The 72,089-nt window shown below is 40.9% G+C and overlaps 1 protein-coding gene across 2 annotated transcripts; it reads left to right on the plus strand.

The window, feature by feature from the left end:
- The first annotated feature begins 22,162 nt into the window (after positions 1-22,162).
- Positions 22,163-55,552, plus strand: ANXA5 (annexin A5). 2 transcript variants are annotated; one of them, XM_019962196.2, is made up of 13 exons: positions 22,163-22,622; positions 22,794-22,841; positions 35,951-36,035; positions 37,640-37,734; positions 38,946-39,059; positions 40,603-40,693; positions 43,688-43,767; positions 44,199-44,255; positions 50,100-50,193; positions 51,056-51,151; positions 52,851-52,909; positions 53,115-53,237; positions 54,426-55,552. In XM_019962196.2, the coding sequence occupies exons 2-13, from the start codon at positions 22,833-22,835 to the stop codon at positions 54,486-54,488; spliced, it is 966 nt and encodes a 321-aa protein (XP_019817755.2). In that variant the 5' UTR covers positions 22,163-22,622; positions 22,794-22,832; the 3' UTR covers positions 54,489-55,552. The 2 variants fall into 2 exon arrangements, with proteins under 2 accessions (XP_019817755.2, XP_019817756.2); XM_019962197.2 differs by lacking the exons at positions 22,163-22,622; positions 22,794-22,841 and adding an exon at positions 35,523-35,603.
- Positions 55,553-72,089: the final 16,537 nt, after the last annotated feature.

Consider the following 72,089-nt stretch of genomic DNA (forward strand, 5'->3'; position numbering starts at 1 on the left):
TGAAATTAAAAGATGCTTACTACTGGAAGGAAAGTTATGACCAACCTAGATAGCATATTGAAAAGCAGAGACATTACTTTTGGTCAACAAGGGTCCGTCTAGTCAAGGCTATGATTTTTCCAGTAGTCATGTATGGATGTGAGAGTTGGACTATAAAGAAAGCTGAGTGCCGAAGAATTGATACTTTTGAACTGTGGTGTTGGAGAAGACTCTTGAGAGTCCCTTGGACTGCAAGGAGATCCAACCAGTCCATCCTAAAGGAGATCAGTCCTGGGTGTTCATTGGAAGGACTGATGGTGAAGCTGAAACTCCAATACTTTGGCCACCTGATTCAAAGAGCTGACTCATTTGCAAAGACCCTGATGCTGGAAAGGATTGAGGGCAGGAGGAGAAGGGGACGACAGATGGTTGGATGACATCACCAACTCAATGGACATAGGTTTGGGTGGACTCCGGGAGTTGATGATGGACAGGGAGGCTTGGCTTGCTGCAGTTCGTGAGGTCTCAAAGAGTCAGACACGACTGAGCTACTGGCTGAACTGAACTTGCATGAAATGTTCTCTTTGTATCTCTTATTTTCTTGAGGAGATCTCTAGATTTTCCCATTCTATTGTTTTCCTCTATTTCTTTGTACTGATCACTGAGGAAGGCTTTCTTATCACTCCTTGCTATTTTTTGGAACTCTGCATTCAAATGGATATATCTTTCCTTTTCTCCTTTGCCTTTCACTTCTCTTCTTTTCATAGCTCTTTGTAAGGCCTCCTCAGATAGCCATTTTGCTTTTTTGCATTTCTTTTCCATGAGGATGGTCTTGATCCCTGTCTCCTGTACAATGTCATGAACCTCCGTCCATAGTTCATGAGGCACTCTGTCTATCAGATCTAGTCTCTTGAATCTATTTGTTAGTTTCACTGTATAATCTTAAGGGATTTGATTTAGGTCATACCTGCATGGCCTAGTGGTTTTCCCTGCTTTCCTCAGTTTAAGTCTAAATTTGGCAATAAGGAGTTCATGATCTGAGCCACAGTCAGCTCTCGGTCTTGCTTTTGCTGACTGTATAGAGCTTCTCCATCTTTGGTTACAAACAATATAATCAATCTGATTTCGGTATTGACCATCTGGTGATGTCCATGTGTAGAGGCTTCTCTTGCTTTGTTGGAAGAGGGTGTTTGCTATGAGGTAAAGCACAGTTCTCAACAATTGTATCAGGAGCATATGTGGTCAGTGTGACTTATAGCTGTTAATATTAATCTTGATCACTTAGCTGAGATAGTATTTGTTAGATTTCTCCACCATAAAATTATTCTTTTTCCCCCTTTCCATATTGTACTCTGTAGAAAGAAGTGACTATTTGTAGCCCACTTGTAAAGAGTAAGGAATTATGTTCTACCTCCTATAATTCATTCTGAGCTAATTTTTGTGGAATGCATAAGGTTTGTATCTAGTTTTATTAATTATTGCAAGTGGATGTTCAGTAATTGCAGCACTGTTTACAAACCACCCTTCAAAATGCCTTTGTAAAAATTAGTTTACAATATTTGTGTGGGTAATTCATTTAATTTAAGGTACACTTGAGAATGATTCTTAAAATTAATTGACTGATTTAATTTCTACTAGTTTGTGTAATTTAATTTTATCATAATCTTTTATTGTCACATAGGTAGCTATCATCTCAGCCTTTGAAAGTGGCATCTCTTAATAAGAAATAAAAATCTTCAATTTCAATTTTCCCTCACTTAGATAAGATTAATAGAAAGGGAATTAAAAGTCTTCCAGACTAACAGTATTGTTTATTTTGTGAGAAAAGGGAAGATGCCTGTGAATGACTTACTCAAGATCAAACAGCAGGTAAGTGGTAGGACCACTAACCAATGATCAAGATCCATTCAGGACTCCAGCCAAGCCTGTCACCCCGCATGGTCTCCTAGTTTAAAAAGAGGCTTGCACCTCTTTACATCATTTTCTCCAGTCATACTAATTCATAAACACATACTTCTTAGGTGACTGAGTAAACGTATCCTCCACAACGCTAACCAGAAAATGATCCCAGGGGAAATCATTCTGAGAAGGTTAGTTAGAGCAAAGCATTAATGAGGCACCTCCTGAGTTCTTGCAATCAGGGAGACAGTTGGCTTATTTTTGATCTGTATCCAAATGGCACCGATAGAACCTCTTAATGACCTAATGGTCGCAAAAGGACTCAGTGAGAAAATGCTGGAGTTTACATGTACAATCCACTAGTATTATTGGAAAATATATCTCAGTGGGCACATCATGTTGATAATGAGTTAGGAAGATAATTTTCACATGACAAAAGCAATGCACCTATCCTTGTGTGGGTGGGCATTATGTTAGGTGAGTATTTTGTGTTTTTTTTTTTTTTTTAGGTGAGTATTTTGTTCACAAGTAAATAGATATGTGGAGAGATGATGAACCACTCAATAAATGGAGAGAGAATATTCAACATTTTGGAGAAATAAACAACATTTTGATTCCGTAGAATTTCTTAAATATGTTAGGTTTGTAAATCTGCGACTATTTAGGTCTGTATGATAAACATTTAGCTCCCAAGATACTTCCAAGTCTTTCATACATCATCCTAAGTATCAAAAATGCTCTTGCACAGTGGCTGGAGGGATTAATTTTATTCTTTCTTTAAACTTTATTGAGACCTACTGTCATCACCATCTTGCCAATTCTTTTAAAATACATTTGATGTTTAACAATTTCTCCATTATTGCCAAGGTTATTATGATTAATCATAAAAGTCATCATTTATTCACCACCTGCTGCTAAGTCACTTTAGTCGTGTCCGACTCTGTGCGACCCCATAGATGGAAGCCCACCAGGCTCCCCCATCCCTGGGATTCTCCAGGCAAGAACACTGGAGTGGGTTGCCATTTCCTTCTCCAATGCAGGAAAGTGAAAAGTAAAAGTGAAGTCACTCAGTCGTGTCCGACTCTTAGCGACCCCCTGGACTGCAGCCTTCCAGGCTCCTCTGTCCATGGGATTTTCCAGGCAAGAGTACTGGAGTGGGGTGCCATTGCCTTCTCCAATTCACCACCTACTGAGTGGCTAATATTATCTTAAGCATATTTGTGCTCATTATCCTCATGCAATCTTCATTTTAGCTTTATGAGGTAGATTGCATTCTTGTCTTCATTTTGAGCGGTTAAGAAAACAGCAGCCTGTAGTTCATGTTCACAATTGTCATGACTTGTGCTTGCTGCGTCCCAGTCAAAACCAACCCCTTTATGCTTCCGATCACAGCTAGCTGCCCATGAGATCAAGTCACTAATATGAACATGATGATGAATGTTTGATTCATCTGTATAGAAGAGAAATCAAATCTAATGGTAGATTTTTTTCTGGCAGTGAAAAGACATTTTTGGGAATGGGAGTGCAGGAGATAGGGTGGGCTTTCCTGCTGTGTAGTCCACCTTCCTTTCAAAAACATGTCTTAAATGTTTGCCAGATATGTGTGTTTGTCAACAAGAACAGCATGTGTTAGAGACTGTACTTCAGGGAGTACTGCTGAAAGAGTAGAGGCTTAATGTATGTGGGGGAATCTTCTCTCATGGTTATCTACCCATAGCAAGATAAGTGAACTAACTGTAGTTCTGCAGCTAAGAATTCACAGGTGGCACTTACAATAATTAGAGGGTATCCAGGCAAGAGTTTACAAAAATAACTTAAGTGGTGGTTAGTATTGAGCATTATTTTGGGTCAGATTTCACATACTTGTTTTTAGTCCCTATTTTTTGTCTATTTAAAATTAGACATTTCTTCTTGGCCTTCTGTACTCTCAGATAAACATTATTGGGCTGCTTGGATTCGAGAATACATCACCATGCAATTTAGGCTAAATTGGAACTCTCACATTCTCATGTTTTGGGGTCTTGAGAAAACAAAATAACATTTTGCTGACCTAAACAATTTGAACCGTCAGAATTCTATATCTCTTTAACCCAAACATATACTATTCTATGGCTGTTGTAGTGGAACAAGGTGTGTACTCTACGCAGCATTGTGATTAAAAGTGAGGGCTTTGAGACTGCACTGAGTTCAAATTCTAGCTCTGCCATTTACTAGTTCTGTGACCATAAACATTTATTTAACCATTTTGTACCTCAGTTTCCTCATTTGTAAAGTGGGGGCAATAATACTACTTTATGGAATTGTGAGAAATCAAAGAATCACTTAAAACGATGCCTGATATAAAGCAGTCATTTGGTAAATGTAAAATACTGTTATTACTTTTTGGACATATGTTTCACTCCACAGTTCATAGCTATAGTTTTAACTAATGACATACATTCTTTTCATCTGTTTTTCCTGAGATATTAATCATACTTATTTTAAGTATTTTTTGATAACTAAAATATCTGGATCCATGTGTCTATTTCCAACTTTTTCTTTATGGTCTTTAGCAACTGTTTCTGTGTCCTGGAATGCCTGCTAAGTATTGATCCAATTTGATCCAGACGTTGTATTTCAAAAATTAGAGAGCTCTGGGGTGAAATCTTCCACAAAGAGAGGCCTTACCTTTTCTACTAGAGAACTGATCACTTTAATTCAATCGAAGGTAGAACCAACTGCAGGCTGCATTACACGTTTTTATTTTTAGAGCTGTTTTTAGTTCACAGAAAAACTGAGAAGAAAGTACTAAGTTCCCATTTGCTTCTTGCCCTCACCCTTGCATAGCCCCCTCCATTATCAACATCCCTCACCAGAATGGTACGTTTTAAAAATAATTTTTTTACTTAAGTACAGTTGACTTATAGTATTGTATTAATTTCTACTGTAGAGTAAACTGATTTAGTTTTATATATATATATATACACATATATATATGTGTGTGTGTGTGTATATATACATATATATATGTATGTATATATACATTCTTTTTCAATTTCTTTTCTGTTATGATTTATCCCAGGATATTGAATATAGTTTCCTGTGCTATATAGTATGACCTTGTTGTTTTTCCATTTGGTACATAATAGTTTGTATCTGCTAATCCCAGACTACCAATCCATCCCTCCCCTAGCTTGCCCCCTTGTCTGTAAGCCTGTTTCATAGATAAGTTCATTTTTGCCATATTTTAGATTCCATATAGAAGTGATATCATATGGTATTTGACTTTCTTTTTCATACTTCACTTAATATGATCATCTCTAGGTCCACTCATGTTGCTGAAAATGCCATTATTTCATCTCTTTTCTCATGATTGAGTACATTCCATTGTATGTATGTACCACATCTTCTTTATCCCAGAATGGGACTTTTTTTAACCAGGGATGACTCTCCATTGACACAGCTTTAATCACAAAGTCCACAGTTTACATTATGGTCCATTCTTGGTGTTGTACCTTCTACAGGCTTTAACAAATGTATAACAACATATATTCATCATTATAGTATCATACAGAGTAGTTTCACTGCCCTAAAAAATCCCTTTTGTTCCATCTATTCTTTCCTCCCTATCCTTAACCCATGGAAACTACTGATTTTTTTTTTTTTTGTCTTTTTAGCTTTGCCTTTTCCAGAATGACATATAATGCATCATAGTTTTGTGAGGCTTTGTTCCATCTCTATAGTCCATGGGGTCGCAGAGAGTCAGACGCAACTGAGCTTCTAAGCACAGTGATCACTTCAGAGCACCACGATTCCATCTCTGATCCATCTCTGTTCCCAGGCAGTAGCCCTCTGCTGTAGACTGGATGTTTATGTTCCCCTCAAAATTCATACGTTAAGATATATTTTGTGTGTGTGTTAGTTGCTCATTCATGTCCAGCTCTTTGCGACCCATGGACTGTAGCCTGCCAGTCTCCTCTGTCCATGGGAGTCTCAGGCAAGAATACTTGAGCAGGTTGCCAAAGTCCCTTCTCCAGGGGATCTTCCCTACCCAAGGATTGAACCCAGGTCTCCTGCCTGCAGGTGAATTCTTTACTGTCTGAGCCACCAGGGAAGCCCATTATGTTGAAATCCTAACGCCCAAATGTGGTGGTATCAGGAGGTGCGGCCTTGAGAGGTGACTGGGTCGTGACAGAGGAGCCCTCATGAATATGATTAGTGCCCATATAAAAGAGGCCCTGTAGAGTGCATCCCCTCTAACATCTGAGGAAACAGCAAGAAGATGGTCGTCTGTGAACCAAGCAGTTGGCCCTGACCAGACACTGAATCTGCCAGACTCTTGATCTTGGACCTTCTACCCTCCAGAACTGTGAGAAATAAATGTTTAAATCACACAGCCATAGTGTTTTTGGTATACCCATCCCACCCAACTAAAACACCTCCTGGGGTTCCACCTGGGTACTTGGTTCTCACTGTGTCCCTGTCCTCCTGGTGAGTCTTTTGAGTTTTCCAAATCTCTGCTCTACTTTACAGAGACCTTCTGCTTAGTTTAGCTTGATCCATGCAGCATTGGAACCTGGGAAAACAGGGTAAGTGTTAGACTCGTTTTTGTAATGATCCTTCTCACTGGCATCCCTGCCTCAGAAAATTCCAATTTTTCTCTCTAGCTCCCCAGACTGCTAAGAATTCTGCTGCCTTCTCTGCCCTTGGTGACCTCCTGCCCAAATCTCTTGCCTGGATTCCTGGCCTCTTGCCAGGTACTCAGAATTGGCAAGTGCCCCAAAGGAAAAATCAATTGAAGAATGTCAGCATTCCTCTCCAAGTCTCGTCCTTCTCCAGAATCTGATTGCTCAAGTCTGAGTTTCCCCTGCAGTTCTTTGCCTTCAAACAGGTGCTGTTTTGTATATTTTACGTAGCTTCTCTAGTCATTCTCAGTGGGAGCATTGGCCTTCATCTCAGCTGAAAGCAGAAGTCCTGACATACATTCCTGACATGCGTATCCATATTTTCTCATTTATTCTACTATTAGCAAATATATTATTTAAGAATTATATCTTGTTTTTAATCATATAAATTATTATGTAAATTATATAAATATATATAATTTGTCTCATAATTATAATTTATTCTACTATTTGTTATTATTAACAAATAATAGACTTTAGCCAAGCAATCTACCTACATGCTTGATTTTATGGGTGATTTGTCTTTCACAAGTATGAATTTGTACTTTAATTTAGAATGTCACTATATTAACATCTTTGATCATCTGTTATGTAAATACTTACGGAAGTTTTCATGAATTTATTTAAAAATGAATATTTAATGGTCATAATCACCATATTTTATGTACTGTACATGAATTTTAACAGAGCAACAGAATATATTGGGGAAATATAATTTTTTAAACTGAAGTATAGTTGATTTACAATTTTGTGTTAGTTTCTGGTGTACAGATACATTTTTTTTAATAACTAAAGTTAATTTCAATCTTGAGCTTCCATTTTACTTGGGTGGCATAACCTTAATCTCAGTCGATTTGAGGATCTCCCTAGGGTTGTGTTTAAATAATGAGAGGCTTACATAGTGTCAAGGATGTCATGGTGTCATAGATCCCTCAGGGATGGGAGGGATCTCAGTGTCATCTGTCCATGAAGTATCTGCCCACATGGGCATCACCTGTCCATGATGCCCTGACCCCAGAGTCCATGATCTCTGACATGACGCCATCCTGTCTCCCCATTCAGTGGTCCAGCCTGGCATTTCTTGACCTTCATTCTTATCTGTGAAGTACCCTTTAGGTCCACTGGCTTTCTCTGTCTACTTTGTTTTCACCCTTGAATGCAAAGGAAACTTTCTGGGGATCCTAAGCCAGCCCAGAGGGAAGAAATGATCCCCACTGCCTGGGCATGCTATTTATTTTTTCTGTAGGGCTTTGGTGCCTCCCTAGAACTAGGATCTGACTATCTTTTGGATCGATTTTCAGTTTTAAAGGCGAGATAGAGGTATACTTCACAACTTTCTGTCCCAATATTTTGTTTATGCCATAAGTGCTTTGAATTTTCCTAAAGACATAAATATTTGAAATTCAAAATCCAGGCAGAATTTTCTTTCTGTTGTCCTATGCATTCCCTGGAACCTAGATAACATATTGACCTAGCTGAAAAGGGGAAATGAAATACTAGAGAGAAAAACAAAGCAAAACATTGGTTACTATTTCAAGAAAGTTACCGTGTTACCTGTGTATTCACTTAATAGACTCTTACTTTCTTATTGAACTTCTATTTTATGCCAGGCAATAGGCTAGACTCCAGACTGTCATGATAAATGAGCTGCAGTCCTCAGCACACAAGAAAGAAGCAATTTCAAGATTTCTGGTTAAAATATGGCAGAGTAACCACATGTTTTCTCTCTCCCCAAATTACATAAAATTAACGGTAAAGAGCTTTTTCTTTATTAATAAAAGCCATGAACTTATGAAGGCAAAAAATGAAATAGTTGTAAACAGAGGATATGACAGCAATGGAATGTTGGAAACTAAAGTAGGTGGACCAGTGGGAAAACTGACTTAACAATTGAGCCAAAGCTGGCAGTAAGGAAAGCGAAGAAGGCTGATGTGAACTACAGAATCCCAGGAATACTTAGAACTATTAGAATAAGGGTGTAGGAGGTGATGACAATAGGAGGATTAGTTGCAGGCAGGTCTGTAAAAGAAGTTAATTAGCAGCCCAACTTTTACTTTCTTGGTGAGAGTGTGGTTGAGTCCTCTGTGGGAAGCCAGACGAAAATAAAAGCAAAGAAACAGTGAAAAGATGGGAGGTGGGAAGGAGGTTCAAGAGGGAAGGGACATATATATACACCTATGACTGATTCATGTTGTTGTATGTCAGAAACCAACACAACACTGTAAGGAAATTATCCTGCAATTAATCATAAATAAATTTTTTTAGAAATTAAAAAATAAATAAAAGAAACAATGAAAAACCAAATCAGATTGCCATACAGGTATGGATAGTCTATTCCAGGCAGTTTTTAAAAATTGTTTTATTTTTAAATATGAGCAGACGGCAGTGTTGCTCAAAATTCTCCAAGCCAAGCTTCAATAGTACATGAACCGTGAACTTCTAGCTGTTCAAGTTGGTTTTAGAAAAGGCAGAGGAACTGGAGATCAAATTGCTAACATCTGCTAAATTATTGAAAAAGCGAGAGAGTTCCAGAAAAACTTCTACTTCTACTTTAATGACTATGCCAAAGACTTTGACGGTGTGGATCACAGCAAACTGTGGAAAATTCCTAAAGAGATGCGAATACCAGACCACCTGACCTGCCTCTTGAGAAATCTGTATGCAGGTCAGGAAGCAACAGTTAGAACTGGACATAAAACAACAAACTGGTTCCAAATAGGGAAAGGAGTACATTAAGGCTGTATATTGTCACCCTGCTTATTTAACTTATATGCAGAGTACACCATGAGAAATGCTGGGCTAGATGAAGCACAAGCTGGGATCAAAATTGCTGGGAGAAATATCAATAACCTCAGATATGCAGATGATACCACCCTTATGGCAGAAAGTGAAGAACTCAAGAGCCTCTTGATGAAAGTGAAGGAAGAGAGTGAAAAAGTTGGCTTAAAGCTCAACATTCAGAAAACTAAGATTGTGGCATCTGATCCCATCATTTAATGGCAAATATATGGGAAAACAGTGTCAGACTTTATTTTGGGGGGCTCCAAAATCATTGCAGATGGTGAATGCAGCCATGAAATTAAAAGACAATTGCTCCTTAGAAGAAAAGCTATGACCAACCTAGACAGCATATTAAAAAGCAGAGACATTACTTTGCCAACAAAGGTCCATCTAGTCAAGCCTATGGTTTTTCCAGCAATCATGTATGGATGTGAGAGTTGGACTGTGAAGAAAGCTGAGCACCAAAGAATTTTGATGCTTTTGAACTGTGGTGTTGGAGAAGACTCTTGAGGTCCCTTGGACTGCAAGGAGATCCAACCAGTCCATCCTATAGGAGATCAGTCCTGGGTGCTCATTGAAAGGACTGATGTTGAAGCTGAAACTTCAATACTTTGGCCACCTGATGAGAAGAGCTGACTCATTGGAAAAGATCTTGATGCTGGATTAAAGGTGGGAGGAGAAGGGGACAACCAAGCATGAGATAGTTGGATGGCATCACCAATTTGATGGACATGAGTTTGAGTAAGCTCCAGGAGTTGGTGATGGACAGGGAGGCCTGGCGTGTTGCAGTCCATGGGGTCGCAAAGAGTTGGACACGACTGAGTGACTGAACTGAACTGAAGCAAGTTAGGAACATTTGTAGTATATGTGAAGGCTTCCCAGGTGGCGCTAATGGCAAAGAATCTGCCTACCAATGCAGGAGACATAAGAGATACCAGTTTAATCCATGGGTGGGGAAGATCTCCTGGGAAGGCATGGCAACCTACTCCAGTATTCTTGCCTGGAAAATCTCATGGACAGAGGAGCCTGGTGGATTACAGTTCTTGGGGTTGCAAGAGTCCAGACAGACTTAGGGAGGAAACCACCACCACGACCACCACCAGTTTCTTAAAAAGAGGTTTTCCCGTAACGTGGTCCTTTTCTGCCTTGGCAAGCTTCCTGTTTTTGCCTTTTCCTGCCTTCCAGCATAGAGCGGAGCGAGGTGCCCTTGTTCCTAATTGCTCCCCTGAAGGCCCAGCTCTCCCGAGTCTGGGCTCAGCGTCCAGTGCTCAGTTCCTCTTCCATAGCCATCCCACCTGTCTCTCAGGCAGCCCCAGTCCGCAACTGTGAAGCCCTTGTCAATATATTTTCCTTCTTCGTCTCTTTTCTCTGCCCAAAGCCCTCCTCCTCCATCCTTAAGGGATTCCTGCACGATGAGTCACACATGGCGCCCTGCCCTCTACCCTAACTACTTTGTTCTGCCTCCAGTTTTTTTTCTGGGGTTTTCTGCTGCGTGGAGCGTCCCTGTCTTGCAGAGTGCTATTAATATTTGGACAGAGCCTGTCCAAAGTGAAGAGAGTTGAATGCTGATTTCCCCACCCAACTCAGCTGAGAACCAGTGGGTATTTATCGTGGCTCAGGGGCTGGGGTTTCCTTTTCTCAAAGGTAGTATTTGGGAAAATATTTGGAAATATTTACTTTGTTCCACTTGCGTGATGTGAAAGCTCTTCGTATTTGGTTTCTGAATTCCCAGTTTTCTCCTTCTGAAAGAGAGGTTATCCTTTCAAAAGGGAAACATGATTTTGTTTTGGTGTTATGCACTATTTTTTTTTAACATCTTTTTAAGATTGAGCTAAAGATGACATACAGTAAAATGAACATAAGTAAATTGTGATTTTTGATAAGTATTTGCACCCATGTAATTATAATAAAATCAAGATACAGAACCTTTCGGTCCTTTCCAGATTTTTTTTTTTTTTTCCTCTTTCAGTTGTTAATAGCTTCAATCCTACAGAAAACTACTCTTGATTTCTATCACCTTAGCTTAGTTTTCATGTTCCCAAACTTCATATAAGTGGGATCAGATAGAATCTTTCTTTTGTTCTGCCTCTTTTTCTTTTGCTCAACACATATTTGAGACTATTCCCTGTTGTTGTGTTCTTTTTTTACTGCTGAATACCATCTTATTATATGAATATACCACAGTTTATTTATTTATTCTCATTTTGATGATCATTTCAGTTGTTCCTACACACCAGTCTTTAAAATGCAAACTAATTGTATAGAAAGAGTGTTACAGTGGAGTGTGTTCTTCATGAAATCAAAGTTACATCCCTAACTCAGAACAGACTGGTGGTGACCAGTGACAAGAGGAAGTGGGGAGGGGCGAGCAGGGAGGGGATTAGAGATGCAAGCTATTCTGTGTAAAATAAGCTATAAGGGCATGTTATATAACATGTGGAATATAACCAATATATTAATTATACATGGAATATAACCCTTAAAAATTATGAATCACTATATTGTACACCAATATTGTATGCCAGTATTATACTGTACAGCACCTATACATCAATTTTTTAAAATTACATCCCTAGCTGATTATCTAAAATACGGGAATTAGATTCTCTGTATCCTATAGAATCTGATTACTGAAAATAGATGCTTGAATGTCAAACAAGAATGTCCTGGGAATTCCCTGCTGGTCTACAGGTTAGAACACCGCACTCTCACAGCCAACAGCCCGGGTTCCATCCCTGGTTGAAGAACTAAGATCCTGCAAGCCAAGTGGTGTGGCCAAAAAAGAAAAGAAAAACAAAATATATTAATGTTCTCTTAATTTCCATCCTGAGTCTTTAAGGACATATTAAATAATAATAATAGAATTTTGAACTCTTACTTTGCATATTACTGTATGAGCATTAAGTAGTTAATCCACTACTAACCCATAATTAGTTTTACTATGTTTCAAAAAGAAACTGGAGAAATAAAAGGCGGTTGGTTGGTATTGTTTAGACCCCTGAGGACTGAGTTAGGAAGACCAAGCCCCTGCACTTGAAACTTGGGTCTAGAATTTCATTCATGTCGACCTCTGCAAGTAAACTGTTTCAGTTGGTTTTCTATTGCTCTGTCACAAATTATCCCGAAACAACCTTGCTGGCTTACAGCAGTAAATGCTTTTTATTTCCTCATTTCTGTCGGTCAGGAATTCAGGAGCAGCTTAGCCAGATGAGGTTGCCATCAAGGTGTTGGGACACAGGGCCAGAGAAGTCTTTTATTTGTTTGTGGCTTTACTTGGTCTTCGTCGCTGTGCTCGGGCTTTCTCTAGCTGTGGCCCGTTGAGGTGCGCTCTAGTCGTGGTGTGCAGGCTTCTCACCGCGGTGGCTGCTCTTGCTGCCTAGCACAGACTCCAGGTGCACAGGTTTCAGTGGCTGCAGCGTGTGGGCTCAGCAGCTGCAGTTCCCGGCTCTGGAGCACAGGCTCAGGAGTTGCGGTCCACAGGCTTAGTTGGGACTCCCTGATAGCTCAGTTGGTAAAGAATCCACCTGCAATGCAAGACATCCTGGTTCGATTCCTGGGTCGGGAAGATCTACTTGCGAAGGGATAGGCTACCCACTCCAGTAGTCTTGGGCTTCCCTTGTAGCTCAGCTGGTAAAGAATCCGTCCACAATGCTGGAGACCTGGGTTCAATCCCTGGACTGGGAAGATCCCCTGGAGAAGAGAAAGACTACCCATTCCAGTATTCTGGCCTGGAGAATTCCATGGACTGTATAGTCCATGGGGTTGCAAAGAGTCAGACTCAACTTTCACTTTCACAGGCTTAGTTGCTCCATGACGTGTGGGGTCTTCCCCGATCAGAGATAGAACCCATGTCTCCTGCACTGACAGGTGAATTCTTTACCACTGAGCCACCAGGGAAGCCCGTAAGAAGAGTCTTAAGAGAAAAAATTGAGAAGATGCTCAACAGTGGGCCCTGAGGAGGAATAGGAACTCACCAGGAGAGCTAAGAGAATGTAAGGGAGTGTGTTTGAAGCAGGCAGAGGAGGTAAATGCAAAAGATGGAGTTTTAAGTAGTTCATTAGCAAAAAAAATAGAGAGTGTCAGTAAAGTTGGAGAAAATTTTCTGGAAGGCCTTTGTACTTCCTGCTAGAGAATTTGGAATGTTTCCTAGAAGGAATTTGGATTTGCAAAGAATCTATTGATTTTCGGCATGGAGTAACACAATCAGATTTGCATTTAGAAGACAAATTAGAGAGAAGAGAAACTAAGAGGTCAGTAGAAAATGATTGCTGTAGCAAATGAGTAGAAGTGAGCCAGGGCAAGACAGGAAGGGCGTTATTAGAATCTACCACCTTAAATGTGGTGGTGGCAGGGCTGGTTAGGGAAAGTGAAGAACCCAGAAGCATTGCCTGGATTCATCACGAGTGACTGGTTAACAGGGGATTCTTTAACCAGAACAGGGAATGTGAAAAAATCTTGGAGGAAAAATGATGAATTTGGTTTGGATGTGTTGGTTTTATCTATGGCCCATCCTGGCTGAAACATGAGAAGCAAGCAAGTAGCTATGTGAGCCTAGAGCACAGGAGAGAGGTCTGAGCTGCAGATGAAGATGTGGAAGGGTACTTTGGTATGGCTACTATTCCTGACAGAGGAGCCTGGCGGGCTACAATCCATGGGATCGCAGAGTTGTGACTGAGCAGGCACACACACACACACACACACACACACATACACACGGAGCAAGTAAAGAGAACACCGGAAGATCTCTCCAAAGCAGCGAAGCAGTGTTTCCTTGAACAGCAAGATTGGGGAAATTTTAAGCTAAGGTTACATACATAGTCATGAACGGGCTTGAGCAGAGGAGAATTCAGCATAGAATTGGGGCATAGGTCAACAGAGGCCAAGCTTTAGTAGATTGAAGTCAGCAAAGGAAGTCAGGAGCCTCCTTCTATCCTCCTCTTGGGTGGGGCTTTATTTCCTGCAGATCTCAAAGATATGTAGCAGATTGTTGTGTGTTCCTTGAGGAGGAGCTAGGGCTCTGTTTAATGCTGAACTATTATTTCTTGTAGCCATATTTTGCCACAAAAACAAAGCTGGTCTCTGAGACAGGAAAATGAAACAGAGAGAGCTAAGAATGTGTGATCAGTCATACTTTCCCTTTACTGACGTTTCTTCTTCATCTTTCTTTTTTTTTTCTGTTTTAACTTCTATGAATTGATGTGGGAAGGAAGGAAGGATACTGATTCCATAAAGTTGAAACTTGCACTCACTTCCCAAAACCTTGAAGTATGACTAATGACAAGTTCTTAGCTCTCTGCCTTTTTACCTAAACTAGCTTGAGTTGGACCCCACTCTAGTACTGTTGCCCGGAAAATCCCATGGAGGGAGGAGCCTGGTAGGCTGCAGTCCATGCGGTGGCTAAGAGTCAGACACGACTGAGCGACTTCACTTTCACTTTTCACTTGCATGCATTGGAGAAGGAAATGGCTACCCACTCCAGTGTTCTTGCCTGGAGAATCCCATAGACGGAGAAGCCTGGTGGGCTGCCGTCTATGGGGTTACACAGAGTCGGACACGACTGAGCAACTTAGTAGTAATAGTAGTAGTAGCTTGACTTGGATTTCTGTCAATTGCAACTAAGAGAGTCCTGATTTAAACAGCTTTGTTAATTTAGCCTGAGAAGAAGCTAGTGAAAGGAAAAGATTTAAATATAGGTGGAAATAAGATTACAGTCCTGGAGAATGAACTTTAAATCTTAGAACAAATAGGAAGAGGGTCCTCTCACCCGTGAATGAGGAGGTAAGAATGGGTATGGGCCAAGATGCGTTTGTAGGTGTAGGGTGAGAATTTAGGGCAAGTAGACTTGCAGAGTAGGAATTAAGATCATCTGCTGGGAGAAAGGGTGAGGGCGAGGGTGTAAAGGAGAGCACTGAAGATCAAATATGATGCGGGATGGTAAGAGAGAGGCCCAAGCAGGGACACGTTAAAGCTGAGGGCCCAGTTGAGACTGATGCCTCCAAACTGGTTTTTTCGCTGATCTATTGTGTGATTTTGTTGTGTCTAACTGTGCTCAGCAGCATGCATATAGTGATACCCTGTGGGGCTCCTGGGCGGGGCCTTCGTGTCTCCCATTTCTTTGATTATAGGAAACAGCCTTCATGCAGTCTTCATGACCTTCCCTGAGTTCCAATGGGCAGATTCAAGTAGTTCTTCATTAGGGAAGGGAGAGAATGAGAGGGCAAGGAGAAACAGTCAAGAGCAACGGGGGCAAGGTCCTATTTCCCCATCAGTGGAGACACACAGTATCTCTGAGCTATTTTGCAGATATTTAAACCCTCTCCAGGTAGAAGAAGTTAATGATTCATGATGCTATGCTGCCACAAGCATGTGAAACCCCAGACTAGTTGGACCTGAAGGTTGATGATGTGGACTCCTACTTACCACCTCATTCTTCTGAAGAATGTTCACATGGGCTTCCTTGGTGCTCTAGTGGTTAAGAATCTACCTGCCAACTCACGGGTCATGGGTTCCATCCCTGATCCTGGAAGACTGCACATGCCACAGAGTGGCTAAGCCCCTACTCCACAACTACTGAGCCCACGCCCCTAGAGCCTCTGTCCTGCAACGGGAGGGGCAGCCATAATGGGAAGACTGCCCTCTGCAACTAGATGGTAGTCCCTGCTCACCGCAACTAGAGAAGGCCCACAGGGAGCACTGAAGACCGAGCATAGCCATATAGCAATACATTTAAAAAATGCCCATGAGCTGATCACGCCCTCTTTGAACAATTACTATAAAAGTTGGCACTGTTTTCCCCAAACATATGGTTTTGAGGGCAGGAGCCTGCTATGTCCCCCTTTGCCTCGGGAGGCAATAGATCTATCTTTTTCTACTTCACCCAAAGGTCTGTCTAGTCAAAGCTATGGTTTTACCAGTAGTCATGTATGGATGTGAGAGTTGGACCATAAAGAAGGCTGAGTACCAAAGAATTGATGCTTTTGAACTGTGGTGTTGAAGAGGACTCTTGAGAGTCCCTTGGAAGAAGATCCAACCAGTCCATCCTAAAGGAAATCAATCCTGAATATTCATAGGAAAGACTGATCCTGAAGCTGAAACTCCAATACTTTGGCCACCTGATGCAAAGAACTGACTCAGTGGAAAAGACCCTGATGCTGGGAAAGATTAAAGGTGGGAGGAGAAGGGGACAACAAAGGATGAGATGGTTGGATGGCATTACCGACTCGATGGACTTGGGTTTGGGTGGACTCCAGGACCTGGTGATGGACAGGGAGGCCTGGCGTGCTACAGTCTTTGGGGTCGCAAAGAGTTAGACACAACTGAGTGACTGAACTGAACTGAACTTCACCCAAAACTCTGTCTCTGAGATTTGATTTGGCACTGGTGTACAGAGAAGCTGAGCTTTCAGCGTTGATAGGGGCGTATGACGGTGGGATAGTGGTCAGCAGGACGTGTGAAGAGAGTAGGCAGACTGAAGGAAAGTGACAAGATGGTGGGGGGGCAGTCAACAGGCCGTAGGTAGAATGGAGAAGAAACAAAGCAGGAGAAAGGATGGACAGCAGCCTGGGTGGAAAGAGAGGCTAGCGGTGGGTGAAGCCTGAGAACACTAGCAGATTTATGATTGGAATGGTAAGAAAACGTGGAGGACAGGAGGGAGCCGCTGGGGTGAGAAATAGTAAGTAAGGTATTAGAGGAGGAACCGTGGAGAGGATAGCAGTGTTCGGGGTGTGACACAGTGAGCCCTCATGCCCATCTCATCCAAATAGTCAGACTGCATGAAGGGGAAAGAAGGAACTCTGCTTCCATCCATCATGTGCCTTAATATCTCTGTTAGGCTGACTTCTGGGAAGGACAACCCCCTCAGCCCCCTAATCACACAAACATACCCACCTTGCAAAGCTTTCCTTGTTTCAAGCCTACTTTCTTCTCTTGCCTCCTACCCTAAAGTTAACAAGATTCTGCTGTGTCATCTCCATTTAATGTTAGACGGAGCACTATAATTAGATTCTTTTTTTTTTTTTCCAATGTAAATTACTGTATCCTTAGTGCCAATGACAGGATGTAACACAAAATAAAGTCATTGAATGAATGAAGATAAAGTTCAGATAAAGAAACCAGTGCTGAGAGGACTTAACACTGACCCTAGAAGTGGGGGTGGGCTGGGTATAGGGGGCCAGTGCTGAGAAGCTGTCTGTTGATAGGTAAAGCCTGCCTCAGTGGAGCAGTGGATTCATAGGGATTTAATTTGGGATTCTGAGGGAGACGGGTAGGGACTGAATCATCAGCATGGAATAGATGAGGGTGGGGTTTAGTGGTAAGAGGTTTTGGAAGGAGGAAGAGTAATCAGAAGTTGAAACCAGCACTTCTGTTATTTTTAAACTTTAAAAAAGTTAACACATGTGATCCTAACCACCACTCCAAATTAGGAAAAATCAAATCATTGTCTGAAGCCACACATGAATAAGATCATGAAACAAAACTTCACCCACCCGGAGATGAGTCCTCTCCAGAATTCAGAATCCCAGTCTGACAATATATTTATTCCACTGGCAAAATTCTCACTTACAAGGTTTCCTTTTAACTTTTTTCCTTGTTTTCCTCATCTTTCTGAATATCACCAGCTTGCAGTTAATAACCAACACCACAGTGGATTCATTCAGCCATTCACTCATTTATTCGAAACATTCACCAAACTGTCACTCAGTAGGTACTAAGTGCTAAGGGCACTGTGCTAGGTGCTGGGGATTTAGCAATGAGCAAGAGGGACAGGATGCTTGTCCATTTATAAATATGCTGAGTACTTCTGTGGTTCTTTTTACTAATTTCTCTGAAGATTTAACCAGGCTTAATTACACATTCTGCCTGAAAGATTCCTTTAAGAATCTTTTTTACATAATTATTTACCTAAGACCTACATTCCAGTCTCCTGCTAAGGAAATTGACTTAGCTTTTACTGAATAAACACAAATATTGTTTTGAATAAAAGCAGTGGAAGGACTTCTGAAGCTAAAAATCTCCCGAGGAGTCTCTGCTTTTAGTTTTTGGTGAGCATGTGGATCTCAATAAGAGGAAAATGAAGAAGTCTCCTAATAATTTCACATTGTTGGCTCAGGATGTTTCTCTGGACCTGTTTCCCCAGGAGACGTTACAACCACTTCAAATATAAAGGGAAAGATTGGGGAGCCACTAGAATGCTGGCTATGTTCAGTATCACTTCTGGGAGAGAAAAGTGATGGTGAAAATGGATGGGGTAGAATCTGCAGAACAATGTGCCCTCCCCTCCTCTCTCACCCAGAAAGTTCAGGGATGGACAAGATGAGGCCAGGCAGGGGGCTTGAGTTCAGGTTGAGATGTTGCTTCTGATGCCTTTGGCCCCAGCACATGGGGCCTGCGGGGGCCTGCATATTGAGAGGAGGGTAGAGCGTGGGAGTCTCCTATAGCTGTATGTGATGGAGGCCACTGGTGGGAGACTCCAGTGCAGAAGGGTAGGAGGGAACCAGGAAGCATCAGGTTAGCCCTGGAGAGTTGGGGCCTGTCAGGTCTGAGGGATCATCTGCAGATAGGATGGGTCATGCTGCAGGGGAGCAGTAGGACCATCAGAGATTCATTTGTTATAAATGCGAAGGGGGGCATCTGAACCATCAGGTTAGGGGCTGAGAATTACCCGGTTTTTCAAAGGAGGAACACCTTTGCTAGGCATTTTTACAGATTCAGTTCAGTTCAGTTCAATTCAGTCGCTCAGTTGTGTCCGACTCTTTGCGACTCCATGAACCGCAGCATGCCAGGGCTCCCTGTCCATCACCAACTCCCAGAGCCTACCCAAACCCATGTCCATTGTGTCAGTGATGCCATCCAACCATCTCATCCTCTGTCATCCCCTTCTCCTCCTGCCCTCAATTTTACCCAGCATCAGGGTCTTTTCAAATGAGTCAGCTCTTCCCATCAGGTGGCCAAAGTATTTCCGTTTCAGCTTCAACATCAGTCCCTCCAGTGAACACCCAGGACTGATCTCCTTTAGAATGGACTGGATGGATCTCCTTGCAGTTCAAGGGACTCTCAAGAGTCTTCTCCAACACCACAGTTCAAAAGCATCAATTCTGTGGTGCTCAACTTTATAGTCCAAGTCTCACATCCATACATGACTACTGGAAAAACATAGGTTTGACTAGAGGGACCTTTGTTGGCAAAGTAATGTCTTTGCTTTTTAATGTGCTGTCTAGGTTGGTCGTAACTTTTCTTCCAAGGAGTAAGCGTCTTTTAATTTCATGGCTACAGTCACTATCTACAGTGATTTTGGAGCCCCCCAAAAGAAAGTCAGCCACTATTTCCACTGTTTCCCCATCTATTTGCCATGAAATGATGGGACCAGATGCCACGATCTTAGTTTGAATGTTGAGCTTTAAGCCAACTTTTTCACTCTCCTCTTTCACTTTCATCAAGAGGCTCTTTTTAGTTCTTCTTCACTTTCTGCCATAAGGGTGGTGTCATCTGCATATCTGAGGTTATTGATATTTCTCCCGGCAATCTTGATTCTAGCTTGTACTTCTTCTAGCCCAGCGTTTCTCATGATGTGCTCTGCATAGAAGTTAAATAAGCAGGGTGACAATATACAGCCTTGATGTACTCCTTTCCCTGTTTGGAACTAGTCTGTTGTTCCATGTCCAGTTCTAACTGTTGCTTCTTGACCTACATACAGATTTCTCAAGAGGCAGGTCAGGCGGTCTGGTATTCCCATCTCTTTCAGAATTTTCCACAGTTTGTGGTGATTCACATAGTCAAAGGCTTTGGCATAGTCAATAAAGCAGAAATAGATGTTCTTCTGGAAGTCTCTTGCTTTTTTGATAATAGAGTGGATGTTGGCAATTTGATCTCTGGTTCCTCTGCCTTTTCTAAAACCAGCTTGAACAGCTGGAAGTTCACATTTCATGTACTGTTGAAGCCTGGTTTGGAGAATTTTGAGCATTACTTTGTTAGCGTGTGAGATGAGTACAATTGTGCAGTAGTTTGAGCTTTTACCACACAGAGTCGGACATGACTGAGTGACTGAACCGGACTTCTGACACCAACTGCATTTTGATTGTGCTTTATATATCTCTTAAAATTTAGTTTGTTGTTCCATTGTAGTATCTGTATTCATGCTCTGTCTATAATACTAAGGGCTAGATTCTTATGTAGACCTTTTCTACAGATGCCTAGTAAATTGTTGTCAAATATGATATCAATCCAGGTTTCTTGTCAAGTCTCTCAGAAACTCCTCAGATCACCTTTGCAAAACAATGCTCCCTTCAGCCTGATTCCCCAGCCCCACTTTATTTTCCTTATAGAAAACTTCATACTGGACATAAGTATTATTTTATCGTCTGTCTCCTGCACAGAATGTATGACCTGTGAGGGCAGGCACTTTGTTTCATTTATTGCATCATCCTACCCCCAGTGCCTAGGACTATGCCTGATCCAGAGTAGGAGTTGAATAGATACACGTGGCCGAAAGTGAAAGAAATACCAACTGAGTATATATATCAAAATACTGTTTAATAATTCACTGACTCTATCATTATTTAGCTGCAGGACACAGAGCAAATTGTTAACCTACAATAGGCATCATTCTATAAAATCAACAACATTGTTAAGAACAGAATCACTGAGGTCTGGTGGCATTCCATTATTTTCACAGTAGAAAGTGAGAAAGACCATAAGGAAAAGGACTTTAAATAAGTGAATGTGTGAGAAGAGAATGCTGCAGGCCTCGCTGAAGGAGCTCCTCTTGGTGAAGTTCAGTAAAATGAAAAGCATTACTGCGGAGATATAGATGCAGAACGCAGGGCTGCCTTCACACTCCTGCACCTGTCTACAGTGCTCAGGGAGAGGTTCAAATTAGGCAGCGTGAGGCCACTGTAGAGACGCTGGGCTGCCTGAGAAGAGGCTTCCAGGGAAGAGGAAAGGCAAGCTGAAAGAGGAGAGGGAGAGAGAGAGAGAGAGAGAGAGAGAAGTTTTATCCATACAAAGAACCACACTAGTTCTACATTTATTAATAATTTATGAGAAAAACCTCTTTATTCCCCAAAGCAGACTAGCTTCTTATCTATCTTGTATCGCCACAGGACTTTGCTCTTCTGATCCTAGAACACATTACTGTGTCTAGAGTTGCAAGCTCTGTGCTCTTGCCTCCTGGAGCCCACTCCAGTGTCTCCCCTCCCCGAGGCCTGCGAGTCTGAGAAAGGCACGGTCTTGGTGTCTGCCTTCTCTGCATCAGCCTACTACAGTATCCTTTCGTGTCTGTCTTTGTCTCTGTCCACCACCGCCCCCAACAGATATTCATATATTTTACGTTTAATTAATAATAGGAAATAGCCCAAATTTAAGTTATTTGAAGGTTCTAGGCTGGTTCTCGAAGGCAATGGCACCCCACTCCAGTACTCTTGCCTGGAAAATCCCATGGGCGGAGGAGCCTGGTGGGCTGCAGTCCATGGGGGTCGCTAAGAGTCGGACAGGACTGAGCGATTTCACTTTCACTTTCCTGCATTGGAGAAGGAAATGGCAACCCACTCCAGTGTTCTTGCCTGGAGAATCCCAGGGATGACGGAGCCTGGTGGGCTGCCGTCTGTGGGGTCGCACAGAGTCGGACACGGCTGAAGCGACGTAGCAGCAGCAGCAGCAGGCTGATTCTGAGCATAGAAACTGACCCCAGGCGGAGGTTTTGAAATTTCCCAAGTAAGACACCAAATAAAAGACATGGCTATCTAACAAGCAAGCAGTGACACTTTTTATGTTTTTTTAAACAAAAATAAACTTGGGAATTTTAGACCGTGGTCAAAGACGCAATCTTCTAGACGGCAGTGACTGTCTGGTCTTCCAAAAAGATGCGCATGCACCGTGACGTCCGAGCACTGGGTGAGGCCCACGTTCCTGCGGCCACGGAGCGGAGGAACATCCCCCACGCCAAACTCGGAGTCCTACACTGTTCCCGACGGCCTCCTCGCTGCACGAAGGCCAGACTTTCCCCGGTGCCCTGCGGAGCCGAACCCCCTCCGGGTTTCAAAGCAGCGGCGGCCGGGCTCCACCCAGGCTGTGAGGACTGGGAGCAGCCGCGCCCCACGCAGGCGCACTGAGGCCCGAGGCGGTCGGGGGCGCGCAGGGGCGGTGCGGGGAGCGCCCGGCAGGGCTGGGCTGGGCCGGGCGGGGCCCGACCGAGCCGCTGTGTTTCCGTTGCCTGGAGCAGCCAGCAAGCAGCTGCCGCGGCGTCCTCCGCTCACCCTCGCCGGCTCTGCGCGCCCCGTCGCTCTCCCCGCAGTTCGGGTCTGGGTGAGTGAACGCTCGCCGCGCCCGCAGAGGGAGCGGGGGCGCCGGACGGGCGCGGCCGCTGGGCCGACAGCGGTCTCCGGTTGTGGGGAGGACGGGGTGCCGGGGGACTGTCTGGGCGCCTCGAGGAGGTGTCTGGCCCGCTGAAGCCGCGGTCTTTTTCTTCTGTTGCAGTCCTGTGTCGCTCACCTTCTCCTGACCTGGGCAGGCGCCATGGCACAGGTAAGGGCCGTGCGTCCCCGCGCAGCGCTCGGATTTACCAACTTTGTAAACTGCTCAGGAGTTCCAGAATTTGTTGGAAAGTCAGAAAAGTTTAGGAGTAAACTGAATCTGCCTGCGGGAAATCTTCTATTCCCGTTTCGTTCCCCCTTTGCTCCCCTGACTGGGAAAAGTCCACCGGAACCTGCTCCCACCCGGCGCTGCAGCCCGCGGGCGCAGCCGCCGGTGACGTGGCCGGATTTTTGTGCGCTTTTTTTTCGTGAGTAAATGTGTGAAAGGGAGCCTTTCAGAAAGCTCAGAGTTGCTGAAGTTAGAACCAAAGCAAATGCAGCTCACTGGCCATGTGATGCGAACGCATTTCTTTTTTCTTTTGACTTTATTTTCTGTAACTTTTTTGTACTTCAATACTAGGGGTGGGCGTTGGCTTTTTCTAGTAGAGTTGTAGTGGAGCTTTTTCCTATTGCTCAACCTAGCCTCACCCAAAGGAACTGATTCCACCCGGCCCCATGCCAAAAGATTAAACCAAAGAGCTGCTTTTCCTAAGTAACGAACTCGTGCAACGAGTTCTGAATTGAATCTGCCTTGGGACTGTTTCAGAATTTGATTACCTAATAATATTGCTTTCTTTGCTGTGCATACATTTATCAAAAGTGTAGGGAAGAGAAAGTCGTCTAAAGACTGTGTCATACAGTCTTCAATATACAGTGAATAAAAAAATCGATACTTAAGACAGCTCCACCCCGAAACTAATTTCACAGAGCTCATCGATCTAACTGGCTTGTTAAGAGTCCAGAAACTTTTATTTAAACAAGTGTTTAAACTGCTCAAACAATGCCCTCTTTCATGTATAGTTCACTTAAAAAAAAAATCAGATCGACTTACCAAAATTGAAAGTTTTCATAGTCTTCTCCAAGAGAAAATGGGAGGATTAAAAGAAGTTAGTAATTTTATTAAATTTATACAGTACTTCCATTCTTCCTCTTTTGCACTTAAGAATTACAGCAAACCAATTCTCATATTACTTCAAGTGGAAACTTTGGTTTAGATTCTTAACCATATAGAGGATACTTTTATATGGGATTAACTTCGCTGAGAATTATTTTTCCTATCTTGATATGCTGGTGTCGATGTAAATGATGATTTCGCAAGCATCAGAGAATAATTCTCTTTATTTTAGCTCATTCGGCTGTTTCTCTTATCTCTTTTGTAAGATTACCCAGTGATTCCTGAAGTTTTCCAATCAATGCCTTTAATTATGTAGACTCCTTACCCAAAATAGCATAAATGAACATATTTTTCCAAATGTGGATATTAATAATTGCAAAGAATATTATTGTAATTACATTAATTAAAAATAATGTAAAAATAATGTAAAAGCCTTTGTATATGCAAAACCTGGGAGATTGGTGACTTGTATTATAGAATTTTGTTATGTGATCTCTATTACAATATAACAGGACTGTTTTCTAGCCAAGTCAGTGTTTAGTTATCATAAAAGTTACAAGTAATGTTAAGAAATACAGTGTTGAATTTTACAGTAACTTTGTTACTATCCTTGGAAACCATGGAAGTGAAATAGTTTGTTAGAATATTTAAGATGGGAGTTTTGTTGGCTTTGTACTTAACATTTGATGGTGTGCAGAATGTGCACATTATGGAATTGCACTTTGCTGCTGCTGCTGCTGCTAAGTCGCTTCAGTCGTGTCTGACTCTGTGGGACCCCGTAGACAGCAGCCCACCAGGCTCCCCCATCCCTGGGATTCTCCAGGCAAGAACACTGGAGTGGGTTGCCATTGCCTTCTCTGGGAATTGCACTTTAACTGTCTAAAATTTCCTTTGGGCTCTGACGTAATTGTAGGAAAGCTGAAGTACTTCAGTGTTAGGTTTCAAACAGTTTCCATGGTAGTTCCATTTGTTGATGTGTGATTTGGGAACCAGAGGCCTCCACTCTGTGGCCATCTGTAGAGTAATGGAATCATGCCTGAGTTGAGGAGGTGCACATTCTGGCAATTTAAAATGTATTATTAAATGTGAGTGTCTCTTATTTACTGAAAAATGAAAATTCATCCTCCCACAGTAGTAATGCTTCACGGTTATGAACTAAATCTTCCATACCAATGGTTTTCTCTTTTTACTTAATATTGAGACCACCCTGCAGATAACAGCAGATACCCAGGAATCAGTTATCACATACATAAATGAATGTCATGACTGTTTTATTAAGAAAAACAGTATTGATAGATCTTTGACAGATAGTATTGATGAGTCTTTGACAGATACCCTGGAGTTTCTTTTTTTATGTAAACAAATACTAGGGATATTTTATACTCTTGTGTATATTTATATTAATAACATTAATATAATTCATATCAATGCCCCCCTTTTAGTTAAATTTTACCCTAATGATGTCAGTGTAGGGAGACAGAGCTGTAGCAAATGTTGGAAACTACTTAAAAAATGACATGATGTATACACAGTGGAATACTACTCGGCCATGAAAAGGAACACATTTGAGTCAGTTCTAATGAGGTGGATGAACCTAGAGCTTATTATACAGAGTGAAGTAAATCAGAAAGAGAAAGATAAATATTGCATGCTAATACATATATATGGAATCTGGAAAGATGTCTGATGAGTTTATTTGCAGGGCAGCCGTAGAGACGCAGACATAGAGAATAGAGCTGTGGACACAGGGACAGGGGAGGGGAGGGTGAGACGTGTGGAGAGCGTCATGGAAGCTTATATTACCATGTGTAAAATAGGCAGCCAATGGGAATTGCTGTATGGCTCTGTATCAACCTAGAGGGTGGGCTGATACAGAGCATATGTATACCTGTGGCTGATTCATGTTGAGGTTTGACAGAAAACAACAAAAAGCAATTATCCTTCAATTAAAAAATAAATAAAAATTTTAAAAAGTGACGTGATGTTAGATAAATGCATGTGGAGTTAGAGGCATTTGTGGGGCAGCTACTACTACTACTACCTCTTTCTGGTCCTAATCCTTGTCCGTTAGTATTGAAATATTTGAGATTCAGCCGTTTAACTGTTACAGGCGAGAAGTGGTCTGTCCTGAGGCTTCCCAGTTTTTCTCAAAGAGAGCACACTGGATAACTGTAAACTTCTCATGACATACAAGACGAATATAAATTACAAATGTGCCTGTGTGTAAACAATACCTGGGTAATATTTACTTTTTCTTTTTTATGTTTGAAACTATTCATTTGGATGGTTTTATATTTATATGGTTTGAAACCACAGCATTCGTGTTATTTTCACATAAAGTGCCAAATGAATAATAAATTATGATTATTGGATCAGTCACATAATCTACTGTGTTAACTTTGGGTACAAGCTGGTTGAAGACATTTACTTAGGAATAACCAAAGAGCTGTTAAAATTGCCTGAATTACTGTATATAGTAAGTATTTTTTAATGTTTTCTCACCTTTTTTCCTCTCAACCATCAACTTCTGATTATAAAAGTGAATTTTTCATTATGTTTTAGGGTCATCTCTTTAATCTGATATGCCATATTTTGGGTTGGATTTCTTAAATAGAGTCCTGACCTATTTCTTTCCTCTGGCTTTACTTGCTTACACAAGTTTTTTTAAATCTTGGTATTTAGCTAGAACCAAATTCCTTCATAGATATTCTAATTTATTTAAGTATTTAAAATTACACTGTGTACTTCTGTGTCCTTGGTTTGGAAAATCAAGAGTTGGCTCTATTTCATAGACAAATGATCCATACAATACATTTTAATTCAACTTAAGCTTTTTATGTCATTTAGCTATCTTTTAAGATAATGAAACTTTAAAAAGTTAGATTTTTGACTGTCTAAACTTAGTTTTATTTATAATGTTGTTTACAAAGAGTTAATATCTTCAGGGCATTAGGAATATCATGAAGCAAAAGGAGGCTGTATACTTTTTGGCTGGAAGCTTCATGAACATCATAGTTATCAGCCTGATTCACGTTTAAGCTCTCCAAGATTTGAATAAGAAATTGTTTTGGTTGGCTTGACATCTTTGCTCAGTGATAGTTGACAAAGGCCCTGTGCAGAGCAAGCACTATCAATGGAAATGGAGAAATTTGAAATGACCTTCATTCCAGAGGAGCTGGCTGGATTTTGAGTGCCTTTTTTCATGCCATTCACTTTAAGGTCAAATCTCTCTGTAGTTACTCCCTTGGTGGTTCTTAGGCTAGCTTACCTGTTTACCCATAGCCTCTGCTGCTTTGGGTTAGTCTCTCTCAGTTCCTAATTCCTTTGACTCTGGTCTTCATTTTGGATGCTGAGAAAGAACTCAATCCCAAGCTGTTTGACAGCTTTGCAAGCCACTAAGCAAGTCATTTTTGTTGTTCAGTTGCTAAGTTATGTCCGACTCTGTGACTCTATGGACTGCAGCATGCCAGGCCTCCCTGTCCTTCACTATTTACTGGAGTTTGGTCAAACTCATGTCCGTTGAGTTGGTGATGCCATCCAACCATCTCATTCTCTGTCACCCCTTCTCCTCCTGCCCTCAGTCTTTCCCAGCATCAAGGTCTTTTCCAGTGAGTCAGCTCTTCGCATCAGGTGGCTCAAGTATTGGAGCTTCAGCTTCTGTATCAGTCCTTCCAATGAATATTCAGAGTTGATCTCCTTTAGGATTGACTGGTTTGATCTCCTTGCAGTCCAAGGGACTCTCAAGAGTCTTCTGTAGCACCTCAGTTCAAAAGCAGCACTTCTTCAGCACTCAGCCTTCTTTATGGTCCAACTCTCACATCCATACATGACCACTGGAAAAACCATAGCTTGACTATACCGACCTTTGTTGGCAAAGCAATTTGTTGTTTGTTGTTCAGTAAACCTAATTCTCTTATGTTGAACTAGTGTCCCTTTGACACAGGTGGCAAGTTAGAGTTCTAGTTCTGAAATAAAATTTATTCATATAACCTATGTACTATTCTAAAACTTCACAAATATATCCGTTGATTTTTTTAAAACACAAATTAGTGCTCCTAACACCTTTGCTTTGTGTTTTATGGACACGTCTATTGGTTTGTAGAATATGTAAATCTATAAGCAGTTGATTATTTGAAAGGAGTGCATATTCCAGTCGGTGTTGTTTTCTTTGGACTCCAGTTCCTAACTGTTGTCTTTACTTTGCCATTCATGCATATATTTGTGAACATTTGAAGCTTTTGAGTTCCTCCTCTGTGCCTATTCTTAGAAGCGGGATATATAAAGAATGGAACTGAGATTTATTGATACAAAGCTGCCATTGTCCTTTGTGTTTGGTGCTCACTGTACAGTTTTGGAAATAAGTATTACTGTTTCCGTTTCACAGAAGAGGAAACGGAGGTTCCTTAGCTGGTGTGAGTCATAGGGGACAAAAGAGGAAAGGCATGATACATTGAGGCAATAAGAGCAAAAGCACATGCTCAGGGCTTTAGAGGAGTTTGGGAGGTAGGGCCCAGCGCTGCAGGCAGTCTGGTTCTGCTGGATTGAAGGGGCTGGCAGGTGGGGTGATGGAGCCTGCCTTAGGAAAGGGTACTGGAGAGGCTGTCCAGGAGCCAGAGTTAACATGGGCCATTCTGTAGGGAGTGGGGGGCTATCGTAGAGTCAGAGGCTGGGCTGTGCCACGGTCAGGTTTGAATTAACGAAGATGGCCCCCAGGGTCATGCCCGGATGGTGGTGTGGGAGTTGAGGAGGGGAGGGGAGGCTGGACGGCTACTTGGGGATCTGTTGCTGTAACCACTGTGAAATTTTAAGATTTTAACCTAGGCAGTAGCTGGGACTTTGGGTAGGAGGGGACTGTAGGAGAGAGTGGGCAAATCAGATGCATGAATGAATGGGGGTTAGTGAAGGGCCACCACCCTTCAAGATGAGTGGCTTGCTTGATGAAGTGGTAGATTGTGTTTTTCTTTTGAGAAAGGAATGCAGGTTTGAGGTGAGAGAAAAACAGTTCGTAGATTTGTTTACCTTGAGTTCTTTATAAAATATTTAGGTTGTGTAGTGGGTGTATATGATTTTACCCTCTTTCATCTCTATAGGTCATCCGTTTGTTTATGTATAAGGGCTTCCCTGATAGTTTATCTGTTAAAGAATCCACCTGCGGTGCAGGAGACCCTGGTTTGATTCCTGAGTCCGGAAGATCCGCTGGAGAACGGATAGGCTACCCACTCTAGTATTTTTGGGCATCCCTTGTGGCTCAGCTGATAGAGAATCCCTCCTGCAATGTGGGAGACCTGGGTTCCGTCCCTGGGTTGAGAAGATCCCCCGGAGAAGAGAAAAACTACCCACTCAGTATTCTGGCCTGGAGAATTCCGTGGACTATAATCTTTCATCTCTATAGGTCATCCCTTTGTTTATGTATTATTTATCTCTTCTTGCAACTAAAGATTTGAAGCTTATTTTCTACCTCTGTTTTCTGTCTCTTGTTTCAATGCAAAAGGAAGTTGTGAATCCATGTACACTCTTCTCTAATATGAGAAATCTATAAACTTGATTATTTTCCGAAGCTTTGGTGAGAATGAATTGGTTAGTAAAATAGGTATTCATGTGCTGTGTGCAAAATGGCCCATTGAACAACTAGATATAATAGCCCCTTCATCAGAGGTTAATGAATTTGCTCACTTAACTGATTCAAACATATCACCATTATTCATAGACAGTTAAACTTTCCATTTTATTAGTATTTGCCAAGGGAAGGCATTCTTATAATTAGCAAGGCGGTAGCCATAGGTGCATTAAAGAAATACAACAGAAGTCCGACTTATATTGACAAAATCTTTATTAAGTTACTAAACCTTTTCTTCTCCTGTGTGTGCATGTGGGCCCAGTTGCTTCAGTTGTGCCTGACTCTTGGCAGTCCCATGGACTGTAGCCCGCCAGCTCTTCTGTCCATGGGATTCTCCAGGCAAGAATACTGGGGTGGGTTGTCATGCCTGCCTCAGGTGTCTTCCCAACCCAGGTATCAAACCTGCACCTCCTCCATTTCAGGCGGATTCTTTACCGCTGAGTGTAAACTACTTTATAGAGATGCTTTTTTTACTTACACCTAACATTCAAAGCGGAGAAGGCACTGGCACCCCACTCCAGTATTCTTGCCTGGAAAATCCCATGGATGGAGGAGTCTAGTAGGCTGCAGTCCATGGGGTCACTAAGAGTCGTGTCACTTTCCCTTTTCCCTTTCCTGCATTGGAGAAGGAAATGGCAACCCACTCCAGTGTTCTTGCCTGGAGAATCCCAGGGACGGAGGAGCCTGGTGGGCTGCCATCTGTGGGGTCGCACAGAGTCGGACATGACTGAAGCGACTTAGCAGCAGCAGCAGCAGCAGCAACATTCAAAGGTCAAAGGTAGTTGAAAAACTAGACAAAATGGAAGGAAACAAAAAGGAGCATGAAAGGGAAAGGAAGCTACATGAAACTTAATAGTAGCGATAGTTTGAATTTGAGACTTTGAATTGTAGTTTTTACCTGTTTTGATGGCATTGCATAATGGCGAAGATAAGGGCTTGATATCTTGTTTCTGAGCCCTCGTGATAGGTGTTTGTCCTGTACCTCTCACTACTCTTGGAGATTCTGCTTTTTTCTGATATTAATTTACTTTGTGTCTCAAATCATGATCATGCTGCCTGGCTTTTCCCTCTTTTCTTGCTTATCTCATTTCCTTCTCAGTACAGTAATTTTCAGTTTTTTTTTCCCTCTGCTGATCTCTGAGTCCCATTATCACAGGAAATATTAATGGGCCTGCTCTGTACTTTGTCTGTTAGATGAGACCTAAGCTGCTCTGACTCGAGAGGAAAGGCAGGACTCTGCCCTTGGCCTTCCACCCTTGCCCTTTCTTGGTGGCCTCCAGAAGGCTTTTTGCAAAACCTGAGCCTCAGAAGAACCATACTTAAAACCCACTGTACAGCTGCTCAGCTACAGGGCTTTGCTTAATGATTTCTGGCTCAATTAATACTATGTGGAATGGTTGGTAGGTGTTTAGGTATTGATTTCATAGAACTAGATGACAGACTTGAAGAGAGTTTAGTTCTCCTCTGTGCCTTCAGTTTAAAGTGTTCCAGACCCAGCTGAATGTTTTCTCATCTTTAAATTTGAAGGGGTATTTCTGTATTATTTTCTTGTGTCTTAAATTCTAGAAAAGCAACCCTCCACTTGTGTTTTGGTTTAATTTTATTCATTTTATTTTGCATACCTACACTTTGAAGGTAAAGAACTTTTTCATTTAGAGCAAACAAAAAACAAAGCCCACAAAATTATAGACCTAGAAGAATGGGTAATTTTGAAGTTTAGAGTTAGCAGAGTGAATTACATGTTTTGGCCACCTATTGTCTAAGCATATATGATAATTCCCTTGGTTATGGCACTGGTGGCAGAGAATCAGGGTAAATGAGGTGAACTGAGGACAGGTACAGGGAACAGTGGCTGCTTGCCCTTGGAATTCATCTGGGGAAGGTGTGCGTCTGGAACTTGAGGCTAGCAGCAGTGCTAGGAAGCAGGGTAAGCCCTCTATGAGTCACTCAGAGTCCCGTTGGCCCAACATAGACGGTTTGGTGTGGGCGAGGGGGGGGATGGAGCTGGTCACGACTGTCCAAGCAAGGGTTCTGTCTGTGTGACTCATGTCCTGTGATTCACAGCTGGCCCCTTACTACTGCTGCGTGGCTTTCACGATGACTGATCAAGTGGAATGTAGCAAGAGTGTTCCCCAGTTTCTAGAAAACTCTCAGAAATACCACCAGCAGTTATTTCTCCTTCACAGTAGCTAAGACGTGAGGAAACACCCCTGTCTCTTTTTTCTATTCTTCACCTCATTTTCTTCAGGATCATGGGTCAAATGTCTGTCTTTTTTAAGGCAAACCCCTCCTGTCTCCTGTTCTTAATCTCTTCTGTATTTTTAACTTCTCTTTCTACTGGCAGCTTCTTCAGAGCCTGTAAACTGGATAAAGTACTTTTTAAAGTGTTTTTTAAAAATACATATATATTAAAAAAAAAAAAAAAACCCACCTGTTTGTAGGATGGGAGTTCACAGAGATGCTCTGCCTCTCAATTCAGTCGTTGGTGTCCTTCAGCCAGACTTTCACCACCACCAGAGACCTCCTGGTTGCCAGACCCAGTAGACCCTTTCCGACCTTCTCTCTCACGTGGCTCACGCCCTGTTTGCACACTGCCTTTTCTTCCTTTCCTTGCTTTGGCTTCTCTTCCATCACCTTTGGATTTTATCTTTTTGCCTTTGGGAGGCTGAGTAGCATCCTAGTCAAGAGCCCACAGTCCCATGGCCTGTGTTCCATCCCAGCTCTCCTGCTTGTTTGCTTGCCGGTCACTTGAGTGACCTGCCAAATCCTTCTAAGCCAGCGTGTTTCTTCATATGTGAAATGGGGTTTCACTGAGAGGACCCCGTGAAGCTCTGAGCTCATTGCTGCTCTCGCTGATATTATCTGCTCTTCTGATTGTCGATGACTTTCCCCTGTCCTCTGGCTCTTCTTTCCATTCCATTAGTATTGTCTTTGGTGACAGGCGCCACACACAGCTCCAGTTACTGCTGATGTGCCCCAGCAACTGACAAGCCTGCTGTTGGTTCAGTTTGTGGAGAAAGGCAGGACCAGCCATCCTCTTCCCTTTTCAAAAAGCAAGTCATCCCAAATGGTTTCCTTCTCCTTTTTCCTGGCCCAGCTGCCGTTTCCTTTCCATCTCCCCTGCTCCTGACTTCAGTCAGGTCTGTTTAAGCTTCTTCTGTTTAGTCATTTTTAAGCCAGTCCTTCTGTCTCCACTCTTGCACAGTTCTGTCCTGTTCTCCCGGCTGCTGCCCTGCGGAGTCAACTTTGTTCTTCCTTGGTTGCTGAAATGCCCTCCAGGGGCTTCCCTCCCCAGGGAATTCTGGCTCAGTGGCTTCCAGCCTTCCTTTCCCCCGTGGTGACGACCTTTCCCTTCTTTGTGTTTCTCTCCAGTCTTCCTGCTTGCTCCAGTCTGTTGAAATGCTTAACCCCTTGTCCAAAGTATCACGTTGGTTCCTCTCTCACATCGGTATTTCCCTTGAAATACCTGCCTGCCCTTCTCTGCTTTCCTGAGCCTGCCTGGCAAAGTCACAGGCATCTCTTCAGACACTGGGCGGAAGTTTTTCTTTCTTTCTTTTATTTTTGACATGTTTCAAACTTTTTATTTTATATTAGGATATAGCCAATTAAGAATGTTGTGATAATTTCAGGTGAACAGTGAAGGGGCTCAGCCATACATATACATGTATCCATTCTCTCCCCAGTTCCCCTCCCATCCAGGCTGCCACATAAAATTGAGCAGAGTTTGCTGTGCTATATAGTAGGTTGATCCGTTTTAAATATAGCAACGTGCACACGTCTATCCCAAACTCCTTAGCTGTCCCTTGCTATGGGGAAGGTTTTCTAATTTCTTTTCTTCCCACTTTTCCCATCTTAGTCCCTCCTTTATGTGCTCACATCACCCTGATGGAACTTCTGTGTGAATATACTCTATTGCACTTGATTATTTACATGTCTATCATTTTCTCTTAGGGGATCATGACTTTTCCCTAGTGATAAGTACAGTACTTGGCATGAGGAAGCCATTCATAAAATGGTTTTGAATGAATAAATAAGCAGACAGGTGAACTAAGTCATTCAAGTTCTCACATTGAGAAAATCCATGGTATTTATTCGTTTTTGTGATGATATTGATGGTATCTTTCTCACCGATTTGAAGTGGTCTTACTAAACAGAAATTGCAGTTGGACTTGAGAGAAATAACTTTCCTAACCCATACTAATTTTGAAGGGCCGTTTCCTCAAATTTTACCAGTTTTTCTCCCAACCTAATGCCTAATTTTTTTTTTTAATTACATTGAACCATTTGAAACTTCCTATATCCAGCCATTTCAGATGTTAGTTCCAAGTCCGGACTGTCACCTGTGCTTCCAACTGACTACCTATAGATTGGAGTTTCCAGTGACCGCATCATTGGCTTATAGAACTCAGAGAAACATTTTACTTACTAGATCACTGGTTTATTATAAAAGGATACAACTCAGGAACAGCCAGATGAAGAGATATATCGGGCAAGGTATCTAGGAAAGAAAGCATCGTGTGTCATTTATGGGGTCTGACGAGCTCGGGTACCGTAGTCCTTTATGTCTCAGTGCAGAAGAGAGTTCAGTGAGAGGTAAAGTGATAGATAAGTGATTTATTAGAATAGGACGCTTGTGAGGCTTCCAAGTGGATGGGGGAGAGATACCATGCCAAGAATTTACTGGGCTGCAGTTTTATAATCAAAGGAAAAGTGGGGAGACGGAGAAGACTTCTTTGTCTTCCTTGAGTAGACATCATGTTTCCGTCATCAGCTTCTCCTCCAGGGTGGGCAGGGGAGTTTTCTCGTCACTATGTGGTCAGGCTAGGTCCACACATGATTGTTCTCCACGTGTGAGGAGAGGGTAGGGGTGGGGATGAAAGTTGCTACCAGTCAATAGTCTGGGTTGGGAGATCAAACTGGGAAACATCTCTTCCCTGGGATTATATACTTTTGGCCACATCTTTATAGCACTAAGGTCTTCCTGTACGTTCTCTCAAGGCTAACTCTGTTTAGAGGAAAGAAGAATCTTTCTTCTTTCTTTAATGAGAGAAAACTACTGTTAAAAAATTATTCTCACAGTTGTTAAAATGCAAGGAATACTTTCAAGACTGTGGCAGTAAGGGTCATGACTGTTTCAGTAGAAGAGAGAGATTGGGTTCAAGTGCACATATAGCAAAGGCAGCTGGGGATGTATAACCAATGAGCAGACCGAGGGTGCCAGTGGGTGGGAAGTTACTAAGAGGAGACATCAAGGGCAGAGGGGTTCTTTCTGAACTGGCCTAATGGGATACTTGCTAAAGGCAGCCCACAGATTCATACATCAAAGGTGGAAGAGGAGGAACTTGAACAGTTACTAAGTATCAGGGGGATTCTCTGTAAACTGACTCAGCAAGATTCTTGTGCAGCTGGGCTTGGCAGGCTGATGCCAGCACTTGTCAAAAAGAAGGCTTTGAGGTTTCTGTCTAAAGTTTGGTCAAGGAGAGAATCTGTCTCCTGAATCTCAAGTGCTACTTCAGGAGGTGTAATTCAGTCCACTGAAGAGAGGTCACTGAGCTGACCTCTGGTGCTGTGTCCCCTGGAAGTTCTTCCCCAAGGATAGTGCTCTTTTTTCTGTCACCTTTTTTTTTGGTTGGTTGGTTGGTTGGTGTTATGATATTGCTGGCAAATGCAGCAGTTGGATGTTAAGGTAGAAGAGAAATTTTTTTCCTTGTAGGAGATTGCACTTCCATGCCTTCATAATAAAACACAAGTGATTATGAACCAGACAAGTATTCTCAACCTCCATTCCTTATAACTGTTTATTTCTCAGTTTTAGATGGAACCTTGCCAGGAGTTGCGAGGTACTTCAGGGACATTTATTGGTAAAAATAAATCCTGGGAGCCTCCTTTTATCACAAGATAAAAATTTATGGCTCAGAATTAGTAAAGCCTTTGGATTCTAAAGATCTAATGATATTATAAACATTTTTAAAAATATTAAAATACTTGGATGATTAAAAGTACTATATATGATAAAATAGGAAACCTTATAAATAGAATATTCTAATAATTCTAATATATCTTTATAAAACTCTAAATTCAGAAATTTCTATTCTTCAGGCACATGAGCAACCGAGTATCTCTTCAGGTTTTGCCGAATCTTCAAATCCCTAAGAGATAGGACTAGCTGTATTAAGAGCATCGCTTAGAGTTGAGTGCTTAGGGTAAGCTGAGCATGCATGCAGATCAAAGTGATGAGAGACTGAATGGGAAAGAAGCCTGTAGGGAAGCGCCCTCCGTGAACCAGGAGGTGCTGGTGGGGCTTGCTCACTGGGGCGGTGCCTGCAGGCGGGACACCAGCCTTCCCACTCCTGGGAGCTCAGGTGGGCCTGGAGAACCCATGTGCTGAATCAGTGCACTGCCAATCCACGTTGTAATGGTGTATTTCCCATTTCAAATGAAGCTATGTATCTTACCAAATTAATGTAAAGTCTGAACATGATACAGAGGAAATTTATGCTGTTTGTGGTCTTAGTCATGCCGTTAATAATAAAAAATATTCCCTCACCAGGTTCTCAGAGGCACCGTGGCTGACTTCCCTGGATTCGATGAGCGGGCCGATGCAGAAACCCTTCGGAAGGCCATGAAAGGCCTGGGTAAATTCAGCCTTCTTTTTGTTCTAAAAAAAATGTGACACTTGTTTTTCTGAACAAAAAATCTTGTTTTACAGTAAGACTAATTTTAGAATATTTTGAGCTGAATGTACATAGAAGGAATAGGTAATTAAGAACAAAAATAATGACTAACCATCCCTAGTATTCAGCCTGTAGAACTGGACAGGAGTTAAATCCAGCCTCTTTATTTTTTTAGCTTTTCAACTTTACCTGCACAGTAGCTGATTGAGTAAACAAGCAGACATATCTGAGGGTGATGAGATGTGTAGCCCTTTTGCTCTCAGTGTCCGATCAGATATCTGGTTCTGTAAGTGTCTTACATCCCACTGTCTTCTCTTTTGCTGTGTGTGTGTGTGTTTTTTTTCTTTTTCTTTTTTTGCCCTTTTGGAAACCTCTCACCATGGGAATTCCCACAGATAACTGCTCCCCTCGTCCTCAGGCTCCTCCTACACTAATTCCATGTGAAGGGCTCCATCTTTCTCAGTCCTGATGCTCTGACCCCAGCACTCTGCGTTCTGAACGTCTCGTGAGGTCTCCTGCTGTAGCAGGGTCAGGTGCAGGCCTTCCAGCCTTGCACGGCCTTCCCTGGCGTTCCAGCCCACTTTCTCCGCCAGCTCGCCAGCTCACATCACCGCCTGGTGTGTCCCCTGATCCAGCTGCTCTCTGGTGATGAGGAAAGATCTGCATCTTCCTACTGCTGAGCTTTCCCTGAATTCTAAAAGCCAGTTTCCCTTCTTTATATCACTGCCTGTCAAAATCTTTTCATCCTTTAAGGCTCTTTTGGGTGGGATTTACCTTTTCCAAGAAGCTTTCCCCAAAACTGTCTTCCACTACTTGTCAGCTTAGAGAACCTCCTCTGAACCCCCGTGTAACACCTGGACCTCTCCTAAGGTCCTTGTCACATTCTACCTTGCTGCTGCTAAGTCACTTCAGTCGTGTCCGACTCTTCGAGACACCATAGACGGCAGCCCACCAGGCTCCCCAGTCCCTGGGATTCTCCAGGCAAGAACACTGGAGTGGGCTGCCATTTCCTTCTCCAATGCATGCAAGTGAAAAGTGAAAGTGAAGTCGCTCAGTCGTGCCCGATTCTTAGCGACCCCATGGACTGCAGCCCACTAGGCTCCTCCATCCATGGGATTTTCCAGGCAAGAGTACCGGAGTGGGGTGCCATTGCCTTCTCCGACATTCTACCTTAGCTTGTGATTATTTGTATTTTTTTTCCCTACATTGTTTGTAACTTGAAACCAGGGTCTGTATCTTTTCTCCTTTCTCAATATCCTGTAACTCCCAACACGTTGTGCCTTGTGAAGAAGTGTTATTTGAATAACTTTCGTTTCAAGAAAAAATAGGTGCACTAGTTTTTAAAAAGTGAGGAGGATTTTTGCATCTACTTTATCATGTTTAGGGGTAGTATGCATTGTTGGAAATAGTAACATTTTCATATTGTAAATTTTGCATTTTAATAAATGGTTTAATAAAATATTTTTTATGAGGCAAGGAATTGAAGTGACTGGGGATCTGGTTACAAAGGTTTTTGAGAGAGGGGGCATAGGAGCCAAGGTGTAATGGTTTGAACATAATTGCAGGCACGGATGAGGAGAGCATCCTGACTCTGTTGACATCCCGCAGTAATGCTCAGCGCCAGGAGATTGCTGTGGCTTTTAAAACTCTGTTTGGCAGGGTAAGACCATACTTCCTCCCAAGGTAGAACTGTGAGAGCAGTTTATCTTTTAAGACTGGTTTGAAAATCTACTGATATTCTTTTGTAAATATCATTTATTTTATGATCCTGACATCCTGTTCCCCCTTTTTTTCTTTTCTAGTTTCTTAGTTATGAGCTGTTGGTTAAGATGCTCACCCAGCTTACCTTCATGTGATTGATTTTCCTTGTTTGACACCATAAGTCGCTGAAAGATCTCATGGTGCTAACAGCCCTCTTCCCTTCTGTGTTTCACACTCAGGATTGTTGTATTATCTCCCAGGTGTAAACCTGTATTGCAGCATGTTTTGTTATGACGCAGTCACAGTCTGGTTCCGTTGGAGTGATGTTTTAATAAGTGATTTTTAATTCATTGGTTTAAATATTCTTACTTGATTAACAACTCAAAGTAAAAACTAAATTTGTTACTAAGTGAATTAGTACAGACATGAAAAGCTGAATGTACTTTTGTTATTCTGACAATTTTTGTTCATTATTTCAAGAAACAAATAAAAAGGGGAAAAAAAAAAGAAAGTATTTTAAACACAAGTTCTGGTTGCCTGTGTACTGAAACTGAAATGGATGCAAAATACTGCTTTTATCTTCGAAATTACACAGACAAGTTCCCCATAATAGCAACTGTCCTGCAGTAGTCAGGGGCATAGTAATGAACATATCTGTTATGTCCTGGAATACATAATCTGTTGTGTTTTAGAATGTATTCTGTATTAGAACACAGTATGTTTTGTATTGTACTATTATTGATATGGAGAGAAGAGAAAACATTGTTTTGTTTAGATTCGATAGGCCAAATTTTGTTCCTTGTAAAAATGCATTTATGATTTTTTGGGGGGGTATTTTTTTTTTTTTGCAATAGACATGCTTCTCAGAACAGTATTTTTAAAATATTTTTAGCTTACTTTAAAAATAGTCAGTTTTTAAAATCTCTGAAAGTAAGAAAAACATCTTAAAAACAAATACCTTGACACATGAGTGTCTTTACTTTGCCCAAGTGGTAGGTCAGATTTCAAAAGTACAGCTGGCAAAGCTATAGGGTATTGTTTAGCTCATGCATCTTACTTGGAGATAGCAACATAAAGAATTCATTAGCACAAAGGGTTGTCGTTCTTGTTTAAGAAGAATCTCCTTAAAGTTTCTACCTGGTTCACAACTTTATATTTTCTGTCTACTAGGACCTTCTGGATGACCTGAAATCAGAACTGACTGGAAAATTTGAAAAATTAATCGTGGCTCTGATGAAACCCTCTCGGCTTTATGATGCCTATGAACTGAAGCATGCTCTTAAGGTAAAAAGATGAGTGCAAGGAATATTCTTGTCATGAATAATATTATTTTGTGTTGGTAATTACTTGATGGTGTTTTTTATATTAAACTGATTTCACTGAGGGTTTCTTGAAGGACAGAATTGTAGGAGGCAATAAGAAAAGGAGGGAAAACAATGATAAGTGTGTTATTTAACCCTTTTGTATAGTTAACTCAATGTGTTTTTTTTTTTAAATTTTTAATATATTTTACAGACTTTTATGTTTTATTTCATGCTTGTTTCCTAATTTTGAGATATGTTTTGAAAATGTTACAGATTAGTTATTCAGTCCTTTAGTTTGGAAAGTTACCTGATTGGGAAACAATATTGTCAATAGTTTTAGCTAAGATGAAGTTTTGAAGAGAACTTTGGAACTTTGAGATAAGAAAGATTTTCTAGTACCCTTTTGTACTTTTCTGTACTTCTGAATACTAAAGTGAAGCAGCTGGTAAGCTTGATATAATTTCATTGTAGCAAGTAACTTAAATGTATATTCCCTTGCCTGGTGTTTGGAATGTTGTATAAAATATGACTACATTGAATAATTTGTTTAGGTTTATGGGACTGGAAGTAACTCAGCCCTTAGTGTCTAGGTTTTGCATGAGCAAACTGAAATTAACAACTAGATCATCATGTAAATCAGGTGGAGGGAAGAGAGTGCTTGTCAAGTTAGAACATTTCTATGCTGCTTCATTTTCTTACAGTGATTCTCTGGAATAAAGAAAATCTTTTTTCAGCCTTCTGAAGTGTTAGTAGTAGCTAAAATTTTGCCAGAACATAAACGTAGTTTTTTTTCAGTGTTTCATTTTTGGTAAAGAAACAGAAATATAAAGAAATCAAGTCTTCAGTATGTTACCTTTTAAAATTAAGTTCAGCTGTGTCATTGCTTGTATCTTCTAGTTTAGCAATGTAGATAAGACTTTTGTCAGGAAGGAAAACAAACTATAATTACTTTTCAAAACTAGAGACAGCAAGTGCCACTTCCTTTATAGTGACCCAATAACTGATTCCTAATAACTAAGCCATGCTACATTTATTGTTACTTTCATTATAGAGTTTCCCTGTGATCCATAGAGCACTTAATTTGAAGGCAGAGTTGCTTATCTTTTGAGGTACATATGATATAAGTATCAGTGTTCGTCTGTGTAAATTTATGTAAATTTTTCATTTTAATATTTTACTATTTTTATTATTTCCTGTTTCATTAAAATGTTTCATTTTTAAACTATTTAGAATTAAACTGATAAAATTACAAATTTATGTGATCTGTTGTATATTAGGTATACACATAACATACAGTAAACATTTTTTATTAGACAAAAAATGATAAAATTGTCTTTAGAAAGAAAATATGAAATTTTGTATTTCTATAACTAATAGAACTCATATACAAGAAGTGAATGTTATATTGGATAATATTTCTGTATATTTGAAATTTTAATAACAGCTATTCTGAGAAAATCCTTTTCTTTTTAATCTTATTAGCATTTTTTTTTTTTTCTATAAAAAAATAAATCTCCAAACAGGGAGCTGGGACAGATGAAAAAGTCCTGACAGAAATTATTGCGTCAAGGACACCTGAAGAACTGAGAGCCATAAAACAAGTGTATGAAGAAGGTAAATGTTTCGAATTATATTTCCCTTCATTTCTACTGTCACTGTTCCATTTCTCTAAAGTGAATGCAGTTCTTTAGCGTTCCAGGAGGTAGACCATGCACAAATGGATGAGTGAGTGAATGAGTAAACAGATAAGCAACAGTTCAGAGTAGTTTCTTTTTCAGGAGGAAAAGACTGCCTTTTTTCTGTACCTGTAACTATTCTAGTATTTGTAAGAACCTTCTGATGAGGATGGAGCTTATTTTCACACAGGATTTACAGTCAGTGTAGGAATATACAGGTTGTCTCTTTTACACTAAATTTAAGCTGTAAGTGGTCCTTCTTCCTTAAAAATACTGCTTTATGTTAGTAGAAGTTATGGAGAAGGCAAGGCACCCCACTCCAGTACTCTTGCCTGGAAAATCCTATGGGTGGAGGAGCCTGGTAGGCTGCAGTCCACGCGGTCGCTAAGAGTCAGACACAACTGAGCGACTTCACTTTCAGTTTTCACTTTCATGCATTGGAGAAGGAAATGGCAACCCACTCCAGTGTTCTTGCCTGGAGAATCCCAGGGATGCAGGAGCCTGGTGGGCTGGTGTCTATGGGGTCGCACAGAGTTGGACACGACTGAAGCGACTTAGTAGTAGTAGTAGAAGTTAAAAGTTACTGAAAAGGAAACCTCGCCCAAATCAGAGGTGATAATGTCTGAGTACATGAACGTTGTTTTAGCTAAGCACAGTACTCGACTACTCTGCATTTTGACTTTTCTTTTTGGTGTATTTTCTTTTTTAATAAATTTTTGGGTGTGTGTTGAAAAAAAAAATCTTTGATTTGATCTGAAGCATATCCTGTTAATGGAACCAAAAGAATGTAATGAAAGGTAGAAGTAGAGAGTTCTTTTCTCATCAGATTTTCCGTAGAGGACTCTGCCCTCTGCCTGGCTGAGGAGGATCAGACCATCCAGGCTGTCAGCTCAGTCAGTAGGCCTCCAAGCCTAGTGCCTGCGGCTTGGAAAACAGGTCCCTGTCTCACCATTAGTTTGTTCATCTTAGAAATGACACTGGAACCCAGCTAATTAGAACTGTGAAATCTGTGGCAACTAAATAATGACCTTTTGAAGTGCTGGGTCTTTCTTTCCTGTTCCTGTTTTTATCGTTGGATAGGTCCAAGCCACTAAAGCAAAGGGGCTATATGTATCTCAGCTGCAGCTGATCACTGTTGATTCTTACCTGGTATAATATTCAGATATCTCTTTGCGGGATGTTGACACTGGTGAGTGAGCCTTTGTACTGCTGGATGGCAGATGCGGTGCCCTAAGAGCATAGTAACTGTGTGTGGTCTGTCCATTCCCTGTGTTCGTATGCGCTAGCTCTGTGTCCAGCAGTGTACTGGCTGTCATGAAGGATGCAAAAGATGCTCCTGTCCTCAAGAAGTTTGCAGTCTGTTTAGGGGTTAGAAAAACTTCAAGAGTTACAGGCTAGTAAAGTTCAAAACGTGTTTAATGCAAGAATTCACTCAGAGAAGAGAAGTCATTGTGGCTTTGGGTGTTAAGGGAGGTTTCACAGTGCAGTCGGACACTGAGCCAGGGTTTGCAGGCGGGATAGGCTTTGCGTGGGTGAAGTGGGCATTTTCGGTCCCGTGCACCCTCTGAGTGCTGTGCTGTGCTGTGGAGACAGGGTTGAGGGACAGAGAAAACCTGACTGGTGGGGGGATATGCACGTCCACTGTGGAGATAGGCTAAACGGAACAGCTGCAGTCAGCCTCTGTTACAGGTGTTCTCGTACGGCTAGAGTAGAAGCTTGAGCTTGCTTCAGAGGCACAGTAAGCTCCTGAGTGGATGGTGGGGTGACAAAAGGGACAATTGAGGGAGGGGGGAGACTTAAGAGACTGATTAGGTAGCCGTATTAGGGGAGGTAAGCTGGCCAGTTGTGGCTCAGCCTAGGTTGGTGGGAGGTATGAGGCAAATACATCAGAAAGAGGAGAAATATTTAAAAGCATTTGATGGTTGATTATATATGTATAGGTGTTGGAGTAAAGGAAGGAATAAAAAATTCCTTCAAAGTTTTTGTATTTGAGCAACTGATTGAAATAGATATATATCTCTTTTGTACTTCTAGAAGTAGAAGTTTCAAGCTTTTAAAGTTTGTCTCCTTTCAAATAATGAAGTATTTAAATGCCTTGGAGTAACACCTTCAGTGGGCTCAGTGGTAAAGCATCTGCCTGCCAATGCAGGAGATGCAGGTCTGATCCCTGGGTTGGGAAGATCCCCCGGAGAAGGAAGTGGCAACCTACTCCAGTATTCTTGCCTGGAGAATTCCATGGACAGAGGAGCCTGGTGCGGTATCGTCCATGAGATCACGGAAGACACCATTAGCAACAGACTTTCACTTCAGTACCTTCAGTAGCTGTTCCTTTAATAGTAGCTGGTAGAGAGACAGTGAAAGGTGCCTCTAGACTTGTGCAAATCCTGGTTCTCCCCTTTGCTGTGGTTTTATGTTGAACAGCTGGAAATAGAGGGGGGAAAGACATGTTTTAAAATATCCCTGCTGTCTCTAAGAAATAACTCTGTTGTAGAGGAGAAATATCTTGTTAGGAAAAGGCCATTCCCCAAAGGAAAAAAACTCAGAATATTAGAGTTTATTAGACCTTAGGAGATGAATCATGTAAAATATTTGAAAGGAAAGCAAAGCAAAAATGTGAAGTTAAGATTGATTATATTTTAGAGGCTTTCCAGCACCATCTGGTATCTACAGATGAATAACTGCATTGGTTGAGAGCATTTCTTAAAAGACTAAGTCATGATTTAGGTTTGAACCAAATGCTTTTGGGAGACTATTTTCATCCAGCCTGTCACTCAAAGCATTTACCCTTCAGTCTATAGAGCACTCAGAGAAGGATAAACTATTACGCTAATCAAATGTTTCTTCTTCCATGTCTCTTCCATTTGATTCACGTGGCAAGATACCCTTTTCTAGTTGACAGAAGCTGTAAATAAGTGACATTATTCTGTTGCAGAGTATGGCTCGAGCCTGGAAGATGATGTGGTGGGGGATACTTCAGGGTACTACCAGAGGATGTTGGTGGTCCTCCTTCAGGTATTGGCTAGAGACTGTTTGTGGTTTGACTAAAAATCTAAAGCTGGACCAGTCAGAAACTGGTTAAGTAAGGCCACTTAAAATTCTTGTAATTATTTCTGGTACTTGCTTGATTCTGGCTGTGTGGTGCCAGTGTGTGTTTGTGTTTCAGCATATCTGACCTGAATTCTTAATAGCTAACTCATAGTTGCTCCTTTTTTTTTAATACCACTATCCTCTTTTATTCATAGATTTTAAAACCAAAAGGGTTAGGTTGGTTTTGAACAGTGCTTGTGTGATAACCTAAAATATTGCAGAATTGGTAAGATCTTAATAAAAGCATATTATTCCTAAGAGAAAAAGCTTTATGTGCATAACTCTCTGGTGGAACTGTTGTTTTTTTTTGAATGAAAATGCTCACGTTATCCAATAATGTGACATATCTCTTCTAGGCTAATAGAGACCCTGATGCTAGAATTGATGAAGCACAGGTTGAACAAGATGCTCAGGTAAGTGGGACTTAGGTGATGACTTTACTATGACAGAAATGAAAAGAAAACCATGCTAATGGAAAACCATGACATCTTATAATAGCATCTAAAAGTAACCTAATGGGTTATTTACAAATCACAAGACACATGTAAGTCAATGTCGCTCATTTTGATCTGGACAACAAGATATTTTATCCCAAAGCTGAAACAGAAAAAAATAAATTGCATATAAATATTGAATTCCACCTGGATGTGTTACTTTTCTTTAGATTATGGAACACACCCCAAATAGAGAATTTTACAGGAAAACCAGGTGTTATGAATGCTACTGGCAATGTGGCAGTCAGTTTCTTGGCAGGAAAAGACAAAGAAAAAATAAAGTATTTTAGTAATACATGGTGTTTTATTACATAAGAAATGACACATTATTGTAGTATTTGAAGATTCCATCTCCTTTTCCTTGATAGAATTATAAATAGAATTGTCCTTTTGTCAGTTGCTCTTCAGCAACTCCCTAATGACATTTTTGTAGCTAAGTTGCTTTTAAATCCCATTATAGTCTGAATGTGGTTTGTAAAGTAGTCAAATGTAGGAAATAAGTGTTGCGAAATTTGAAACATGAGACCTGAAAACTGGAAAATGTTAACAAAGGAATTACTTGGGTTCCCAGAGGCAGATACCCTAGTCCTGTCTCTCCGGTCACGTTTCCCACATAGGCTAACCTCGGAGATAGTGTGGGTTTGGTTCTGGACCACCACCCGAAAGTGACTATCAGAATAAAGCAAGTGACAGAAATTGTCCTGGTTTCTCAGTGCATATAAAAGTTATGTTTACACGATACTTCAGTAACTGTGCAGTAGCATTATATCTAAAAACAGTGTATCTCCCTTAAATGAACAGTGCTCGAGCTCAGTTGCAAAGTTGTGTCCAGCTCGTTTCAAACCGATGGACTGTAGCCCACCAGGCTCCTCTGTCCATGGGATTCTCCAGACAAAAATACTGGAGTGGGTTGCCGTTCCCTTCTCCAGGGGATCTTCTCAACCCAGGGATTGAATCTGTGTTTCCTGCATTGGTAGGCAGATTCTTTACCACTGTGCCACCTGGGAAGCCCTAAATAAAAATACTTCATTGCTAAAAAAATGCCAAAACAACTACATAGTAACATCAAAGATCACTGATCACACATCACCATTACAAACATAATAATAATGAAAAGTTTTGAAATGTTGTGAGAATTACCACAATGTATGTGACCCAGAGAGACAAAAGTGGGCAAACATTGTTGGAAAAATGGTTCTGGTAAACCTGCCTGACTCAGGGTTGTTTACAAACCTTCAGTTTGTGAAAAATGAAATATCTGTAAAGCATGCAATAAAGAGGTATGCCTGTAATAAAATATAAAATTTTGATTGTTATTCACCATTGAAAGAGAAAAGGCTATATTCACTCCTCCAGTTGACGGTTCTCTGTGAAGCAGCCTTTGGATGTGTGATCTGACTTTGTTAATAGAAAAGAGGAGAATGTTATTCTAATCTAAATTGGGTTGATATCGTTATGGTGTTAGGATGCTATCATCTGTGTGTGGCTGGAGAAGGAAAAGGAAATGAATGTGTGCGGGGGGCTGTTTGAAGTATTTGACGTTTTCCTCATTATCCCTTATAAAATGCAAACCTGCTGTGTCCCATCTCTGTTTAAAACCTTAAAAACCTTCAGTGGAGCCGAGTGTCTGCAGGATAAAGTTCAGGCCCCTAAATGTGGTTTTATCATCTCTCGCTTTCTTACGCCTCCAGCTTTCTCCTCCCGCCCTGCCTCCGCTCCGTCACCTCTTCCTCCTCAGGGCTCAGCCCTCCTGTTGGCTCCTTGCAGGTCGCCCTGCCCGACGCCCACGTGTGCTGGGTGCTCCTTGCAGGGGAGATGGGAGCATCTCAAGCTTCCTGTTACCGCCGTGCCACCTGACCTGGAAGGTGCCAGTTGACCTGAGTGCCCACCCAGGGCATACGATTAGCACTCAGTAAAGAACTAATGCGTGAACCAGTGCATAACTCTAACATAGAGGGCATCCTTTCCATTCTATAAATGAGGAAGCTGAAGCTCAGGGGTTTGAGAAACAAGCCCGTGGCCCCCACTGAGTCACAATGGAGCTGGAATTTCCACCTGGGCTTATCTGCCTCTGAAGCCCTTCCTCTCACACTAGACCACAGTCTTGCTGTTCTTCCCTGTTAGTTCCTCTCTCTTATTTCTCCCTCTCCAAAATGTGCTTATTAAAATAGATTGGAAGGAAAGATACAGCTTCGCCTTGGCCTTGAGGGAACAAAGCTGACGCAGCCTGCACACTCGTACTCCCCGACGTTAGGGCTTTGAGCGTGGTTGAGATGAGCCCTGTGCCTTCTGGGCGGGCGTTGTGTGCGCTTCCGTAGGAGCCGTGCTGGTCCTCACACTCTGAGTCTCAGGAGTGGAATCCTGGCTGCTTCTCAGGGGCCGTGGGCACCGTGAGAGGAGCAGCTTCAGCCGTCTCTGGTGCCCGCAGCGAGGCCTGCGTTAGTGGGCGGGGGGCTGCTGGTGTGATGGGAGCCCTGCTGCAGGGTGAGGCCATGGAGTGCGAATGGGACATTCTCACCTCCGTTTCACTGATTCCTCTGCTCGGAGCACGCACTGTAAAGACGTGCTTCTCAGGCTTGCAGTGTGCCTGTAAATCCCTTGAAAGTGAAAACTCACTCAGTCAGTGTCTGACTCTGTACGACCCCATGGATGGTAGCCCACCAGGCTCCTCTGTCCATGAGATTTTCCAGGCAGGAACACTGGAGTGGGTTGCTGTTTCCTCCTCCAGAGGATCTTGCCAACCCAGGGATTGAACCCCGGTCACCTGCATTGCAGGCAGATTCTTTACTATCTGAGCCACAGGGAAGCCCCAGTGAGAATTTCAGATTTCGTAATTCAGAGTAGTCCAAGACAACTAAAGGGCCCTTTCATAAGCTTTTGAATTTTTTTTCTCTGCTGATACCTGGCACCAAGACGATTCTTATTATTTCAGGGATTTGGTAAGCCTTAGTGAGTCATTCACCTGGCAATTGAACATTCTGTAGATAATTCACTTGTTTAAAAAACATTTTTAGTGTGTTGATCTGATTTTACTTCTTCCCGCACCAAATCTTTGTTTTATACTTTCTGTGGAGAGAAAGTTGAGCTCTTAAAGGAAGGAGGGACAAGGGAATCAATATTTATTCAATTCCTTCTATTGATTGCCTAACACTGTTCCATGAATTCATCATGTGAGCTATAGAATCCCCATCAGTAACTATAGAAACAGTATTCCTGTGTAGTATTCACTGAGGCTTAAGAAGCGATTAAGAATTCATCTAAGATAAATAAATACAAACACAGATAAATACAAGGCCCAGGTAAATGGCACCCCACTCCAATACTCTTGCCTGGAAAATCCCATGGATGGAGGAGCCTGGTGGGCTGCAGTCCATGGGGTCCCGAAGAGTCGGACACGACTGAGCTACTTCATTTTCACTTTTCACTTTCATGCATTGGAGAAGGAAATGGCAACCCACTCCAGTGTTCTTGCCTGGAGAATCCCAGGAACAGGGGAGCCTGGTGGGCTGCCATCTATGGGGTCGCACAGTGTCGGACACGACTGAAGCAACTTAGCAGCAGCAGCAGGTCTTTTTTTGATTCCTAAACCTCTGTATTCTTCATGGGAATCGGAGGTTATCACACTGCTTGGGGGAACTGAAAAGCCCCTTCTTAGAGAAGCGGGAGAGTGAGGAAGTGTGACGATCCCTCAGCTAAAACAGCTCCATGGATATTGGGCCATTTTAACCCTTACCTTAAGATAAAATAAAAACTTTAAAATATTGCTCTGATGGTGCCATCATTATTATTGCATATGATTTATTTAGTATTAGGTTTTTTTCTTAATACTTTGGATGTGCTGGGTAGCTTGTGGGTTCCTAGTTTCCTGACGAGGTATGGACCCCATACCCCCTGCTATGGAAGTGCCAAGTCAACCCCTGGGCCACCAGGTTCCCTAGGAGTAGTTTTAGACCAGATAATGATCCCAAACATAATTCTTACAAGAAAATTAGGGGACTGTAGTTAAAAATAGTCATCTCACCAGTTAATTCCATGCAAGCTATAGCTACTAGAGAATAACCCTAGAAATATAAAACAATTGATAAGAAAGGAGAGCTTCAGCAGTGCATGCATTATTGTACAGGGTGAGTAATTCCCCACTTTTAAGTGTTAATGTATGTGTATATCTTATGTATATGTGAGAACATTCTAGAGGTAGTAGCCAGTATCTTCAGAAAGTTGATCATTCTTGGTAATTTAAATTTCCTTATTTACATTTTTTCTCTGTTTTATAAAATTTATCAATGAATGTGTTATTTTATAATTAGATTAAAAAAGTTACCTTAAGAGGTCTGTACCATCCTGATATGGTTCTAAAGTTTAGATACTTGCAAGACTCTTGTAATAACTTTTTAGTTTTGAAGAACATGCTCACATGACCAGGATTGATACTGTTTATTTTAATCATTAAAATAAGTTAATTTCGATATGGGGTGTGAATATGTTTTTCCGGAAGTGTAAAAGAAAATAGATCGAGCAGTAGTATCACCTGTATTCTCAAACATACTGTGACCAAAAATTCTGCATCCAAACACGTGCTTTGATCACCTCCTGTCATTTGTTCGCCTCCTGTGGGCATAAGGACAGCTCAGTAGTAGTCTCAGCAATTGCATTTGGCTTGCTGTAATAGTATACTTACCTTGAAATGATTAAAATGGTAGTATAGACATTATAGGAGAAGGTAATGGCACCCCACTCCAGTACTCTAGCTTGGAAAATCCCATGGGCGGAGAAGCCTGGTAGGCTGCAGTCCATGGGGTCTCAAAGAGTCAGACACGACTGAGCGACTTCACTTTCACTTTTCACTTTCCTGCATTGGAGAAGGAAATGGCAACCCACTCCAGTGTTCTTGCCTGGAGAATCCCAGGGACGGGGGAGCCTGGTGGGTTGCCGTGTATGGGGTCGCACAGAGTCAGACACGACTGAAGCAACTTAGCAGCAGTAGCAGCATAGACATTATACAGATTGATTCTTTGACTTTTAATGAATTACCAACGTCTCAATATGTGGACTCAGATTTAATGATGATGTTTGTGAATAATTCTTTCAGCAATGATAAGAATATTGGAGAGTATATTCTTTTGCATGCAAAAAAGTAAATATAGACACTCAAACTATTCAACAAATGTATGTTAAGTGCCTGCTGTATGCCAGGCACTGTGCTATAGTCACAGCCTTTAAAAAAATTCATGTAATCTCTTAGAAATGGGAAAACTTTTTGTAGCTAGCATTTGATAAATTTCAGTTGTAAAGAGACTATGGAGTTTCATCATATATTATTGAACATCTGCAGAGCAAGCATAACACACGTCACAGACCCCTTCCTGGTCTGTGAATGGGTGGTGTATGAGCAGCGAGGTAATCAGGACTCCCCCCCCTTCCTGGTCTGTGAATGGGTGGTGTATGAGCAGCGAGGTAATCAGGACTCTCCACCACACATGTCATTACTCTTGAATGATTACAAGTCATGGTAGACGCTTTGGAAGCATTTAACCGAGCACTGTTCTGCTTTACTGTTTTGACCCTTTAATTTTTTGCGGCAGAGTTCAGTGGTGAGCTTTGAAGTGGCTCCAAACTTCGTGAACTGAGTTTCAGAGAAGGAAATATTAGAATTGAAATATAAATAGGAGTCAGGCAAATTAATATTCAGGGAATACAGCACATGTGTGATTAAGAACCTGGAAATGAGATGGGGGAACAATTTATTTGAATTTTTTTTAATAGGCTTTGTTCCAGGCTGGAGAACTGAAATGGGGAACAGATGAAGAAAAGTTTATTACCATCTTTGGAACACGAAGTGTATCTCACTTGAGAAGAGGTGAGTGAGAAAAATGTGTATGATACAGGTACTTTGATTAATTTTGAAAGTAAAGAGCCAGTATGCCAAAATACCTGATGCATAACAGGCTTTTACTGAATGAATCTGGTTTGTTTTTTTCTTCCTTTGGTGACCTTGGGAAATCTCATCATTCTTTTTACTGCCATTGTAGGTTTTACAAAACTCGAGACCCTTATTCACTCTTTGCTGTCAGGGTAACGAGGGAGATAGGCCACTAGATTGTTATTCATAGTCACACATCACGGAGCTGTAGGTGGTACCTCAGAGCTCTGCTCTGGATTTTCATCGGTCCTGCTAGCGGGTGGTAGTTCAGTTGTGAGTAACAGGGAACCCTGCTGAGAGTGGCTTTAGGGTGGGGCTCTCTGTCGGGCGTTGCTTGGGTGGTTTGGCAGACCCAGGCTCTTTCTGCTTGCTGCTCGGCTGTTCTCTGCTCTGGTTCTTTCTCATGCTCCGTACCTCATTGTCACGAGATGGCTGATGTTGCTCCAAACGTACGAGCCGTTTTCACAGCAAGAAGACAAGGGTGAACTAATCCTATTCGTCCATTACTTTTAGTTAGTAAGGAAAGAGAAAGATTTTTCAGAATCCTCTCCAGCAAATTTACCTTTGGGTCTTATTGGTTATAACTGGTAAGGAGGGGCTGGGAAATGAGTGAACAACGAACATTTATAATCTGTTGTTTTGAGCTTGGCACATTGAGACTCTGAGCAAAATCAAGGTTTGTCAGCAAGGATCAAGGGGAAATTTGTGTTTGGTCAGACAGTACTTGGTTAGAGTAAATGTCTTCTTTCTGGAAAGAGTGGTTCCTATGTGATTAAGAAACTGTCTTCATGTTTTCTAGTGTTTGACAAATACATGACTATATCCGGGTTTCAAATTGAAGAAACCATTGACCGGGAGACTTCTGGCAATTTGGAACAGCTTCTCCTTGCTGTTGGTAAGTAATTTTATAATGTATATAATATTCATTGTGTTAAGAGCTAAAGTATTTTATTCTGTTGAAGCTATATGTAAAAAATAACCATCAATTTCTTTATATAAAAAGAGAACTTAATCATGACATACGGGTGAAGCAAACTCCTTGATTTCCAATTCAGAATCTGTTTTGATGTTGCAAAAAAGTGAAATATCTGGTTATTTCATTTTCTCTTATGGAAACACTAAGAGAATTTTTTTTTAGAAATCACTTTGAAGTGGCATTAAAAATATTAGTATTTCATTGTGAACTTGAAGTATGGGCATTGTTATCTCAAGAGGTAAACATTTTTCTTGTAAATGTTATTTCTGATACCCATGGAGTTTTTTCTTTAGAATACCATTGTCACAGTTTTGAAGCACACTGAGAAGTTGGGATCTGATTTAGAAAAAGTATCTTTGCTATAATGGAAAATGTGATAGTGGTTATTAACCTGAGTAAGTAGTTTAGAATTTTATTTTAGCTAAATATTTTCAATAACGTGGAAAATTGGAGGCCCAAGTTTGTGCATTTTACTGTAGTATTATTACATACTTTCCAGATCCAGGGAAAATCTAGTTTGTAAGTTTTCTGTAGTCCCAGTTTTTATATGGGTTTGGAGTGAACCTCTGTCTGCTGTTGTTCCAAGTATATGGTCTTGAGCTGAAGTTTTTGTGCTGTCTGTCTTCTGAAAAATAAGCTCAATGTGTGCACAAACCAGCAGTAACAGTAGCCTTTCATTTCAATCTGTAGTTAATGAATTTTAATAGAAGTCTTTTAGATAGTCCATTCAAAATAGAATGCACAGAAAAGTTATGACAGTTTTAGTTACCAGTAGCTGTTTTTCTTAAGTATTGGAAAAGAGAAAATACAGCCTCCAATCAGCGATTTGTTATTTTTGTGTATTAAGTGTTCCTGTTCTTTTTTTGGCCATACCATGCAGCTTATGGGATCTTAGTTCCCCAACCAGGGACTGAACCCAAGCCTTTGGCAGTGAGAGCACAGGGTCTTAACCACTGGACCACTGGGGAATTCCCTGTTTTTGAATATTAAGGAACTTTTATGTGATAGTTTCTGAAGCTAGTGGACTTACGTTCTGAGGAGTCCTAACATAACAGTAGATGTGTACACGTTCAGGGAAGGTGCTCTTCTGTTTGTCTGGGTGTTTCTACCAAAATGGGCAAGTCTCACACGGCTCTGTGTGAATCATGGATGTTATAGAATACAGAGGGAATACCTAGATTAAGATTACAGGCAGATAGTCCGAGGTTGGCAGATTACATAGGGTCATGGTGTACATTGTTTGCTTGAATATATTGAAATGAAAACTCCTAGGAGATCTGTATAATTCGTGGGGATGAAGAAGGTTGTGGCTTAACGGCGCAGGCTGCCAAAACTTCGGCAGAAAGGTGGTCATAGCAGAAAGGGGGTGACAGCCGTGCAGCAGCCCCTGTGCCGCGTGCCTTTCTGTGTAGACTTCAGAACTCTGAGGAGAACTCAGGCCACCGTCTGTGGAGATGCTCTGTGAAATCAGAGCAGCTTGTGAATGAGCAGCTCTTTGACCTGCGTTACTTTCATACTTGTGTTTAAGAAGAGCCATAGGCATGGGGCACCTTTGATTTTAATTACTTAATCCTTTTCACATGAGAATAGCATGTGACCATTATATTTATTTTCTTAGTGAAATCCATTCGCAGTATACCTGCCTACCTTGCAGAAACCCTCTACTATGCTATGAAGGTAAGTGCATGCCTTGAATCTTCTATCTAAATTATCTCTGTAATATGTTCTAGAGAACAGACCTTGAGGTTTGTTTTCCCCTCCTTAAAACAGGTGGTTGAATTCTACTACTTGTTTTACTTTATTGACTCACCCAACTCAGGAGAGTTTGATGCTATAATTGATATTTTTAAACAATGTGTGTCTCTCTTTTTCTTTTTCAAAGGGAGCTGGAACAGATGATCATACCCTCATCAGAGTTGTGGTTTCCAGAAGTGAGATTGATCTGTATAACATCAGGAAGGAGTTTAGGAAGAATTTTGGCACCTCTCTTTATTCCATGATTAAGGTAGTAAAACCTTTCTTTAAATTATGTTTGGGAATCCTCAGCAGGACAAAAAATAACGTGGAAGATATGGATGGGAGAACCCGATTCTTCTGTCAACTTTAAAATTCTAGTGTTGTGATTAGAGCTCTGAGGTACAGAATTTGGCATAGTGTCTCCTGAAGTGCAGATGCTGGCTCCCGGGTGAAGGGTTGGCTCTTGGTGAGGCTGAGGCTCCAGGTGAGCTTAGGAGCGTTATTTAGTAGTGGTGACAGATGACTCACTAAATCCAGTCTTGTCCACAGTAATGTTTGTTCTTTTTGCCTTTTATCAGTTCCAGCTGTCTTTATCAGTTTCTCCTTTCTTTTATTAATGTATCGGTCTTTTCTTTCTTGTCTGTTATCACCTGGTTTCTGGTATTGGTTCATAGTTCAGCAAAGAACCAAACAGGTCATATTAAGTATAAGTAAAGAGCTTAAGTATTGCTATCATTTTTGTTCTTTTAAAAGCAAGGGACACTGGTTTGTGATTAAATTTGGCTTAAAGCCTTCTGAGTTTTTCTTCTCCCTTCCTCCCCCTACCACCGCCACCCCCTCCCTGCCGCCTTTGTTCCTTCCCTCCTTCCTTCCTGTCTCTGTCTTTATGTTTGATAAAGGGGTATGTGGGTTGTGTGCAGAGCAGCGTTTCAGTTGAGCAAGCTTTTTCCTTGCGTGCGTGTGTGAGATGTGGCTCGGCTGATGGGCACTACAGAGTCCTCCCGGTGACTCAAAGCTTGAAACATAACCAATCACACATATCTGTGCATGGGACAAGCAGAGGCAAAATGTACCTTGCCCTCCTGTCTGAGGCAAAGCCATACAGCCAGGCAGTCCCAGTGTGGCCCACCCACCATGGCCAGACGTATACCGTGTGACAGAGACTTAAGTTTGTTCAGAAATCTTGAGTTGAACATGGTATAAAAGCTTACCTGTTCGCTGTGTTACTGGAGGGGAAAACACACTTAACTGTCTTAGACAGGACTGAGCTTTTAAGGGGTAAAATTAAAAGGTAAACATCAGTCTTATCAGTAGGATACTCTCTGTAACATCCCTGATGTAAAATCACTTGGAAAAAAGTCGTATGAATAAAACATGTTACCAGATCTGTCTTAATGTTTTCTTTTCTGTGGCTTCTGTGAGTTATGAAGGTTAACGGAGTGCATTTGGGTTTCAGGGGGACACGTCTGGGGACTATAAGAAAGCCCTCCTGCTGCTCTGTGGAGGTGAAGATGACTGACGGGAGCCTGGGGAGCCGCCCCTCGCCTTGTCCGCCCGGCACCACTGCCTTCCTGCAGCGCAGCTCACCGCACTCTGCACGCCAGTGCTGAGCACACTGCCTTCCTCACGCTAGCATGCTGTGGCCAAAACATAAATGTTGTAGAAGAATGTAGCGGTGCTCCTTTCTGATCTTTAGTTAAGATCTTTCTCTTTAACTGTTGTAGCACTAAAGTGTACTTATGTTATTAGGACTAAAGTCTGGATCATTTATATTTTCCTGTAAGAGGCAGACTGCTTTCACCCTTTTTAAAAAGCTTCATTTATATTAAATTGATAACCATATTACCTTAATCGGAACCTTAGCCTTGAAATTGTGAACTCCTAGAAGTGTTATTAATCAAGTTTGCTACCAAGTTAAACCAAAAAAATTATAATGGTTGTAATCAAAAGATTAATGAATAATAAACATATCTGTCTTCCTGAATTTCTCATGGGTGTATGTCTAGAAAACTTACTTGATTTACGTATTGAACAAGAATATATTTTTTTCAGGCTAATCAGTTGACAGTGTTATCAGTTGACAACTGAATTGTCAAAAGTTATTAAAAGTTGACTTTTGGTTGAAAAGCATGAAATAACAACACTGCAGAATGAATTTCCTGTGCGTAGGGGATGAGGGAGGAGTTGAAGCTGGGGGGCTTCCCTGGTAACTCAGACGGTAAAGCACCCGCCTGCTGATTTGGGAGACTTAAGAGATGCTGGAGTGGGGAAGATCCTCTGGGAAACACAGTGGCTTCCCACTCCAGTATTCTTGCCTGGAGAATCCCCTGGACTCTCAGAGGAGCCTGGTGGGCTACAGTCCATGGGGTTGCAGAGTCAGACACAAATTACCAACTAAGCACATACATAGCATGTAATAAGCCATTAAGCGTTCTCATTTATTGGTAGCATATTTATGTGGGCTAACACTAGTTGCTTATTGGAAAAGTTGATTTAAAAACCTAAACTAAAAAATAAAACCCAAACATTCCTGATGTGAAAGTCACTCGGAGAAAAGTCATATGAATAAAACATGTTACCAGATCTGTCTTAATGTTTTCTTTTCTGCGGCTTCTATGAGTCATGAAGGTTAATGGAGTGCATTTGGGTTTCAGGGGGACACGTCTGGGGACAGCCCTCCCTCCGCTCTGTGGAGGCGAAGATGACTCATGTGAGCCTGGGGAGACGCCCCACACCATGTATATCTTGTCCATCTGTATATCTTAAGTAGAAAAATGTCTGTTCAGATCCTCTGCCCATTTTTAAATCAGATTATTTTTTGTTGTTACTGTTATTTGAGCTCTTCATATATTTTGGATATTACCTGCCAATATTTTGGATATTAGCCCCTTTTCAGACATAGGATTTGCAAATATTTTCTCCCATTTGTAGGTTGCCTCTTAATTTTGTTGATGGTTTCCTTTGCGGTGCAGAAGCTTTTCGACTGATGTAACCCCATATGTTTATATTTGCTTTTGGTGTCCAGAAAATCATCACCAAGATTGATGTCAAGGAGGTGGCCATCCGTGTTTTTCTTCTGGGAGTCTTGTGGTTTCAGGTCTTGCATTCACAACTTCAGTCCGTTCTGAGTTAAGTCCTATATATGGTGTAGGCCCAGTTCTACTCTTCTACGTGTGGCGTCCAGTTTTCCCAACACTGTATCCTGGAGAGACTATTCTTTTCCTATTATATATCCTTGGCTCCTTTGTCGAACATTAATTGACCATATATATCCCTGGGTTTATCTCCGGGCTTTCTAGTCTGCTGTGTTGATCTGTATAAACTATATGTCTGTTTTTATGCCAATAGTTGGTGTTAGTCACTCAGTCGTGTCCAACTCTTTGTGACCCCATGGACTATACATCAGGCTCCTCTGTCCATGGAATTCTCCAGGCCAGAATTCTGGAGTGGGTTGCCATTCCCTTCTCCAGGGGATCTTCCCAACCCAGGGATTGAACCCAGGTCTCCTGCGTTGCAGGCAGATTCTTTACCATCTGAGCCACTAGGGAAGCCCTTTAAGCCAATGCCTTACTGTTTTGGTACCATAGCTGTATAATATGGTTGAAAATAAGGAAGCATGTTGTCTCCAACTTTGTTTTTCTTTCTCAAGATTTCTCTAGCCATTTGGAGTCTTGTGGTTACATAAAAATTAGGATTGTTTGTTTTATTTCTGTGAAAAATGCTATTGAGATTTTGATAGGGATTGCATTGAATCTGTAGATTGCTTTGTGTCACATGGACATTTTAACAGTGTTAATTATTCAATCCATAAGTATGGAATATATATCTTTCCATTTATTTGTGTCTTCTTGAACTTCTTTCATTAGTTTCTTAGAATTTTCACCTCCTTGGTTAAGTTTATCCCTAAATATTTTATTTTACTTTTTTTGATGCGGTAGTAAAGGATTGTTTTTTTAATCTCTGGTAGTTTGTTATAGTGTATAGAAATGCAGGGGCATTTTGTATATTTTTTTTTTTATCCTGTAGCTTTACTGAATTTGTTTATTCTAGTAGTTTTTGGTAGTGTCTTTAGGGTTTTCTTTTTAGTATCATGTCACCTGTAAATAATGACAGTTTTACTTCTTTCAAGCTGCTGTCCCTGAGCAGGGGCAACCAGTCAAGGATTGATTGATTGTAACATTCCTGTGGGACATTTGCGTGCAAGCCCCAGTGGCCACCAGAGCCAGGCAATCAGGAGGTGTCTCGTGAGTAGCAGCTTCTGTGACTGCTGTGCCAGACCAAGTGTGCAAGCAATCCTGGGAGATCCTGGCAGTCTGGGGCAAGGCGGAGTGAGTGTGTGTGCAAACAGTCCTGGGAGATCCTGGCAGACTGGGACTAGGGGGAGTGAATGTGCAAGCAATCCTGGGAGATCCTGGCAGTCTGGGGCAAGGCAGAGTGAGTGTGCTGGGGTGAGGTTTATGGTGAGACTGTGTCTCAGTCTCTCCTCCCAGCTTCAGTGTAGGTTTTTCCTCATTTGTCTGATGCATAGGAGTTACTTAGCTAGGTGTTTTTTTTTTTTTTTTTTTTTTTCTTTTTCATCTCCCATAGAGGAAAATTTTCCCTTCTGAGCTGTAGATTTAGTGTCCATTAGAGAAGATAAATTCAAGATCCTTCTATGTCGCCATTTTGAACCAGACTCTTGGTTTTTCTTCTTTTTCTGTTGATAAGGTGAATTACATCAACTGATGTTGTTGACTTAAAAAAGATACACAGTGTGAGAGATGGGAGTTAAGTTTTATTTGGAGCAAAATGAGGACTGCCACCCTGGAGACGGCACCTCAGATGGTTCTGAGAGACTGCTCCAAAGAGGTGGGGTGCGGGGGAAGGTCAGTTTATGTGATTCTGGTGAAGGGAGAGTTCATGCAGTCAAGCACTTACTGCACAAAATGTTTTCTACTAGTGATGAGGAGGTGATGTCACCATGAAGGGATTTAGTACTTTTATTGGATATGAAGAGATGCAAGCATTGGGCTCATAAAATCAATTCCTGAAAATAACTGGTACACCAGTTTTCCTGGAGCACAGAGTGCCTCATTCCTGTTGTCCACCCTGAACTCTTCAGGCATGTCAAAGGTCAACAGCTGCAGCGCACAGGACTCAGTCCCCACGGAGGTAGATGGCAAATGTCCTTGGTGAGCTCCAGATTTTTGTCGACAGTTTTCAAATCTTGAATGATCTTGCATTCCCAGGATGGAACTGCACTTTGTCAACAATGCTTTATCGTTTTTATGTATTGCTGGGTTTTTTTTCTAGTACTTGTTTGAGGGTTTTTCTGTGTTCGTGTGGGATACGGGACTGTAGTTTTCTTGAAATACTTTTTTGTCTAGTTTTGATACCACAGTAAACCTGTCCTCATAAAATGAATTGAGAAGTATTTCTAATCTATCTTGTGTGGGTTTGTGTAGAGCTGGTATGAAAAATTTCCTGTTTCCTTTTATGTTTGGTGTTTAGTGGGTTTGCCATTGAAGCCTGTCATGAGCTTTCTATTTTGGGGAGAAGGGTAGTTTTAAACTACAAATTAAAATATCTATTGTCAACTTGAAAAAATACGCACAAGCTGAAGGTTGAGAGTTACGTTTTCTTTGGCAGGAATTTTTAGGACCTCAGGCCTGGGTGATAGCATCTCAGAGAACCCTGAGAGAACTGTTCCAGGGTATCAAGGCAGCTGGCGGGGAGCCAGGTTATATAGAAGTCTAGCAACAATGGGCAGGTAGTCTGAATGTCAAAGGATCATTGTTAAAGAAAACCAAATACCTCAAGAAATTTGGCACTTCTCTGTACAGGAAGATGCAGGAGTCTGGGCTCATTGAGATCACCCCTTGGATATGCACCCTGGCTCTCTCGGGCCAGCGCCTCCTGTTCTCACACCCTGAGCTTTCTTGGTGCACACGGCAGGGAGCAGCTGTGGTCTGTACCTGTTGGATGGCAGGGCTCCCTCTCCTTCCTGGGTTTCCCTGGGGTCTCAAAGGCTCCCGTTGAAGGGCCGTGGTCACTGATGACTATGACATCCTTTGTCTTATATGGCAGGAAATATTCCATTTCTCATCCATCTGATTTTTAATATATAGACATCAGATATCATGAAGTTGTTCAGTCAGTTCAGTCGTTCAGTCATGTCTGACTCTTTGTGACCCCATGAACCATAGCACGCCAGGCCTCGCTGTCCATCGCCAACTCCCAGAGTTTACCCAAACTCACGTCCGTTGAGTTGGTGATGCCATCCAACCATCTCATCCTCTGTCATCCCTTCTCTTCCCGCCTTCAATCTTTCCCAGGATCAGGGTCTTTTCCATTGAATCAGTTCTTCACATCAGGTGGCCGGAATATTGGCATTTCAGCTTCAGCATCAGTCATTCCAATGCATATTCAGGACTGATTTCCTTTAGGATGGACTGGTTGAATCTCCTTGCAGTCCAAGGGACTCTCAGGAGTCTTCTCCAACACCACAGTTCAAAAGCATCAATTCTTTGGCACTCAGCTTTCTTTATGATCATGAAGTTAGTGGCTTAAAATAACACAAATTACTATCTTAAGAGTTTGAGAGGTTAGAGTTCAGAATCATTCTCACTGGGCTAAAATCAAGGTGTCAGTAGGACTGTGTCCTGGAAGCTCTGGGGAGAATCCATCCTGTCTGTTCCAGCTTCTAGAGGATACCTGGATTCCTCCACATTGGGGCCTTCCTCCATCTTCAAAACAGCAATCAGTTCACTCCAGTTTCTGCTTCCTGACCTCTCATCTCCTTCTCTGTCTCTGACTCCCTCCCCAGCCCCTTTTTAAGGACTTCTGTTGTTAATACTTGGCTCGGCTGGGTAGTCTAGGCCCTCTTTCCATTTCAAAGTCACATCTGCAAATACGTTTTTGCCACATGAGATCATGTATTCACAGATTCCAGGAATTAAGACATTGACTTTTTTTTTTTGCTGTGAGTGGGGACACTTTTTCTGCCAACCACAGATGGTTTCCAAAAAAATGCTTTGTGGTACACACAGTATTTTCTCTTTGTTAGGGTAGAAATGATATTCTATATCCCAAGTATAAGTGAAACTTCCAAATCATATACATACCCTTAGCTAATTTAGCTGACATAGATGGGGGAAAAATATTTTATCACTGGATTTTGAATATATACTTAAGATCAAAAATCTCTGCGGGTATTTTTTCCCCTCGAATGTGTGTGTGTGTGTGTGTGTGTGTGTGTGTGTGTGTGTGTGTACACATGCACACTTTGAAGACTCTCATACCAGGTCTGTGACAGTCATCTTGTGCCCAGTAGGTGGTGCTGTTGGCATAAATTTACAAACTGCACTTCTACATCAACTGAGCTTGTTCATTTTTCAGCAACAGAAGATACTCCTACACATCTTCCTCACCTCAACCCTCAGACAAAAAGTGAATTTAAAATTTAATTCCCTTCTAGGTTACTCATCTGTAGCTTGGTGGCTTAGAATCATCTTGCTTTCCCTGGTTTAGGCAAGTCAGTGTTGTTTTCTGAAGCACTGATTTGTTTTTCTCCCAGGATGTTTGGTAGTTAATTTAGTCTCACCTTCTCTCCTGCTCCCAACCCTGCAATGGAGCATGGAGGACTGTCACCTTTTCCTACAGTCTTTGGATATTTTCTATGCATGATATATATTTCTCTTCATTTTTCAGTGGATATTTTCTATGCATGATATATAGTTCTTTTCATTTTTCAACCTGACAGCGTTTGAAGATACAGCCGGAGGTACACATAGAGAAAATGTGCACCTTCTACAAAAGGAATTTGTCTTCTGGGTTTTGATATTTGAAATGGAGAAATATTTTAAAAATTTAAATTCACCTTTTAAAACGTTGGCTTTTATACACAAATGTCTGAATCTATATTCATCACACATCCCACAGACGAGTTTGCCCTCCCAAATTCCCTATTTGTGATAATGGCTCTAAAATTCTTTTAATTATTCAGTCTCAAAATTTTGGAAATATTTTTATATCCTCTCTTTCTTTGTGTTTCATGTTAACTAATTATCAAGTCCAAATAATACTTCCTTCAATATGTTTGTCACATCTGCCCCCTCCTTTCTATTCCTGCTACTTCCCTATTTCTGGAACTAACTAGCTTATTACAGCATGAAGTAACTTATTAAAGAAAAATTTCTTTGTTTTTTAATAAAGCAATAAATGGAACAATTAAAAAAGGGTGGAACTAACTATAAGGAAGAAGCCTTTATCCTTTCACTTCCCAGCCCATTCCATTCCCCATTGGGGTGGGTATCAAAAGCCTTAAACATTTTTATCATTTTTCATTTAAATTTTTCCAGGAAACTTTATCCATATTTCAGATATATCTATATATATATAGATATAGATAGATAGATAGATAGATAGATATACACACACACATATATATATGTGTGTGTTCCGGTCCATTAAAGGACCCCAACACCATCTCTTTAAGAATTTCCATTTGTTGTGATCCACACAGTCAAAGGCTTTAGCATAGTCAATGAAGCAGAAGTAGAATGTATATATATATATATATATATATATATACACACACACACACATTGTGCCTTTTCCAGATATTCAAGCTGGTTTTAGAAAAGGCAGAGGAACCAGAGATTAACTTGGTTTTATATATATATATATATATATATATATATATATATATATATATATATACACACATTTATATATACATACACACATAGGAAATGGCAACCCACTCCAGTACTCTTGCCTGGAAAATCCCATGGACAGAGGAGCCTGGTAGGCTACAGTCCATAAGGTTGCAAAGAGTCAGACACGACTGAGTGACTTGTCAAACACACATATATGGATATATATCTCTATATATGTAAGAGACATGGATCAGTTCAGTCGTTCAGTCGTGTCTGGCTCTTTGCGACCCTATGCACTGCAGCACGCCAGGCCTCCCTGTCCATCACCAATCCTGGAGTTTACGCAAACTCATGTCCATTGAGTCAGTGATGCTATCCAACCAATTCATCCTCTGTCATCCCCTTCTCCTCCTGCCCTCAATCTTTCTCAGTATCAGGGTCTTTTCAAATGAGTCAGCTCTTCCCATCAGGTGGCCAAAGTATTGGAGTTTCAGCTTCAACATCAGTCCCTCCAATGAACATCCAGGACTGATCTCCTTTAGGATGGACTGGTTGGATCTCCTTGCAGTCTAAGGGACTCTCAAGAGTGTTCTCCAACACAACAGTTCAAAAGCAGCAATTCTTAAGCACTCAGCTTTCTTTTTTTTTTTTTTTTTTAATTTATTTTATTTTATTTATTTATTTATTTACTTTACAATATTGTATTGGTTTTGCCATACATCAACATGCATCCGCCACGGGTGCAGCTTTCTTTATAGTCCAATTCTCACATCGATACATGACTATTGGAAAAACCATAGCCTTGACTAGATGGACCTTTGTTGACAAAGTAATGTCTCTGCTTTTTAATATACTGTCTAGGTTGGTCATAACTTTCCTTCCAAGGACTAAGTGTCTTTTAATTTCATGGTTGCAGTCACCATATGCAGAGAATTTGGAGCCCCAAAAACTAAAGTCAGCCACTGCTTCCACTGTTTCCCCATCTATTTCCCATGAAGTGATGGGGCCAGATGCCATGATCTTAGTCTTATGAATGTTGAGCTTTAAACCAACTTTTTCACTCTCCTCTTTCACTTTCATCAAGAGGCTCTTTAGTTCTTCACTTTCTGCCATAAGGGTGGTGTCATCTGCATATCTGAGGTTATTGATATTTCTCCCAACAGTCTTGATTCCAGCTTGTGCTTCATCCAGCCCAGTGTTTTTCATGATGTACTCTGCATAGAAGTTAAATAAGCAGGGTGACAATATACAGCCTTGACGTACTCCTTTCCTGATTTGGAACCAGTCTGTTGTTCCATGTCCAGTTCTAATTGTTGCTTCCTGACCTGCATACAGGTTTCTCAAGAGGCAGGTCAGGTGGTCTACTATTCCCATCTCTTTCAGAATTTTCCACAGTTTGTTGTGATCCATGCAGTCAAAGGCTTTGGCATAGTCAATAAAGCAGAAATAGATGTTCTTCTGGAACTCTCTTGCTTTTTTGATAATCCAGTAGATATTGGCAATTTGATCTCTGGTTCCTCTGCCTTTTCTAAAACCAGCTTGAATATCACGCTAAAGCCTTTGACTGTGTGGATCACAAGAAATGGAAATTCTTAAAGAGATGGTGTTGGGGTCCTTTAATGGACCAGAACCTGGTGGTCTAGAGTCGACGATAAGAAAGTGAAAGAGCCAGAGGGAGGGAGGGAGGGAGAGAGAGAGTGGGGGAAGAAAGAAAGACACGGAGACCTATGCTCTGATGGAGCAAAAGTGCTTTAGTGATCTTTCTGTGAGTATATATAGGCTGTTGTACAAGAAATTTCTTTTGACAGTGATAAAGATCAGAAAAGCAAATGTACAGCAACCGTTACCAAGGGAACAAGGGATTAAAAATGGTCACAAGTTCAGGAGACAATCCATATCTCAAGAAAGAGGATTGAGACTAAGCAGTTTTGTCATAAGGAGAATGTTTACTGAAGGAGATTCAAGCCTGTCTCTTCCTATGACCTCAGTCCTGGGAGCAGCATGCCGCTCCACTGGTTTCTGGTAACAGAAACTAATAAAGAACAGAGGATTTATGAGAAACAGCATGTAGGAATCCTCCTGTTAAACACTCCCTGATAATTCCCCCTTATTTATTCATAATATTTGTAAAAAGGGTTTTGACCATTTGAGTTTGTTTAGTTTTAACAATTTTTGCATGAAGGCAACTGTAAATGACAAATATAATTGTCAAGATAATCACCAAAATTACAGTTTTAGACATGAAGCTGTGAGTAATGCTTTGAAACCATCCAAGTGGGTCTAGCCCAGATAATTGATCAGCTAGTTGTTCAGCTAAAGTTTTCAAAGTCGTGGAAGAGGACAGATTTTTATAAAAGGTTTCAAAGATTTTTTTGTAATAATTGTACATTCAGAGAGGCATTATCATGTATGTTTTGTAAATGAAATTTGATTTGTTCCCAGTTGTAGGCACTGTTATTGAATTGAACAGGAGTAACACAAAATTGCAGAGAAGGCAATGGCACCCCACTCCAGTACTCTTGCCTGGAAAATCCCATGGACAGAGGAGCCTGGTAGGCTGCAGTCCATGGGGTCCCGAAGAGTCGGACACTCTGAGAGACTTCACTTTCACGCATTGGAGAAGGAAATGGCACCCCACTCCAGTGTTCTTGCCTGGAGAATCCCAGGGATGGGGGAGCCTGGTGGGCTGCCATCTATGGGGTCGCACAGAGTTGGACACAACTGAAGCGACTTAGCAGCAGCAGCAGCAACACAAAATTGAGCAGAATTCCAATCACATTTTAGCATCACCTGTTTTTGTACATCTATTAATTGATCTCCAACCCATTTGACAGCTGTTTTTAGTTCTTATATTTCATCTTGAATATCTTCATCTATCTGAGCCTGAGTGGCCCACATAGTATAAGCATCTTTAGTCCAATTTTGGATAAAATTGTGTGTTTGAATTGAGGTTTGTAAAGCAACACCAGTGATGGCAGCAGAGGTGCAAATAGCTATTAATCCCAACATGCCAAAAATCAGCCATCCAATGAATTGTTTAGATTGCCAGAGCAGTTTAGTAAGTAACCAGGAAGCAAAATCATGCTGCGGGACCATCTTCCCAGGTCCACTGAAGGTTTATTGGTAACCACAGACTACATCGAGATCGAAGAATCAAAAGGGATTCATTTCTTAAGGAAACAGAAGAGTTAAGTATATAATTTGCAATTTATACAAGTTATAGAACAGAAAGTCTTATTGAATTATAAATTTCCTATAGCTAGAACAAAAGGAAGGGGAACACAAGCTTGTATGAAATGTGATTGATTGTAACAAAAGAAATAGTTTCTATGACTACGATTGGTCCCTGTGAAATGTCTAGTCCAAGTCCCAAGTTCTTTGGTGATCTCAGGAAGTTTCCAGATGTCCCATTGTTCAGGCCCAATCTGTTTATTGAGAAAGATTTGAGGATGAAGGGGGGCCATTCCACCATCAAGCCACCCAAGAAGTCCTTTGTCATGGTAATGTTCCATTGTAGTGTTAGTAACCTTCTATGCTACTTGAGTAGCATAGTCATACAAAGTGCTATTAATACCATCTGAGCAGTTAGATACCCACATACCATGGGGTCCCCAGTCAACAATGGTGTAATTGGCCATAAACATTAATTTCCCTGATTTAGCTTGACATTTATCTCAATAAACAGGAGTATATTTAAAGTCTTTATAAGTAAACCCCTTATATTTTAACTTTTGTCTTTTTCCTAGAGTTTTGATAGTATTGTCATGGTTTTTATAAAAGGACAGGGCAGTAAACAGTCCAAGCAATGTGTAGAAGTTCCTTTTTGGAGGCAGGATGAAAGCCCATGTTTGTTGACACATTAATACATAATTTTGTTTGGCCCATGCATAAAGGAAGGATTTCATAGCCTAGAGAAATGTTAATTAGTCTTCCTTCTTCCTCAGGATGAGAGGGCCCCTCCAAGCTCCAAGGAGGGGGCATATGTGTTGAGTCATTAGTGGATACGATTGGTCCTGTATATGTCCATTCTATAACCTACAATAAAAGGGGGGGTTAAGTGTAATCAATCAAGTCAGCCTGAGCGGGGGGAAGCAAAAGCAAGCAAAGCAAGCATAACGACAAAAATATTTTTAGGATTCTGAGGCATTCCCTGGTGAGAAATCAGATTTTCAGCTCGATTAGGAAGGGTTTTTAATCTGTCTCCAAGTAGGGAAATCATGAGGTCGATGACATCAAGTACGGCGTTTTTTGGAAATTTTTAAAGCTGCCATGGCTTGTATTAGAATTTCTTTTCCTTGGGGTTTTTGCTGTTTTGTCTCTAGTTTGAATGTTGGGGGCCCCCCTGAGGTCAAATCCTCCCAAGAGGAGGCCATGTGAGTTCACTGGATCTACTGGATAAATAGAAGCTACCCCTTTCCCTGTAAGATTAGTTTTCTAGATTTTCATTGATAGTTAACCCGTCTACATACCAAATGGGCAAAGAAAGGGAGGTGTATTTCAATGTCTCAAAATGTTTTTTTTGCTTTTGTCAAAATATCTCTTTGCAGTAAGTTTAAAAATTTAAAACAAAACTATATTAACAATAGTTATAGAAAGAAAGGAAAGTGATAATGATGAAAACATATCTGGGAAATATTTCAGTCCAAAAACAATTATCTAGAGATCTGTTTGGGGACTGGTTGATAATGTCCCCCAAGAGGACACCGAGAAGCTGTTATTTTAAACTGAACTTGACTCTTGACTACCTAAGCCTTTTTTCCTGAATGTTGTTTCCATGAATTTGTTTACTTCTGTGTCTCATGTATGAGCCACCATCTTGCTCAGCCAATGTTATTGTTTTTCTTTGTCACATATATAAATCAAACAGACCCAATTTTGGCTTTAAGTTAACTTCTTGGTCTTTGGGTATCTTGGCACTGACAACACTGATATTGTTAGAGGCAGGTTTTTCTGGTTGATAGTTTATGCCTTACGTTTAACAGATGGGACAGTCACTGGCCTAACAAGCCTAACACTGGACAAATAAGCCTTTGTAGACACATGCACCCATTTCAAAAATATTTTTTCATTAGGCCCAGGTGTCGGTGGCACATTCTGTCTAAAGTAGAGTTCATCAGCTTCAACCAAGCAACGTGTCAGTAAGCAAGCCTGTCCTAACTCCCATGAGGCACCACAGTCTTGCTGTCATCATTGACTAACCATGAAAATTTGGCTGTGGTTTTGAAATAATGGGTTGATTTTCTCCTCATTTAGTACATACTTTTTTTTTTTTTTTTTTTTAACATAAAAAGAAATGGGATCTGTGTTTTAAGTGGTTTGTGTTATTTGGGGCAAAGGATTAGTAGCAAACACTCAAACATTTTTTTTTAAGTGAAATTACTGAAAAGCTGATGCAGAACAACTTGACAAATGAAACATTGCTCACATTCAAATACCTGACCTTGTCTCTGGGAAAGAAATGCAGCCTGGCAATTGTTGAATCTCTCTGTTCAGTGTGTCAAGGGAGATGATTATATTTTCAAGACAGACCTGAAAAGAAGGTGAATATTTTGCACTTTTGATACTCTTAGGAACAAATAACTTATTTGGCAAATAGTGTCTTTTTTATGTTGTTTTTGTTTTGTATTGTGAAATAGGCACTGAAGCTGATGTTATTTTGTTTTAAGAATCTTACAGACTGGAAACAGGAAAAAGCTATATTAACAATAGTTATAGGCTTAAAGGATATATTGCATTGGAATCTAGTAAAGTGTGTTCTGGATAAGGAAGATAAAAGTATTTCTGTGTATTCCCCCTTATTTAATTTTTTATTTGTAGTTTCAGTGTCTAATGTGCTTGTTTCATTATGTCTTGTGTTTGTGGATTATAAAGAATGTCTGTAATCTGTTTAATAGAGAATGAATGTAAAAACTGTTTGAACTGTTTAGAAATATAAGCAGGGCCATTGTCTGTTTTTATAGAATTAGGTGTTTTCATTATTGCAAAGTAAGCTATCAGGTGGGTTATAACATGTCATGTAGTTTCACCTCGGAGAGGCGTGGTCCATAAAAGAGAAGAGTTTGTATCGATCTAGACACATAAGAAGGAAGAGGAAGAAAGTTCAGGGAAATGAGTTACATCCGTTTAACATAAAATTTTCTTTCATTGTCATAAGCCTTTTTTATATTTTCATATTCATCATTTTGCCATTTCTTATATCTTTTTATTAAAAGCATACATATTTTTTTTAGCAACTATGAAGTGTCTTGTATATTAGCATTTTATAGACTGGTGAATACATTTATTATATTATAATATATATTTATTTTATATAAATATATATATTTATTAATAGTCTAAAATCTCTTTAGTTTTTCTGTAACTTTTTGTAAGAGGAAGTTAGTGTTCAGTAACTAATGTTTTAAAATCTTACTTTATTTGGAAATAACCTAGCTATTTAATAAACTTTTATCATTTAATTTAGTACAATTCTAGAAATTTAAGTTACCCCAATCTTAAGAGATTATTTTAGATAGACATTTTTTAAACTATAATTATTTTTAATAGAGTTTATCTAAAAGTTTTCATCTTATTTATATATTTATATATATATAAAGAGTTAGTTTTTTGTTGATAAATTTAGTTTTACCTTAAACCTAGGCATAATAAAAGTATTATACAATGTTGATGACTTAAGATATGTCTTAATTAGATTAGCAAACAATTATATTTAAATTATATATTTATATTTAAATAAACATTATATTTAATATTGAATATTTTTCAGTTCACATGAACTTGAATTTAAATAGACCTCATTAACTTCATATTATCCAAAAACAAAGACATATATTGAGACAGAGATAATTTTAGATAGACAGACAGACATAGTTTTCCGCTTGAAATTTAAAATATCTTTTTGTCCTTTTTTTTTTTTTTTTTGATTTTCACCAATTTGTTTATGGCTGGAGTCCCAGATAGAGTGGGCTGTGTATCCCAAGGACATGATAAGAGTTAACTTTAGGTTTTTTCTTAGGCCTATTTTTATTTTCCAGGCAGAATTGGAGTTCCAAAAAAGTATTTTAACAAGTTAACCTTTTTCTAACTGCATGTGTAAGAAGAATCAGTTTTGTAATTTCAAAAAAGATTTTATTTTAATCAGTTTTCTCTGGAGTCTAAAGAATATCATGGCCATTCAGTGTCAAAAATATCATTTCTCCTTTTTGTAGTTATAGTATCTTATTAATGATATATGCATCAGGGAATTGTTGTCACATTGGATGTAAAGTCTTGGCTACAGAATTTTGACAAATAGTAGAACTGTTAAGCATACCTTGAGGTAATACAGTCTATTGAAATCTTTTATGAGGCCCGATATGATTAGGATAAGGGAGAGAGAAAGTGAATATCTCCCAAAGGGTGTAAAAGTATATTAAAAAGGAAATCTTGTAAATCAGTAATAATAATATGCCAATTTTGAGGAATAGTAGTAGGTTATGGGATCCCTGGTTGTAATGCACCCATAGGTTTCATAGATGCATTAACTTATATAGCAGACTACCTTACCTGCCTCCTGAGAAACCTGTACGGATGCAGGTCAAGAAGCAACAGTTAGAACCAGATATGGAACAACAAACTGGTTCCAAATTGGGAAAGGAGTGTGTCAAGGCTGTATATTTTCACCCTGCTTATTTAACTTATATGCAGAGTACATCATGCGAATTGCTGGGCTGGAGGAAGCACAAGCTGGAATCAAGATTACCAGGAGAAATATCAATAACCTCAGACATGTAGATGGCACCACCCTTATAGCAGAAAGTGAAGAAGAACTAAAGAGCCTCTTGATGAAAGTGAAAGAGGCGAGTGCAAAAGCTGGCTTAAAGCTCAACATTCATAAAACTAAGATCATGGCATCTGGTCCCATCACTTCATGGCAAGTAGATGGGGAAACAATGGAAACAGTGATAAACTTTATTTTCTTGGGCTCCAAAATTGCTGCAGATGGCAACTGCAGCCATGAAATTAAAAGACACTTGTCCTTGGAAGAAAATCTGTGACAAAGCTAGACAACATATTAAAAAGCAGAGACATCACTTTGTTGACAAAGGTACATGTAGTCAAAGCTATGGTTTTTCCAGTAGTCATGTATGAATGTGAGAGTTGGACCATAAAGAAGGCTGAATGCCAAAGAATTGATGCTTTTGGAATGTTAAGAGCATCAAGAGACTGTGTTGGAGAAGACTCTTGAGAGTCCCTTGGACTGCAAGGAGATGAAACCAGTCAATCCTAGAGGAAATGAGTCCTGAATATTCATTGGAAGGCCTGATGCTGAAGCTGAAGCTCCAATACTTTGGCCACCTGATGTGAAGAGCTGACTCATTAGAAAAGACCCTGATGCTGGGAAAGATTGAGGGCAAGAGAAGGGGACCGCAGAGGATGAGATGCTTGGATGGCATCACTGACTCACTCGATGGACACGAGTTTGAGCAAGCTCCGGGAGATGGTGAAGGACAGGGAAGCCTGGAGTGCTGCAGTCCATGGGGTCACAAAAGTTGGACACGACTGAGCAACTGAACAACAACAAAACCTATATATCTATCTATATCTGAGATAGAGATATGTATATTTGTAATACTTATACTACTACTATGTATATATAGACTATTTCCTCATTTATTCATATCAAGACCTGCTCTTGGTTCTGTGATTTAATAGATGGTAATACTTACCCTACTTTCCTCACATCTTCCCTCTCCTCTCAGTGTAGTTATGTTGCTCTTAGTTCTTCTCAGGTTACCTATGTATCATTAAAAGATACAATGGGAAGAATCTCTAGACCCCTTGCTTGGAAGGCAAGGGTACATGAGACTCTTCACAAGTTCTCTCCTTTGTCCATCTGCCACCTCTCGTCAACTGTCATTTTACTTTTTAAATGGTCAGGATTCATCCTATATACACCCTGGTCAATGATCCCAATTAAGTCTTTTGTCAGTTTATTGATCCTACAATTTGAAATAGAAAAGTTGAAAGTATTGACGAATCTTTAACCTGGCTGTGTTCTGTGATTTTATTTCCGTCCTGGTGTACTTTTATCTCCCATCCTCAGGCTGTCTGCCTTTGTTGTTTCTTAAGTGTTGGTAATATTGTTGCAAGTGTATGGCACCTTGACCACGTTTTTCCTCCTGGGATTTCTGTCCTGAAGCTGAGTTCTCTCTAGAGGTGCTGCACAGTGGGCACCTCTAAATACCAGCACATGTGTGGCTTAACCACAAGGATGGCCGTACTCACTCACTGATCTGGTTCTCCTTAGACATACCCTGCAGGACTCTGGACTCTCTGCTCCATTGTGCTCCGCTCCTTTCCCCTCTCTTCCCGTTCCTCACTGCCCAATCCTCCTTCCCTCATTCCCTTCATTCCTTCCTTTCTTAGGTTTCTTGAGCTCCAGTGTTTTGTGTGTGTAGGAGGTTTGTTTCAAAGACAGATTTTCAATTAATTCTTCTGTTTTAGGTCCTACATGCCATTCTCATGTCCATGCTCCTTAATACCTGTGAGTCAAAAGCTTTTTCTGCAGTACCATGGGGAAGACTGTCTGTCATCATCTGCAGCCTCTTTTCTGTGTATTTTTGACTCGTGAAACACCACTTCTCCTTCCCGTCTTCCAGTTCCCAGACATTTGATGACCTTTCCCTCGTGCTGATGACTTCCCTCCCAGTCTCACTTTTGTGAGATTTTTAGCATCTGAATTTTTTTTTTAGAGTCCAGGTTTCATAACTGCTCAGACTTTCACCTAATTAATCTAATGAAATATAGTAAAAAACAAAAAAGGGCTCTACTTCCTGGGGAAATTAGATGTAAAAATATATATTCAGTTTTAAGTTGTTGAAAATCCATGCAATGTTCTAAATAATAGCAAATATTAGTTGAGGTAATTTTCATGGTTTGGTTATTCAGCTTAGATTTGAACTATGGCTTATTTTACACATGTGTTGATGTAAATTATTTCTAGTTTTCTGTGGTTTAAAAATGCTGTCTTTAAAAGGAATTCAGAAAATTCACCTGATATATATACTTTGACTTCCTAAGGAATTTATATTTGTATCAGTATTGAATTTTAGCCAGTGCTCCAATATAAGGAAGTTACTGTTTTGAAATAAAGCAAACTTTTATTTCCCTTGGGGGGAAAAAAACTGTCCTGAAATGCCCTTTAAGCTGCCCCTGCTGTTGAGAGCCTCTTGGCCTGTGCTGCTGAGAGCCTCTTGGCCTGTGCTGCTGAGTTCCCCGGCCCTCGCTCTATTTCCCTCGGCACCAGCAGCATTGCTCCTTCCCTTGACTCCATTTCTGTTACCAAGCGGATCAGTGTGACATACAGGAAGCAGTACTAAACTGTGTCCCTGCCTGCCTCACGGAGAGTGGTCTCAGGGTGCCCTGCTGCTGACCTCTGGGCTCCAGCTCTGTCCTCCAGACACGGCTTCTGCCCCAGGCCCCCAGCACGTCACTGGCGC

The sequence above is a fragment of the Bos indicus genome, chromosome 6 (assembly GCF_029378745.1).
Source record: "Bos indicus isolate NIAB-ARS_2022 breed Sahiwal x Tharparkar chromosome 6, NIAB-ARS_B.indTharparkar_mat_pri_1.0, whole genome shotgun sequence".
NCBI lineage: Eukaryota > Metazoa > Chordata > Mammalia > Artiodactyla > Bovidae > Bos > Bos indicus.

Bases quoted from the DNA above. Each gene is read 5' to 3' on its own strand.
- ANXA5 (XM_019962196.2), top strand. The intron at 50,194-51,055 runs GTGAGTGAGAAA...CATGTTTTCTAG, and splicing joins TGTATCTCACTTGAGAAGAG to TGTTTGACAAATACATGACT. The intron at 53,238-54,425 runs GTAGTAAAACCT...TTTGGGTTTCAG, and splicing joins CTCTTTATTCCATGATTAAG to GGGGACACGTCTGGGGACTA.